Raw genomic sequence first — 70,823 nt, forward strand, 5'->3', positions numbered from 1 at the left:
TGCTATTCCATGAAAAATCAATTGCGGTAATTTATTTTTTCCACCAAACATCCACACCTAGCTAGCTAGATATCAAAATATCCTATCGCTACATATAAAAATAAAACATTTCACGAAGAACTAGCCATCAGTTTTCTTCCTAGAGTACAAAAGCATTTCATTCACAGGGACCATGATATTAGAATATCCTTGCATCGATAATTAAGCCGTCGTGGGGACTGATAATTGACTGTGCATGGTTAGGTTAATTATTAAATGGAAGTTTCGAACATTTACATGTATTATATGCTGCACCCCACGTGGACGATGCCAACATAGATATGAATGTAAGTTTCCCCAGCGCATCAAATGAATATGATTCCACAAAGGACTTGATGAGATTTGTGGAATATATGGCATGTGATGGTAAGATGATCATTGATGAGAGAAAGAGAAAGGATGCCATTCTTTTGTTGGGTCACTTTGTATGGGGAGGTGCCATATCTCTTTAATATTGGTACCACTTAACCAAGTTTTAGTCCACATGTATAAAAAAAAAAAAAAATTTTTTTTTAGTTTAACGTGGGTGTCCGGATCAGCTTACACGCACTTCGACTAATCCTACGAGCCCTGAAGTTAACGACCATGTAAGCCTACAGTAGCTGTTATATGAGCAACAACATGGCTCGAACCTGAGACCATAAAGGGAGCAAACCTCTTGGTCCCAAGTTCTTACCACTGGACCACCACCTAGATAGTTAAAAAAAAAGAAAAATCTTTCTTAGTCTTTCTTCATTTGATTGGAGAGGAGGAGGAGGAGGAGGAGGAGGAGAAGAAGAAGAAGAAGGAGGAGCCCGGGGGGGATGGGAGCATACGTTGCCCTCATGCCTTGTATGATCATGTCCATGTCCATGTCCGATCTTCTATAATGAAACCCTAAGATTGTGATCTGTCACTGTCAACTTCTTGTCTGTCGCATAGCAAATTGGTCCGTGGATCATACAAGCCGCACAGCTAGGCATTGAAAGCCATGCCCTGAAGGGATTGGAGAATGGTGTGATTCTTACAAGATCATAAATATGATATGCTTCTTTTTATAATTAAATTAACGGTGCTCAGCCTTTGGGGTTCACCTTGTACCATCAAATCATATCCCAACCACCACCCTAGCTAGTAACCTGTGACCAAATTTGAAGAGGTTATGCTTTTTTATAGTGTGGGTGCTTACTTTTCTCCGCAAGTTATGTTTATGTTTAGGTGCAATTATAATTTTTTAATCGATTGATAGCTAAAAACAGGTGAGTAGATTTGATCAAAATAGTGATAATATTCTTGTTAATTGAGAGAAAAAAAATCATTTATTTTTGGCTGTTTTAACTTTGAGTGCTGAAACATGATCATGTAGCTGCTTAACCTCCAGGTTTGTTTTTGTTGATTTTGCCTTGTTTGACCCTGGTTGTGAATTTGCTGGTAATTTTTTCTATTTGCAAGCATCAATCTCATTCATAAATAATGAAAAGAAGAACAAAAAATCCTTGAGCATATCTTTTTTACTGTATATATTGCAGCTTAATCCAACAATTAATCATTTAAGTCAACCTACTTTTCTAAAAATATCAATTTTATTGTAGTTTGTGCTTATAGTCGAATGCCAATATCTCTAAGATGATTTAGGATCTATTACAAAATAGTAACTCTAAATTAACATATAGAAAAATAAAAACTATTTATTCACGTGAACTACGCTAAATATTGTATTCTTTCTTATTTTCTTTTGTTTTTAATATTCATCATGCAGGTTTCACAATAAATTGGTATGAGAGTCTTCTAGTGTAGATCTAAGAAGTTCCAATAATATAAATTTTAATCCTAATAAAGTGGAAGTAAGCGAGAATTTTTATGCACTTAAGATTTAATATTAGTATTCGTACTTGCCATTTTTTATGAATTTAATCTGTCTGTTAATCACCATATTACATGTTGGAGGGATATATTAAAACCATGTTGTAAATATAAACAAAACCCGCAAGGTGATACTTTATAGTGGGCATTCTTTATTTGATATGATATGAAAGAAAATTATCAAGTTGGTGAGCAAGACATCTTAGCATGGCCCCATTAGACGCATATGGAAAAAAAATGTGACATAAAGATTGAAATAGAATTACTAACCTTCTTGAAATTCATAATTACTTACTTTATTAAAGATTAATTATTTCCTTTAACATTCTCCAAACAAAAAAAATATTATTGATCTCTTTCAAAAGCTTCTTTATCCAACTTGTATAATGATAAGATTATATAGTAGAATCATATGCTCGGCAGCTAGAATCTTGCTACCTCCCACACCGATAAAACTATGGATTGAGGCTCGAGATTAAAAGAAATAAAAAAATTTAAGTGCTTACTTGCTTAATGGTTTAGTCTTGAGTGGGCCAATATTATCGGTCACTAATTATATGATGCGATTGCTGATAAAATAGAAGATATTTCTCATAGAGAAGAATGATTAGGTGATTGATTTGACACATATAATAAAGTTAATGACAATTACAAGTTTAGCTTGATACGTATTCCGTTCGCGGCTCATGAAGAAATACTGAAACAAACTAACCTTGTTGTCTGCGTTGTAGAAACCTGTTCAAAATCTTCACAACATGCCCGGGTTTGATTGCTATAAATTGCAGTTTTATTTTTAGTTTTTTTGCTTTTCTTATTAAGATTTTGAGTCAGAAACATATTTCTTCTTCTTTCCGAGTTCTAGGAAATAAACAAAATTACCCAGTATTTTTTTTTTTTTTTAAAACCATTTTGTTTGACTTTATAAAGTTTTTAACAATCAATGCTTGACTTTAGGAAGGACATCGTCACGAAAGCATTGCCCCGTCAAAATATTGTATAATAAATTTTCAGGAGTGTAGCTCAATTAGTTAGATTATATGTTTGTTTCTTAAATATTACTAGTTAGAGTCTCATAAACCTCAGGGCTATTAAAAGCTTACATGGTAGTTAACTTCAGGACCCGTGGGATTAGTCGAGGTAGGTACAAACTAGCTCGGACACCCACGTTAATCATAATAATAAAAAAAGAATATTAAATCACATATAAGGAATACTTGGTCAGTGTTTAAACACTGATTCAATAAAAAATAAAATTATCGACGGAATCACAAATGAAATATTGTTGTCTAAAAACATATCATTGGTGATTTATATATTGTCGGTTATTCCATCAATAATATAATCACGATAGATTTACAAATAAAAATATTGCGCCAAACAAAAAAAATTATTAACATCCATTCCATTAGTAAACTCATCGGTGATTAATGCATAATACCGACATAATAAGTTGTTGGTAGTTTTATCAGTGATCATTTGCAAATTACTAATTGAATTAAACCATTGAAGAATTATATCTAACAGTGGCTAGTCATATAGTTTTTTCTGACTCTTTGGAACTTTTCGATGGACATAGTCAATCAATAATTTCATTTATAATTCTTAAAACTAGAAGGGCAATGAGGTTGACCACATGTACCAGTTACGGTTGCCAACAACTTCTCGAGGTATTAGGACATCAAAGCACTAACTTGGGTTGTCTGATTTTGAACATGTTCTCATAACATCACCTAGACAGTTGGATATTTACAGCTTACTCCTGATTGTGAGGAACTAATAGTCGACACACTACGTCTCATCTGCTTATCCTTAAATGTAGTATTGGAGATATTGTAAACATAATTTCTATTGGGTCCTTGAATAATTTAGCCTCCAACCATAAATCAAGATTAAGTTATGGATGAGTTGTAGGATCATCCCTGTATATCTCTTGCAATTGAGTGTTATATGTATCCTGAAAAGAAAAAAAAATCATAATTTTTTTTTAAAAAAAACAATAACTTAAGAAAAACAATTGTTGGAATTCAACTTACCATGACTTATGAGCTCAGCTATTCACAAGCTGTTACACCTATTTTCTTACTGTTCACATTTCATGTATGGGTTTCAACAAAAAGCTCCATCAATTTTGGATCTCTTCCAAGCATCTTAGCCTATAAAAAAAAGCTATCGCAGCGAAATTGGTTCCACTTTAAATCTAAATGTAATATCTATCTATATGGCAAATATGGGGAGACAAGAAATTTTTGTCGTTTATCGGTGGAAAATGGAATGAAAGTCGTCACCTAGTATTTTCCTCACTAGGAACCCTAATTAGTCTCAGAGATCAGGTACGGGGACTGATTGCGCAAAGGGAAGGAAGGTATTAGCACCCAAATACGCCTTACCTAAGGTAAGATGCATTGTTTGACGGTCTGATAAAAAGCTAAGGTGTTATTGTATTTCTAATTGTTGGTTTGTCTATGATTCAAGAAAAATCCTCCATAATAAAGAGATCCTTATCTTATTGGGTAAAAACCTAACTGTTCTAATGTCTATATGAAAACTATATTTTTAATATCAGGAATACGTTTTACATATAAATTCATAATCCCATATACTAATAGAAGACAAAAATATTTTTTAAAATTTTTGAAATATTGGCCTAGTTCTCATGGTTCTAACAAACTTGTTGTTAAAGCCAAAATGCATGCTAATACATATATTTTTGAAATTTCCTTTGTTGTATGAAAATATGATGTGATGATTTTTTTTTTCTTTAATTTGGAGAGACTAGGCCGTATGCATTAAAACAAAACATTTATATATATATATATATATGTATATTTTTTGATGTCTTGACGAAAACGGGGTATTTTAATACTGGATTTGTATCTTTACTCTATACAAATACAAACCACTATTAAGTAATTTTGATAAAAATATGCAGGAAAATCAACAATTTTTTTAAGGATTTTTTAGAATTTTGAAAACAAAACATTTTTTTATTTATATTTTTTTGATATCTTGACAAAAATGGGGTATTTTAATACTGGATTTGCATTTTTACGGTATAAAAATACAAACCACTATTAAGCAATTTTGATAAAAACATACAGGAAAATCAACTATGTTTTTAAGGATTTTTCATATATATATATATATATATATATTAGGTGGAATGGGCTGGGCTGATCTCGGCCCAACAAGTCTCTCTTTTTAGCCTGGGCCAGACCCGACCTAGACATCATGGCAAGGCCAGAATTAGCTTGGCCTAGGAAACAAAATGGCTGGGCCAGGACCAGCCTGGCCAAGGGAAGAAAAGAAACTCATCAACACTAGGCCAGAATCAGCCTAGCCCAACAACTAAACTAACGGGGGGACTTATTTTTGTTTAATAACATAATAATTAAATCACAACAATAACCATCTCAATTGTGTTAGCAAATAGTTAATTCTAAGCAAGAATCAGAAAGATTACATTCAAGTCAATTTCATTATGCATTGATGTTTTACATTTAAAATCAGTTTGAAATCTTTTTAATTAGAATTGTCTTCTTTTTACTCTTCAGTTTCATCATCGTCATATCCATCATAATCTTTTTTTCATTGAATTGAAGCTCGTCGATATCATCATCTTCATCGATTTTTGTATTTCTAATGGTTCTCAATATATCATTTTACTCATTAGCGTTAACATCAATAAAAATGCTCTCAACTACATAAAAATACTCTCTATATTGGTAAATAAAGCAAGTCGAAATGTATTAACTAACTCATCAAGTTGAAATATATTATCTTTCATAGTTAATTTATCATTACCATTCTGAACAACTTGGACACGACCCCTCAGTTTGGTTTTTGTTATGTATAACCAATGAACCCTAAAATTATCATTTTTAAAGAAAAGAGTATATATGTAATAAACTTGTTGGCAATTATTGAAAAAAACAAAGACATCGTCAACGTTGTGAAGTCTAGCTTTTGTATTCATTTTGATCAAACCATGGTGAAGATCTACTTTCATTCCTTAATCAGTGATATCATACCAATAACATTTGAATAAAAAGACTATATTATGCTTGTTATGATATTGAAATTTGATCACCTATTCTAACTTCACATAATAATCAACTACAAACTCATTAGAAGTTGATCCCCTAACACAAACTCCATTATTATAGGTCTTTCTATTCTAACCATACTATTTGGTATGAAAGACATATCCATTGATAAAATACTCGTTATAGAACTTGGCTTTTCTTTCAGGACCATAACATAATAAATTCAAACTACCACTAGCATTCTCTCATATTTAATAAACTCGATACATGATTGCAACCATTAATAGTTAAAGAGAAAGATATCATAGAAATCTGGCTCAACCTTATATTCCCTAGTGGAATCATCATTTTATCGCATCTCAATAGACTTTGCAGTGAGGACCGCTCTAAAATCAAAGAGGAAAATGTGTCGTGAAAAATTAGGAGTCGCAACTAGTGATTAAAGAGAAATAGAGTTCCTAAAAGTTAATACTGCTTTTTGATATTCAAGTAATGAGTTAAAATTATATGTAAAGAAAAAATATCGTTACCTTTATAGCATTCTTTCCTACGAAAGGTTACATTGACTATATATTTTTTCCTAAATTTTTCTTCTTGATTGCACTTAGTTATTCTAATTATTTTCAGCTTATTCTCAATTTTAATTTCTAGTTATGTTATGAAAAATTTGATGTTGATCCCAAAATAAAAGACTTGTAGTTTGGCTATATGTAAAAGTCAAATCTTGATATCGGTTCTGTTTTGAAGAAAATTTATCATTGATCTCCTAAGAACCAAAACTTGTCTTTTTTTATATTTTAAAATTAACCTTTTATAAAGAGGAGATGTGTAAATTAAATCATTTGTAAAATGAGCATTAACCCATAGGAATTAAACACATAAATAACAAAAACATTCATCATTCGTTTTTGTGGTTTGAAATTGACTTGGGGTATTAATTAGAAAAAAGTGGCTGGAAAGTTGACTAAACCACGTGTCGAGAGCGTGTATCACGCGCAGGATAATTGGGTTGCTGGATTGTAGAGCGCGTGTTTCTCATGCGACAATATTAACACCTGGAAAACAATAGAAAACGTGATTTAAAAAATAAAACTATTCTAATCCCTTTTCTCCTCCTTCGCTAAGACTTTCTAGCCAATGATCTGGGTATGAGCGGGGGCTTGTCCAGAAACGAAACCCACGACGGTTGAGGGATGCTGTGCTGGTTCTGTTTTTTGGGTCTTGTTGATGTTGAATCGGGAGGATAGATCGGGGAAGATGTGAGGGCTGCTGGTTCGGCTAAACTGGGTCATCAGTTGGTGGAGATGGGTGATGGTTGATTTGTTTTACAGTGTCTCACTAATTTACTGGGTCATCGGTTGGTGGAGATGGGTAATGGTTGGTGGTTGATTTGTTTTACAGTGTCTGGCTAATTTGGGTTGCTGAAGATGGTGGCTCAAAGCTGCTGTGAGAGGTGGAGACACTGTAATTGGGAGATGGTGGCAGATTCGGGCTAATAAAGGAGACTGGATTAGGTTATTGGTGATGGGGTTGAAGGGTGGTTGGTTTACTGGAAGTGGATATAAAGATGGTCGGGGAACTGGATTTTTCCAGTGTTCTTTCTGCGGTTCTGTATGCCCTGTGTGCTAGTCTCCTTCTTCTTTGGAATCAGAGGCAGCGGAAGTTTTGGAATTTGGATGCTGGAAATTTGGGATTTTGATTTCGATTGCTGGAATTTGGGATTTTTAAAAATATGGGTTGAGGAGCTGAAAACATGCTTTGGTTTTATTGTTGAGACTGCTTGATTGAAAGATCTGAAATTAATTGCTGGATTGCTTGATTTGAATGGATTCTAGACTAAATTGAATTAATTTGGATAAAATCAATGTACTGGATTGGGCTGAATTGAGTTAATTGAAAATAATGGGAATGGAATTAATTGGACTGATTGATTGGAAAGAAAAACAACAACTAGGACTAAAATGAAGTTTTATAAATAGTCAATTGGTCATTGGAATAGTTCTCCCTTCCTTGACTTGTGAATTTTTCCAATTTAATTCAATTAGGGCTTTAAATTTTGAATTATCTTTCAATTTAATCCCTTACATTATGCTTTTCATTTTAGTCCTTTTTTTTCCAAATTCTTACAATTTCATCCCTATTTGTCCTAAATCCCATTTTCCTTTTCAATTGCATCAATTTAAACCTTTATATTTAACCACTTGTTTTTTGTTAATTCATTCTTAGTTTTTAAAATTATTCAATTTTAACTAATCTGACTCTGCAATTTTAACTAACCTAACTATGCTAAATTATTAGCATGATTTCAACCCCAACTATATTTGCTGTATTTGTTTATTTTTAAATGCTTTTCATGATTTATTTAAATTTTATTTTTTACACATAAAATTTAAATAAAAAATTAAAAAAATGTTAAAATTAACTAAATTTATTAAATTGACAAATTTTTTAGATTTGTTTTCTAATTTTTAAAACATGGACAAAAATAAGGATGAAAAATTGGACTCCAATATTTCTATGGGTCTATGCAATCATTTGTCTCAAAAACAAAACTACGGATCATTTTCCAAGTTCTCATGACCATTTGTCTCCATAAAAAGATGAGGGACCCTTCTTCAGTTTTTATGACTGCTCATGGACCATTTTCATCTAAAATGCATACATGAACCAAGAGCCACCATGGCCAGTATAGCACTCTTTTTTCACCAATTATATAGTTTTTTCTCCATGAAGAAATTCCAGGGCTTGGGTGTATAAATACATTCAATCATCAAGCATGAAGGCCATAACACATCCAGAGAGTTTCTAGGAAGAAAAACCAGCTAAATGCTATAAAAATTAGATGAAACAATTGCAAGACAGATCAAATCAAGCTAGTCTATACAATTTCTAGCCCAGATACACATTCTCTAATTCCTCATTTTATTTTTTTTCTCTTCTTGTACACTTTTTTCTCTATATATAAATATTAATTTAAGTATCGAAGAGTTTCAGGACTAGTCAAAACCTATTAACTTAGCAATGAAAATTCTAATTTATACATAAAGTTTTTCCACCACATCATCAAATGTGATAATGTAAAAAACATAAATAAAATGATATATATATATATAAGTGAAAAAAACACATAAGTTTTCCCACACACGTCATCAAGTGTGTGTGTGTGTGTAGCATAATTCAAAAAATATATATGAATTTAATAGGTTTCTATGGTTCGTAAATTATGAATCAAAACATGACAAAAAAATGAGAAAGGAGAGTTTAGATGGGGCCTTCAATAGCTTTAGAAGAGCCCTCAAGTTGAAGGCTCCCCATCTATGATGGGGTCATGCAGATTTGATTTCTCGTACAAATAGATCTCTTCCGTGGGCATAGAGAGAAAACGCGTTTCAATAAAGAGGTGGGAAGTGGGCATGGAGATCTTGGTGTCTGATACGGTGGGGGGTCGATGAGAGTGCTAGGAGCCACCCATATCTGGGATGCCGAGAAAGACTCGTCACCTGAGAAAGTCTCGTCACCTGAGAGAGTCTATCTTTCCGATCAACTACTCGGAGAGCAGAAAGCGAAGGCATTAGATGAACAGGACCCCGAGAGGCAATGGTGGGCTTTCTCAAGTTCCCATGATGAGATATGAACAAAAAAGAAAAGAAAATTACACATCCGAGGAAATTGTTAGGATTGAAAATAGTGCTCCACTTATTTGTAGATCCTCCTCGTTTGGGGCTTTGGTAAGTTGATAAAAGTGGTTTTTGTTAGTAAAGTTTAAGCATATATTTTGACGAGTAAATTACTTTGAAAATGAGAGGGTAAACACTGTGCAACCATACTATTCATTTCCTTATGCTTTACTGTTTATTTTTTTTATTTTTAGAATTTATTATAGATTTAAGGAGAAAATATGTGATGGAAACCACATGGCTCACGTTTTATTGTGGATGATATTGGTTATTGATTATTTTTTTTCTATTTATTAACGTAAATAGTTCTTGATTTATTTGATTTGATTATATGTATGTATAAATTTTTTAAATTTCACTTAATTTTTTTTAAAATACATAAATATGTTGAAAAATTAATATATAAATTTTTTTATTGAAAAAAAAATTAATCCACAGTATAGCTCAGAAAATATATAGCTTAATACATACTTCATGTAAAGGGCGAAAAAAAGGTGCTTGATGTAGCTTTGGTAGACTTGAGGTGTCCTGAAACAGGAACAATTAATCCATGTGCTGGTCTAACTATGTGGGGCAGTGATGAACAAAAGGTAAAGTTCTACTCCTTGCCAGTTTTTTTTTACAGATGATCGATTCATGTGCTTGTGTTCCATGAAAATGAAATGGTTCTGTATAAGAGAAACAGAATGCACTTTTAAATTTTTGAAATAGTTTATATATATATATATATATATATATATATATATATATGTATGTATGTATGTATATGGTAGCAGTTATTTTTTAAAGGTATTTTTTATTCAAAAATATATTAAAATAATTTTTTTTTAATTTATTAAATTTTATTTTTGACACTGATATATTAAAATAATTTAAAAACATTTAAAAATATTAATTTAAAAAAAAATACTAAAAGTGAATTAGTGTTTGAATCTCTTTCTTATATTATAAATATATATAAAAAAAATGATGAATTATTTAACCATGTGCATTGTATAGCACAAACACATGCATTCTCTTTGGTCATAAAAGAGAACTAGAGAAGGCCCTTTTTATACCTATTCGAAGATAATTTAATTAAATTATTTTTACACAGTTCATGCACACGTGAAACAAATTCATACGTGCTTGATCCCTTGACCAGCTGGGTCACTGGCTAAGGCGAATGACACGGTTGGGCCTGCTGATCCAATCTAGCTATATGAGTCAGGCCCGGCCTAACCTGAAAAAATAAAATAAATATTTTTTTTTAAATTATTTTAATTTTTTTTGTGATTTTCCTATTGAATTTTGCTTAGTATTAGTTTGTATTTTTATATTGTAAAGATACAAATTCAGTATTAAAATACCTAGTTTTCATCAAACATTGAAAAATTATTAAAAAATATATTTTTGTTTTCAAGCATGCAACCAAGTATTTTAATATATATATATATATAACAAAAATTAAAAAAATTTAGGTATTACCATGTATTTTGGCTTTAATAACCAAATTATTAAAGCCACGAGAACTAGGCCAATATTTCAAAAATTTTAAAAAAAATATTTTGTTTTCTTTTAGTATCTGAAGTTAGAACCTTATATGTAAGACGTATTCCGTATATTAAAATATTTTATTGATGTTAGAACTGTTAGGTTTTACCTGATAAAATAAAGATCTCTTTACCGAGGAGAACTTTTTTAAACCGTAAGCGGATCAATAATTAGAAAACATGACAAGACCTTAGATTTTATCAAATAATAAAACAATGCAGCTTACTTTAGGTAGGACGTATCTAGGGTGTTAATTCATTCCTTTTAAGCAACAAGTTCCCGTACCTGATCTCCGAGACTAGTTAGAATTCCTAGTAACCAAAATATTAGGTAGTGACTCATATTCCTACTTTTCACATATAAGACACAAAAATTCTTTGTCTGTCCATATATTTGCCAAATAGATACTAAGAGAATAAATGTTTTCATCACGACAAAGCATTCACGAAACAAAGATCATCAAAGAAGGTTTTTTTTATTTATTTTTAAAGAAAAAGAGAAGGATATAAAAATCAGAATTTCTACACATACATTATAATAAATAGAAATTGAAAATGATTTCAGTCACGATCGGAGAATCTTTATCTCCCGAAAAATGTCATGCGCAAGAAAGGGCAGCAATCATCAACTGCTATATGTGTGGTGGACAGTTATAACATCCTTATAATTATAATGCTCATTATGTATATATTTTATTATCTATACTCTTTCAGAATTTAAAAATTCAATATTTTTATTTTGTCTTTCACTCAATTTGGTTAGTTCTTTTCAATTATTATCTTGTTGTAGTGGCTTAGGAATATTCTAAGGGTTGAGCTAAACTTATTATTCAAAGGAAAAATCATGTATTAGGAAGAATTAATCATTGTTAATTATTTTACTCAATTTTGTCAGTTCTTTTTTTAATTATATCTTGCTTGTAGTGGATCAGGAATGTTCTAGAATTTGTTCTGGCTATACTTAAAAAATAATATCATTGTTAAGTATTCCACTATATCCCTACTGTTCCTCCTACAGTGCATTTTCTGACCTCTGTGATATATATTTTCTGCCCTACCAAACAAATCCACGTAAAAGCTGGCCAGGCATGAAATGCTTATAGTGATGAATATTTAATTCAATAAATTCTTCTCCATCATGTGTCTCTTTCAACACCTATAAACGACAAAATATAGACTTCTAGATACTCGTATGTGTGTATTCGGACAAAAAGAAATCGTATATACATACACTCGCTAACATATATGCAGTGTATTTTTGTGTTTAAAAAGTATTTTTAATTATTATTTTTTAAAAAATTAATTTCAATTATTTTGATGTGTAAATTTAAAAAAAAATAAAAAAACAAGTATTATTGTTATAGCATATAATTCTTATATTATTAAGATGTTATATATATATATAAACTACAAGAAATAAGTTGAAGTATAGTAATTGAAAATCACGAAATGAAAAGGAAGCGATGCTACCTAGAAGATCAATGTGCATTGTCCAGCATATCAAGTAATTTTCTTTTTTTTTTTTTTACACGCAGGGTTGTGGCTTTGTGGTTGAAGAGACTTGTTCCCTTTCTCCACACTAGGGTTCAAGCTCTACTTGTGTACACCCGTCACCCCCGCGGTGCCTTACATGTTTACTGGGCTTGCAAGATGTTCAGGGAACCCGGGGATTAGTTGTGGTGTGCGTAAACTGGCCCGGACACCACGGGTTAAAAAAAAAAAAAAGTAATTTTATTTTTTTCACTCAAACAGGCTCAACTTTTTATATCCATAGGTGTCTTGTAAAAATTGTTGTATATTTATGCTCTTTTAGATATTATAATAGAATTATATTTTCCAATAAAATAAATAAATCATTAATCAAATAATAGTATTTTTGAAACACAAAAATATATAAATGGGTTTTTAGTATTGTTTGTCAGTGCAATTATACCATATTTAAAAAAAATTGAATTTTTTTTATAAAAATTAAATTAATCTTTTTGTAATTATTTTACTGTGATGATATTAAAAATAAAAATATATTATTTTTAAATATTTTTAAATTAAAAAACACTAAATTAAATAATCAGGTTAGTGGGAATTCAATTTTTTTTCCCTAGATGGGCCTTAAATTGTTAGGTCGAATTAACGTGTCATATTTAAATCACACATCTCAATCAGACCATTAAATCAATGCAACAAAAATCAATGCGGCTTCTGAGTTCCCTCGCTTGGAGCTCAAAACGATTTTTTGAGTAAAAAATATTATTCTTGATAATATATAAATATTATTTAGATATTAAAATATTATTTTTTAAAATATATAAATAATATTTATTTAAAATGGCTTCTGAGTTTTTAAAATATTATTTGTAAAAATATATAAATAATATTTTTTTTAAAATGGCTTCTGAGTTTTTTAAAATATAATATATTTTTTTTATTTTTTAATGTTTATTTATTAAAACGATTTAAAAATAAAAAAAATAATTTAAAATAAAAAATTAATTTTTAAAAAATACAAAAACAATCCGGTGCTATTAGAGCTAGATGGTCATCAAAAGTTAATTTATTCATCACACTCGATCATCGGATGTGATTCTCAAACCCCCCATCATTCTGTAGCGAAGTCACCACTCACCAGGTATGCCCTTGTTGGGTCATGTTTATTAAAATCATCAGAAAATTTGCATAATGGACCTAAAACTTCTCACAACAAAGAAAAAAAAGTTGAGAAATTTGCTTTGAAAGATGCTAGGTTTTGCAACTAGGCGAAGACAGTACTGTTTAAAATGATGGGTGTTTTAAGACAGAAATCGTGCCAAACACCTCCACTCTACACTACTTTGATCTCCCTGGCATGCTTCGTTGCGTTATGCTTCAATTTATAAAACATGCATTGAATCTGCTAGGTGTTTCATTAATTTTAGCAAAATCAGACAAGGTGAAGAGAGCTGCACCTCTGTGACACAAGCGAGAAAAGCAAGAAGAATAAAATGCATGAGAATGTGCTTCGAACAAGTCTGGCTTCCATTACCATCAAAACTCAAAAGTTTCTTGGCATCTATCTCAATACACCATGCGAAGGGATGGCCTCTTATGGGAATGGGAGTGGGACTGAACTGGCCTAGTGCCCTAGGTGGGGGTCATGATGATGATCATGCCATCCAACCATCAGATATTAAGCACGTTTGCGGGAGGTCAACCATGAAATCGAGACACGGACCCCGCAGGGATATGATCCTAGGCTCGGAGCCTCGGGGGTTTTGTTTGACATGCCTGTTATATACATGAACGCCTCCTCCTGTGTTCTTTTGAGGCCACAAGGACTCAATGAGCTTCTGCACGCTTTCCATTTATGCAATAACAACAGAAGAGAACACAGCTCAAGGAAAGGAACGTTTTCGGCCTCGACACATTCAGGCTGCAGGCGGTGCCGTACACAGGAAAACGAAGAGTCCCGGATGCCGTCTTGCATCAACTCTCAGTAATTTAAATACCTTCAACCCTGAGTTTTCAAGTGTTGAATGTTTTCTTGCTGGGTTTCTTGCTTTCACACTTGAAGGTGCCTTTCTTGACCGGGAGAAGTTTCAGAGATTAATTTGTCTCATGCCCACCAGAAGATAAGGAAGAAAAATATCAAGCACTATAGAAGCCACAGAATTGATAGCCACCATTATGAATTCTCTCTTGCTAAAAGAGAGCGTTAATACAGACAGAATTTGGCAACAGTTCTTCTACGAGGATATAACTGGAAGGTTATATAAATATGAATAGGGTGGAAGCTGTGCGTGGGGGGCTAGATACCAGATAGATACCAGATATAGATACTGTTACCCTAATTGGCAAATTGTCACTCTCTATTTTCTTGCCATTTTTTCACCATTTAGCATCTGCCAAAAACCAATCTCCTAGCATTCAAAACAAGAAGAATTAGAGAAAAAATCCCCCGGAGTGGAGGGCCCACCCTTTTTGAAATATTTGTTGTTGACACTTTTGGCACCATTTTTTTACCATATTTTAATGCCAACAAAGTCAAATCAAAGGGTTCAACTTTTATCAGAATTTCCATGGATTTATTATCTGAGGGACAGCATAAAGGACAAGGTTTTTCATTTACCAATTCATGAAAGCTTCTGCTTGCTTGAGAGTTGAGATGAACCCAGCAGTCGTCGATGTATTTTCACCAGCTAAAAGCAGAGGATATTTATGCACACATTTTCCCTCTTTCCAAAAACTGTACAGTTAGATTCAAAGTCGTATATACATACCCACAAGAAGTGGAACAAAAAGAAGAGAAAACACAAAAGAAGAGAAATTCCAACCCTCAAAAGAAAAACAAGGGCCAAAAAATCTTGATCGGATAAAAAAACAAGAATATAATAAAACAAAGAGAAAGGGAGGGAGGGAGGACGGACTCGCACACAGAGATACATACACAGACATTCATATGGAAGAAAGAAAGGGAGAAAAAAAAAACACTAATAATTCCATAAAACAGTACTCTCATTGGGCAGTGTAAAATCATCACAAGCATACCCACCACCACCGCTGAGACAGATATTCTCCACGCTTTGCATCCATGGTGGAGGATACATCCACCCATAAACAGATTCAGAGTAAACAAAATCATTGTTCAACTCTTCATAACTCGTCTCAAGACTTGGCAACTCTACAATCTCGCTCAACTCTTCATCTTGAGACGACAAGTCCATCAAAGAGACGAGAGATGTCAAAGTAGATGTACAAGAAGACGACGAGGACGCTGTCATGGTGGTTGTTGTTTCAGATTTTTGGTCAAAGTTGTCCATTTGGGCAGCTTTAGCAGCGGCTGCTTGAACGTCACGAGGAGCAAGTGAAGCTGGACGAGGTAAAGAGTTCGCGAGTTCAGGGAAGTTAAGAATAGCCGAGTTTCCTTTTATGCTTAAAGCAGCGGCATCGTGCGCACGCGCCGCCTTTTCTGGGGTGGGAAAAGTACCTAACCAAATGCGAGATTTTTTCCGAGGCTCTCGGATTTCAGACACCCATTTGCCCCAGTTCCTCATCCGAACTCCACGATAGACTGGATGCTTGCTAGAGTCTCTTATTCTCGATATTTTCTTACAAGGAGAGAAATCTTGGTCTTGTTGGTGTTTCTTTGATGGGTTAGAGTTAGAGGATGGTGAAGATGGAGAGGGTGGTGAGAATGCTTTTGTTGAGCTGCTTTCTGTCTCCAGATTTTGTTGCTGATGATCACTCATTTTTTTTTTTTAAAAAAAAAAAAACAGTGGGGTGATTGGTCCTTTTTCGAGGGTAATTGCGTGCCAAAATGAGTGAATGATGGATGTACTTAAGGTTTAAGTATTAATTGAGCAAAACAGAGAGGAGAAACGAACGAGTGCTGGTGTTTTGATACAAAACAGAGCACAACAGAGGTAGTGTTGCTGCTATAGGCAGGGTGGGATAGTGAAAGGACGGGGCAATATGGGGGTGGAGTTAGAGACGAGAGCTGGTGCTTGGCTGCTTCAGTGAAGAAAGAGAGATTGAAAATTGGGCTTTAAACGAGGAGAGGAGAGAGGGGAGGAGAGAGGAGCTATGAAGGGGTGTTGGTGTTGGACATGAAACCAGGGGAAGCTGGGCTATGTATACACTTGAACAAGGGCATTGCCTTTTATCACATCATTTCCCAATGACGCATCCTAACACTTATAAGCATTGAAAGAGGGAGGGGGCGAGGTGAAGGGGTGGACCAATAAGAGAAAAGGGACACCCTACGGTACAATGGGGTCGCTCTCTACAGTAACACGCCACCCATCTGATCAATTTTTCCTCCTTTTTTTTAACCAGTTTCCCCTATTCATTTGTCCCTTATCTTCTCGCTACCTCCCATTACCGAACCCCATGAGTATATGCGTCACCGTTTTGCCCTTTTCTGTGGGATTAGAGGTTTCCCTCCCGATTGGTTGGTAGGGATATAATAATCTTATATTACGAGGCTGCAATCTGGGGTTATACGGTCCTACTTTGTGTCTTAATCCATTGCATAATTAATAATATAATATAATATTATGGAGATCTTTTGTAGTCGACGTGGTTTTGTTTGATATTTTGAGGCACCAAACCAAGGGGTTTCACTGTCCACCCGGCTTAAATCTTTAGGCCCATATTTACCCGGTCCCAACATGATCTCACCTCTTTGTACCCAAATAAGCTAAGGCCTAGGCCTACCTACCATCTAGCACCACCTCTATTCTTTTTCTATTTTTCTTTAAGGTTTTTTTTTTTTTTTTTCGAAGAGTAACTTGGTTTCACTTTAAAAAAATTAAAAAAAAAAAAATCAAGCCCGAGCATAGAATCGTTACTTCTTCTCTACTAAATAAAACATTTGAGAACTGATATGGATGAACAGTTAAGCTTTTCTGTAGCTTTTTTTTTTTTTTTTTCCATTCCCCATTTTCTTTATTTTGATTTTATCCTCTCTTTTTTTCTCCATTAATTCTTAAAAAATTTTAATAGTTATCCAGATTACATTTAAATTAATCAAGTTAATTAAATCATGTTGAAATAACTCTCACATAATTTAATTTTAAATTTGAATCAAATAAAGAGTTAATTTGAAAAGGTTTTCATATTAATTTTATTCCTCAATAATCAAATCATGATAAGGTTTAATTAGTTAAAGTAATGTTCCCTAATAATAAAGCTATAACCCCCCCTCCCAAAAATAAAAAAGAAAGAAAAAAGAAGAAGAAAAAGAAGAGAGCTTCCTTGAATTGCCGGGGTCCAGCACGAGTGATTTTGGATAGGAGTTGCATTGATCTCCAACACTCAGCAGCCACCAACTAGAAACGAGTCCCCAACTCACCTGGGTCCCAGCTCTATTACCATTTGTGGTGTCCATGGGCACACAATGGTAACTCGCCACGTGGTGTGTTTATGTTAAGAAGGCAGCTTAATATTAATAAATGAACTTTACCCCGCGTGTTAAAGAATGGCTCCTCCTTGCAGGGCCATTCCTTCCATATATATGGCTATATATTCAGGTTTCAATTCGTGTGATCAACTAGACCAGCGGTCCTGGCAAGGTTTTCTTGGCTCTACATCTAGGTTCAAGTTTTAGTATGTATGTTTGTTATTTTGTGGTGCCTTACTTATTTATTAAATTTGTAGAATATTTAATAAATTTAAAAATTAATCATAATATACATAAAATGATCCAAATATCCTGGATTACCAAAAACAAAAATATAATAGAGTGATCAGCATTATCTTCATGGTCGCTTCATCATGATTGCGCCTTCTAAGAGTCTTATCTTGATTGTAAATTACCGAATGGAAATTTTGGGAAAAAATAGCTTAATTTTGTCTTTTTATTTTAGGAATTGTTTTTAATATCTTCCTACACACATCAATAAATTACCGGTTATTGTGATGTGCCGGTTACGTAAATAAATTGCACATGATGACTCTTTAACTTTAAATCTTTAGCCAATTACCTTTCTCCATTGAATAAATCACATACTCTATCTTGTATCTTTTAGGTATTAATAATGAGAAGAATAGTATATATAGTTCCAAAAATAAAAAAATAAATTGATTATATTTCCCTTACGGATTGGATCAAAAATGTTTTTGAACTTAAAAAAAAAAAATATCAAAGTTATTTGAATTCTCGATTCATATTCTTTATTAATATAAATTTAAAATAAAATAGTGTAAATGTTGTTCTGATATAATTTTTATATATACAATCTGGCTGATTGGTAATAAAAGTATAAGATTGAAGTGACAGAAAAAATGAAAAAAAGTTACAACTTGTTTTTTTTATGAAAGAAAATCATAACTGGCCCTTCTTCAAGATTTATCAATAAAGAAAGGACAACTTAAGTGCTTCATAAACGGGTTTGGAATGCTTTTTAATGTAAAAAATTGTATGTCTTAATCTTATTAAACAAAAGGTTAGTACAACGAATGTTTTACAGTTTATAATAAATTAAATCTCATAGTTGTATTCTAGTTTTACTTGACTTTTTTCCTTTTCCCTCTATAAATTGAACCTAATTTCGTTGATTTTATCCTAAAAAGGCCAAGATGTTCAAATGCATCACGAAAGATGGCGAGAGAGATAAGATTTTATAAGATACGTTAGATGCATAGAAAAAAAACGATTAGCCAACTAATAAAATCCTAGCCCTTCGTTGAACATAAACGACTACGATTAAACTGATGAGAAGAAGACTGCACCATGGAGCCCTAACTTGAGGAAGGCCCAATCAGCCAAACGAAACCCTAGTAGCTCTATTCGCAAGGCAATCGATGCACACATCATTCTCATCGACGCTACGATGCTGTGCCCCCAGATAGCAGCACGCACAAGAAAAAGAAAAAAGAAAAAAGAAAAACCTAGGCTCAACTATCAACAGGGAATTAGACATCATGCTCCTCCTTCTTTAAAAAAAGAATTAATAAAAATACCTTCTTTTTTTCCCCTCATCTGTTTGCAAACAACGTTTGCTATATTTTCTATAAATGAACAAATTGTCACTTCTGATGTCTCCACCGCACTTGCAGAAGAGGCTAAAAAGCAGTACACTCTCGAAGCTGTTGATATTTTCAGTGAACAGTGACTGATTTGGAACTTTAAGTCCACAGCCACACAATTTTACTTGGCCAGTATCTTTTTGCCCTTATTCTTAAGACATTATTTGTCTCAAATCTTGAAAAGTCTAACACGAAAGCCCGACAACATTGTTTTGACCTCATCATATTATCGTGCTGGCATCCTCCTTGACATATACTTGGAATTACACGCCCGTATTCTCTCTCGAGAAACAAATGCAATTGGCCCTCGCGGTTTAAAGTTTATCGCTTGGCTTAGAATGAAAAATAAAAAGATTCTAATGTCTTACAGAGAACGTATTAAATTATAAATACAGGCATACTATACTATACTAGGAACAACTTCACATGCCTGTAAGAGATTTATCTGAGACTTTAAAAAATTAATAGAGACTTGTAATGTGATTGTTTGTGAAATAGTAATCTTTATTTAGCACTCAATATAGTTCTTCTTTTGGAAAAAAATTAAAGGGTGTCAATGTCTACCTCTTATTTCATAAAATAAAATTTAATTTTATTAATTTATAAAAATTAGAGCATTGAAGAAAAGATATTGAGTCCCTTTTGTTTGCTCGCATTAAGGGTTAATTTGAATGGTTAAAGGTGTTTTTTCCGGCTACTCAATTATTTTTTTCTCTAATTTGATTATTTCATATTTACTTTATTTGAAAATTAATTTTATAATTTGTTTTGGATGGGTAGATATTACTATTAAAGAAATTTTTTGATGCTTGATTTAATAAAATAAAATAAAATTTTATTAAATAATTAAGAGTTAAGAAACCTAACTTGAAACTGAAATAAATATGGTAAACTAGTGTAAACAAGCACGATAACTTGGTTGGCACACATGGGTCCGTATGCCATGAACAAGCAACACATGAGGTCAATTTATGTGGGTGAACACGAATTTGAGTTGGATTCGTCGCGGTGTGAGCTACCCAGTCATATGACAGGTGTGATATACTGTTTGTTTCAGCATTTTAAAAGTATTTTTAAAAAAATTTAAATTTTTTTTATTTGCTTACTAACTTCAAATTAATATATTTTTAGTATTTTTAAATTATTTTAATATGCTGATATCAAAAATAATTTTTAAAAAATAAAAAAAACATAATTAACCTATATTTTGATATGAAAAATTATCTAAAAAGCAATCATAATCGCAACAACACTGCCAAACAAAAATGTTCTAACAGCTCATTTTTCTTTATTTTTCTTTCTTAGATCTCCTCAGGATCCGTGTTGTTGTGCAAAAAATAAAAAAGGAATTCTCCTTATTTTTTTTATATCTGATTTTATTATTTTGAATTCTTTTTTTGAGTGTGTTTTTCTTTTTTTAAAAAAACCTCACCCCTCAATATTTTATCCAGTTTAATTTTTATATTAAATTCGATTTCTTATCTTTCCATTACCTTTTTGTTTTGTTTTAATGCAACACCTTGAAATTAAATATCAAACCTGGCGATTGATGTTTATCTTCCATGAAATAATATAATCATAATCTCAAGACACAGGTAATGTATACGAAAGAGGAGTAGAGGTTGACTGAGAGCAGACAGCAGCATCTCATTCTTAATGAATTAATATTGTTTTTTTGCCTGATCTGTTACCAAAACAACTTTTGCTAAGTTTTCTATAAATGAACAAACAGTCACTTCTGATGGCTACCGCAGGCTAACCAATGAACTCTCGAAGCTGTTGATATTTTAAGTGCATGATGACTGATCTCCCAACTTTAAGTCCACAGCCACACATTTTTACTTGGCCACTATCCTTTTGCTCTTATTCTTAAGACATTATTTGTCTCAAATCTTGACAAATCTTATATTAAAGCCCGACAACATCGTTTTGACCCCATCATCTTATCGCCCTGGCATCCTTAACATACCTCTAAGTAGTAATTACACCCACCCTCGATTATAAAATTTATTTAAAAATATAGTTGTAATTGTTTTTTAAAATATTTTTTATGTTAAAATATATTAAAATAATATTTTTTATTTTTTAAAAATTATTTTTAAAATTAATACATTAAAACAATCCAAAAAATATATAAAAAATTCAATCGTTCCCAAACTAGCCCATTCCAGCTTCTTGGACCCTTCGATATATTTTATGGGTGGTTGGTTTTTCATTGGATATTTAATTGACCATACCAAATTGATATTTCTCACGTATAGAGACATATTCTTTGGACCGTCATGTTAGTATTCTACCCGCCGTTAAATAAATATTCGTGTGGTTGATGGGTTTTTTTTTTTTTTTTTTTTCTGGATAATTACCTTATTCGAGAAATAATATAACCCGTCTTAACCAAATCAGAAATACATATTTATATTAGCAGAATTTATAAATTTTTTTAATATATATATAGGGCTGTAAGGCAGGGATCGTTGCAAGGGTGCGTCGTCATCTATGGATAAGGTAAATTGAATCATCGATATGTCTGTACTTTTTTTGTTTTTTATTGCCATGTATTGCACAGTTGAACAAAGGACAGTACCTCCCTTGGCACTGAACTAATTATTTATTTGCCCAGTGGGGTAATTTTTTAAAATTTATTTTTCTTTAGTTTTTTATAATAAAAATAAATCTTTATACAGAAGCTTCCGATTTAAATCGTTAAGAAAAAAAATATTTTATTACAGAAATTATTCTTTTCTTATACATGTATTTTTTTAGTCAATTTTTTTTTTTTGGTAACATGCGTTTTGAATTAAAAGTAAAGACAATTAAAATATTTTTTTTGTCAAAATTTTAATAATTTAAAATAATTAGAAAAATAAACAACTCTTTGATCTAGACTATAATTTCTTATTCTAATAATTTTTTTTTTATTATAAGCATCATTTTACAAAAAAAAAAAATTATCATGATACAAAAGATAAGTTTTAATAAAAAAAAAATAAAAATTATGTGTTAATATTTTGTATGTAATTGAAAAAAAAGCGACTAATTATTATGAGAAAACTATGCAAAAATCTTATAATAAAAAATAACAAATATAAATTTTATTTTCATTGAATACTCATTATCACAATTTTTTTTAAAAAAAACTTAGACTTATATATAATAATTAAGAAATGATTGATAATATTACTAAAACAATAATTATTATTCCGAGAAAACTATGAAGATCTTTTTATTATTATTGATAATTGTATTTTTGAGGAACTTTCATACTTACTCATTTCTCAACAAGTGTAATTTAGTCAAGCTTTCACACGTGTGACTAAAATTTGCAGAGCCTTATGGACTATTGCCATTTTGAACATGCCTAACTAATCATGTTTGAGCCGTGCAAAAAGTAGATAGATACACAAGATTGAATTAGTTTTAAGGAACGTTATCCAAACACTGTTTGATAAAAAATTAAATATTTTTTGTTTAATTTTTTTTATTATGATATGCTATAAAAAAATAAAATTAATAAAAAATATTATTTTAATATATTTTTAAATAAAAAACAAAAAAATTCCCTTGGCCTTGCCTCTTCTAGTAACCAAAGGGGAAGTTCCCCATATCTCTTAGCTATTAAAAGCTTTTTTAGTAGTGTGATTGTGATAGTTTTTTAAATAATATTTTGTGTTAAAATACATGTTAATGATAGTTTTTTAATTTTAAAAAAATTATTTTTGATATCAGTACATCAAAATGATTTGAAAACACTAAAAACATATTAATTTGAAGTTAATAAAAAAATAAAAAATTTTAAATTTTTTTAAAAATACTTTTAAAATACAGAAATAAATAGGCTATAAATCAACTCTTAAAAAACTAATTACATTTTATTTTACTTCATACGTTACCTGTTCCTTGAAATTAGTTTCTCAATTTTTTTAACTTAAAGAAATTGTAAGAGAAAAGACATTTTCTTTGCCTGAAGTGTTATTTTTGTAATATTTTTTTAAATTAATATGGATGTTCAGATCAGCTTATATATATTTTAATTAATTTTATGGATCTTAAAATTAATAATCATGTAAATTTTTAATGATTTTAAAATTTATAAAATTTAAATTAATAATTTCTAAAAATTAAATATAAAATCTGATTAATTGAGTTGTATCCATATTATTATTTTTATAAATTGATTACACTAGTGGCGCCTATTTTTCAATTTTTGTTTTGTTTTATCGAGCAGAAGTTACAAAAACTTCCTGTTAAATTAATTGAGAGGAAGAGACACTGGTCCACAGGAGAGAAACTGTGGTGAGCCATTTGGACCACCCCATTTCATGCCACGTGGAAGCTGGTGCTTCAAGGTGAAAAAAACCTGGAAAAATATGACAGAAAGGCCACCGGGGTTTATCCACAACCCTGAAAAGATGCATGGGGTCACTAGTTTTACTCTTTCCTTGTCATGCTAGCTAGCTATGGTAATTTTTTTTTTTTTTATTCTTCTTAAAAAATTTTTAAATTATTATTATCTTATTGTTCTGATTTATTAATATTAAAAATATAAAAATATTATTTTAATAATAATAAGTTATTATTTAAGATTGTGACATAAAAAGTGAGTTTTTAATTATTTTAATGTGTTGATATTAAAAATAAATTTTATTTAAAAAATATTATTTAAATAAGAGGTCGGCCATAAGCATTTACTGTGCTGCGAGTGACATTGATGAGTACTACAAGCACTGTTTAAGCACTCACTCACTCACTCACTCAGAAAAGCGTGTTTTGGAACTATTAACAAACTTGGCTGGTACCTCCAAGAAGATAACAGATCGACAGCTTGACAAAATTACCAGAGGGTTTAACGAGTGATGTTTTTTTAATGAAAGACATCAAGGTCTTGTAAGTACCTTCCCTCTTCTTTCATGCAAAGAGGGTTTAACGAGTGATGTTTTTTAAAAAATATTAAAACCATAAAACAAAGACAGCTGAGCAGCACTGGTTTAATGTTTTTTTTTTTTTTTTTTTTTTAATGAGAAACAGTTTAAACCACTTAAACAAACACGCGAAGGATTATAAAAGAGGTCATTGATCGTGGGAATCTATGTTCTTTGGAAATTTCAAGTGGAAGGTGCTGGCTGATGAGGCAGGTGGAGCACATACAGAAAGTTTGCCAAGAATAGCAAAAGCCCGTTTGTTTGTTTGCTCGCTCGCTGGGCCAAGGCTAAGTACTGATGTTTCTGAGCAAGTTAAAGAAGGAGACTGCAAAAAGACTTTTATCAAGGCATTAGTACTTGTGTATCAGGAAATTAAGTAGTTAGCAATGAAAGAAGAAAAGGAAAGAGAAACCCTCTCTTCTGGTTTGTATTTTGAAGTTTTCTCCTACCCCTCCTCCCAATTCTGGAAGACCTCATGAAGGTATGTAACTTTGCCTTGCATCTTGAATGCTGCTAATGAGCTGACATGAAACTCTCGTCTTGTGAAAGTAAGGATACAGGCAGGTATGATTGGTTGCTGCAACCAGAAACTTACACCTGCGCATCATTGACACTCTCTCATGCACTTGAAACCTTTTTTTTACCCGAAGCAATGCAGTGGAAAGTTTGAGCACAGTACTGCGGAAAACGGACCCTTCTTTCACCGAAGCCCCACAAGATATTTCCATAGCAGGTATCAGATGATCAAACAGTCAAACCCGCCTGTTTTCACTGTCTTTATTGACCGGTGACACAACACATTAACTTGATCCAAGATTTATTGTGGCCTCGTATGGCTGGACAGTCTGAATCATGCGGATTCACCGCTTGTTTGTCACACGTATTGCCCATACATGGACATTACAGCTTAGTTCAACACATTAAATTTCATGCAGGGTGGGGCCTCATAAGTTCAAAATCATATATTTCTACTCGATCAATGATCTTCAGACATCATACAGCTGGTAGTTATCTTGTGTTTCATGCACATGCAACTGATTATGTGCAAACAATACTCCTGTAGGTATTGAAGTTTCAATATTTATACACAAATACCAGAGAGTGGACACCACTGTCTGTGCCAATAGACATTAATATGTTCATGCATGTCCCTATACAATTACGAGCTTGTAAGCCTTGTGTGCAGACAAATCTCACTGTAAAAGTTCTGATATGAAGCATATGACTGCTCTGCTATGCGTGACAGTATTGCATTCATAAATTCATGGTTTCTAGCTAAGGGTCGGGTGTCCATAACATTTTTCAGAATAGATGACAAGTTTCTTCTAGTCTTTCTATCAACTTGCCATTAATGTCCGTGTAAGCTAAAGGCTTGTAATCAATCACTCATTGTCAGATGCATTCAAGAGGGAACTTTCGCCATCTCATCACATATATTTAGGAGGAAAAAAAAATCATCCGGCTTTAATGCGTACTTAACAAGAAAAGAAAAGTGTCTGAATGCTTTCCTTTAAGCCTAAATTTATTAGAAAAAATATGGGCAGCGATAAGATAAGTTGAAGAAACATGAACACCTTGTTGCATGATATTTGCAAGAGATTTATTCTTTCTTAATCTTGAGCGATTCCATGAGAAGTTCATGATTTATTTTTTGTCTTTCGTTTCCTTTTTAGAATGTCGGTAAAGCATACAGGTATCTTAGAAATAATTATGATGTGTGTGGGTTATACATGTATATGTTTGTGGCCATTAAAAAATCTTAGCCATACACTAAGCTGTCAATAAAGATGATATAGATTGAATAAGTAGTAAAGAAAGATTTGGTTTTTTTTTTCATAGTCCCATGGAGAACATATACAGTTTCAAGCAAAGTGGAATGGATGGAGATTAATCATTTAACCTAGCCTCTAAATATTTTGGATTCCAGTTTAAAGGAGTTCTGTTGGTAGAAACCATGTTAATTTTCAAGCACTGAATTGGATTTGCATCTGTCATGACTACCACATTGTTATAAAAAGAGACAATTAAATGGAAGTCACACCAAATTTTAAGCATGATTAGATCTTCCCTCTTCCAATTCCTGAACGCGTAGTGTCAAAGGAAGTTACTAGCATCGCCAGGTTTAAGTGGAGAAATAAGGGAAATTTATCTACATTTATTGTTTCCAAAAGTTAGAAAATACAAGACTGACTCAATGTATCGGTTATCAAGTTGTCTAGAACATTTGCCGCTATGCAGTTTAAAGAAAACAGATTTAAATGACATGTTTCTAAAAACATGTTACCCGTACCAATGGAACATTTATTTCTTACCCTTTACTTCTTTTGTGACTTAAAATGAAGTCGTCATCGTCACTGTCAATGCTGATTTTCCTCTTGGCTTTAAGGTCACCATTCTTTGATACCTGTTGCTGCTTTTGAGAACTCTTAGGTTTACTAGTGGATGGAGTGGTAGATTTAATGGGAGTTCCCAAACGTTGCATTTTTTGCTTTCTTTGTTTCCTCTCATGTGCCTTTTTGGCCCTCTCAAGGGATAGCAAGCCATGTTCCATCATCCTGCAAATTGAATTGTCATGCCTCTCAAACGAATTGCTGCTGAATTTACTAATTGTTAGTGAAAACGGAAATGAATTTCACACGGTCGACATGAGATATCTAAGACAAGATATCAAAAAGGAATGAAGATAGGTTAACATACCCTCTCATCTAAGACAAGATATGAAAACGGAATGAATTTCACCCTCTCATATTTTTCCTCGAATGAATGAAGCCCAAGAAATCATCAAAAAGGAAAGTAAAAAATACCCATGGAAGTAAAAGACAGGTCAAGGTCTATATGAGATAGGTTAACATCCAGTCGTTCATCACGGTTTGAGAAACAGGTTATCCCTTTTATAGTAATTGAAACAATATCCTCGGTGAAAAAAGGCGAAGGAAGTTTAGTTACTTAACTACTTAATAAATTAAGGAAAGAAAGTTCAAATGTTTTACAGACCATGCACAGTAGTTCAAGTAATAAAAGAAGCAGGCAAAGATAAGTCACCTGTTACCATTCAGGTCATCATTTTTTCCCTACACTTCGCTGTTTATTTTTCACCTGAAGTTGAGACTAGCAAGCTGATGGGTGCAAAACTTACACCAAGGTATTGCAATTCAGTATAGCAATGGAAGCATATAAGGTATCTAAACACTCAATTGTACATGCTCAAGATCACTGGTCTATATAGTAGGGATGCTAAGTTTATTAAATGTTGACATAGAGATGCTTAGTTTGAAAAGCATCACTAGGCTCTAATTTGCTGGGATTCAAGTTGGGGATACAAAGAACATGCATTATTGCACCAGTGTGCACTGGATCAGGCTCCATTGCAATCGGGTTTGCTAAAGGATTCAAAGTCAGCTGAGAAAATGAGTCAGATATGGATATGATATCTAGCTCAATTCTAAGTTTAACATGTTCTGAGTCTTCTGACGCGTATGGCTATGGATAGCAAGGAGTTCAGAGCATCTAAAGTGTACAATGGTAACAGAAAATGAACACAGAGCCACGCCTAATCCCTAGAACCGAGCATGGAAATCCCAATGAAACAGAGTAAGCAATGCAACAATAAATCACAATGAGCACTAGGACCAACCCCAGGTCTCACTCCCATTCAGGAAATCACAGAGGTAGGGGCTGCAACATCTTTTTTAGAAAATCATTTATGATCAAGTAGTTGATGAGGGAAAGCTCACCAAAATTCTGCCATTTCACTGGTTGGAATCTGTTTAGACAACGACTCGTAGAATATCCTAAGTGGTTCTCTCTGTCAAAAGAAAAGGGCAGTAAACATAAGAATGAATGATGCTTTCGACACAGAACTCATTATCCAAAACAACAGCAGAAAATGAAGACTTCAAAGCCAGACCTCTTCAGGAGGATCACATCTCTGACCAGGCAAGGAGAATACTTTCTTCTGCCTCACTCTAGTAGTTGTGGTTGTCGTTGTGGTTCTTGACGAACTCGATGGTGATTTTGATTTTACCTTCAGATGTAAAACAAAACATACATTAAACCTCATGATACCCCAATATAAAATACCAACACCAAACCCATCAAGAACCCAGAAAAAGTACTACCCCAAAAACTAATCAATTCCCTGCAGATTAACAAAATTAATACAGAAAACACCATATCCACATAAACCAATTCATTTCAAACTATACACAATCAACTAGCCAAATCAAGCACTAAATCCATATAATTGAATTGACTGAAAACAGTCTTAAGAACCTCAAAACAACCAAATCACCTATTCCACTATATAAACCAATCAAAACCAGGATGCAAAAGATCACCTCAATAACAAAAATAGCCACTTCAGGATCAAAACATTGGGAAAAAATGAAAAAATTTAAGCATAATTTGAGAGATGGAGTACCTTACCTCAGTTTTAATAGTTACAGCTGAGACAGATTTGTTCTTTGAATCAACAACAGGTTGTTTCTGTTTGCTTGAGATCTCAATTCTCTTAACTTTCATTGAAGATTCAATCTTTCCCTTGGAACCATCAAAATTAGTACTTCTTGGCTTCATTTTCACCGCACTTTGCTTGCTTTCAGTTGCCATACCTATCTATCTATCAATCACCACTTCTTCTTCTTCTTTATCCCTTTTTTATCTTTGATTTTGATCTTATCAATCAAGAAACCTGGAAACTAAGAATTATATAAAATCAAAGGCGAAATTAGGCAGATAAAGGAGAAAGTGTCGAAGTTTGCCGTCTATTGCCGTTTCATGATACTGTTCGTTGTTTTTCTTGAGGTTGTTCTGTAAGATAAAGTACGTTACGACGAATTTATGTATTTATCCTTATTGGTGATGACGTGGATAAGATTAAGGTATAGTTATGAAGGCTAAAATGGTCGTTCAAAAAAGCTACCGTTTATCAGTAAAGATAAGGTACGGGTGATGTCACTGTAAAAGTGAACGATTGCTGGTGGATTTTATCAAAACGGTGTTAAAGTATCAAGGAAGATGTGATCTACGGTTATTAGATGGAGAGCTCACGGATTTATTGTGTAAGTGCTTACCTTACATTTCTGTTGAATTTTTGGTAAGAATCTTGTTTATACTAATTTTCACGTCATTCCAGTTAAAAACACATGACTTACTTTTAACCGTTGATTCTCTTGTGAAAAAAACGGAATTACAAATTCTAGCTTATATATATATAAACCAGCCAAGGTCGGTTTAAAAAAATAAATGAAAACCAATTCTTTTAGATTTAATTGAGTCAACTTCTAACCCGTTTAAAACTTTATTTGATATATATATTTTTAAAAATAATGTTTTAATTTTAAAAAATTTAAACAATACTGTTTTGAATTAATTCAAATTAACTTAGTTATTTGAGTTTAATAAATATATCCTTAATCTGTATGAGAATTTTCAATGACTTTCAAATTCAAATTCCTTATAATAACATAAGAAAAAAAAAACTAATTTGCTTGCAAACCAATCACTAAGAATAAAGTTAATTAATAATAAAGTAATTAAATATATTACTTACTGTTTGTTTTCATTGTTTGAGAGTTAATAATCACTTTTTTAGAATTAATGTTAAATTAATTAGATGATTTATCTAAAATAAGATGGAGAAAACATTTAGTTTTGTGAAATTTGAGAATATTGTCGACGTTAAAAAAATAAACCTTCTGGATGTGTAGCACCAGCTTGAAATAAATAATTAGTTGTGTAATAAAATTGAAAAAAAAAAAAAACGAAGAACATGTTCGGCTCACAACTAGGAAGTTTCGAAGAAGTGACAATGGTAAGGGTCCAACTTGGTTCACTGGTGATATTTTAAGATTTCTTTTAAACAACTGAGATCTCCATCATATCTTGAATTAATAAAGAAAGGGTTTTGAATTCTGAAAAGAATAACTTAATTGGTTAAATTTTAAATTTAATTTTTAAAAATTACTAATTTAAATTTTATAAATATAAAATTTAGAAATCACCGGTTTAAATCTTACACCCCTCAGAACCGATAAAGACTTCCAAACCTCAAGCTTACATGTCACCAGTTTAAATTCGTGAAAACTGGCTGAAACTGTACGAGCTGATGCTGAGAAAACTGCAGTTTTGTGTATGTGGAAGGAGATGACAACACTTGTCTAATCAGAGGAGGTATAAAGCACAGAAGCAGCGGGGTATGGCTGCATAAGGCGATAGATTTTAGGCTCCGACAACCAGATGCTTGAAGCACCTCAAGCTAGACTAAAAAGAGAAACCATTCCAGATTATTTAATTACCATGCAAGACTTAAGCAGGTCTTATTCGAAAAATTCTATTGTACCAAACTGAGTGGAGAATCATATGAAATAAATCATACTTCTCAGGCTTAGAATGCCAAAGAAAATGCTGCTGTACCTTCTTCACTCTCTTATGCATCTCTATATACTTCTCTCCTGATATTGAAACGAGTATATTCTTCAAATTTGGGATATCTTTCTCCAAGACAATCACAGCAAACGATTCCCAATCTAAAACCTCGAAGAATGGAGGCACAAAGTTGTCAGATATTATAACTGGAACACACTCGTAGAATATAGCCTCCACGATTCGTGGGCTGTTCACTTCGTGACCTCTCGGACAAATGCAGAACTTGCTGCTCTTCATGTGTTGAATGTAGTTTGCATTACCCTTGACATGAGGCATAGGACCAAATATTTTCATATCAGGATCTTTGTTGCCCCAGAAATCCAAAAGAACTGGCCTGACATAGCCATGCATGTTACCTGCAAAGAAAGCAAGGATAGGTCTTCGGGAGGGAGGGTTGCCTTCCAAATTTTTGAGAGGATTCTGAACTGAGCGCACATATGTTTCTGGAAGGGACACATCTTTCCCAATGCTGAAGCCTACTTCAATATCAGCATTGCAGAGGGCTCTGATGCAATTGAGCAAAGGCCCCCTAGTTTCAGCAGGTGCCTGAAAAAATGGCATTTTATTACACTACACGCTTTCAAGAACACAGGCAGAGTGCTAAAAAAAAGATGTAATTGGGTGTTTCATTCACCACTTATCATGGGATGAAACCATTTCATTTCGTTCTTGGAATCATCACTTTAGGTTATTGTTAATGTTTCTCGATAGAAAAGAGCTGGTTTGCCTAAATAAACCATAAAATCAAGAATTCAGACAATTCTCTTTGGAGGAAGGAAAAATTGCCGAGAAATTTAATGAACTCTGCATTACATATGTAACATAAAAAACTTAGGGAGAACCCAAAAAGAAGATGACATAAAATTAGGCAGAAAAGTATACCCAATCATGGCATGCGGCAACAAAATGATCTGCTCCACCAGTTCTGTTCCAGAAATGATATTTTGCTGCTATCATGCCTGCATAATTTTTCATGTATTTGATAAGGTTTGTACGGCTGTGTGAGTGTCGTACGTAAAGTGTTAACTCAAGAAGTCGTGAGCTGAAAGGAAGGTAAAATAAATGAGCTTTTCCAGGGTCTTTAGTGACAAAATTTTCATTAGCTTCCATATGCTTCATAAACCATCCTTCTGACGCATATATTCCATCAAGTATTGGCTGATGGAAGATGGGTTTTTCACCATCCTGGTAGACATAAACTCTGAGCATCTTCTCCATTAGTTCATAACTCCTGCCAGTGAAAAGTGACATCATAATTCCTCAAATACTATAAGAAACACTAACTAATGTGGTTTGAACATAAAAACGCCACTGCAAACATGTAGTCCCAGAAAGTAGTTGAAATAGTTTCTTCATATAAGCAAACTTCTAATAAAGAAACACATTTCTAGACAATGCTGAATGATTTCCATGGGATTACAAGGACACAACAGCTTTTCTACAATCTATTGGTAAAGATGCCACCATAGCTCTCAAGTCATAAAACTGCCACTACCTTGAGAGGATCTCCAAATCATTATATACCATGTTCATGATCATCCATCTCCTCCAGTGCCCCAGTTTATGCTTTTCTACACTAGCATAGCATGGAATTCAAAATGTATGATGTTCATTTCTGGTGAAAACAATCACAGAAATGGAGGGATGAAAATTCTGTCAACATATAATATATCTACAAAAAGTATACCTCCTAAACATGGAAACATTGCGATATATAGGTGCATAAAGTCGAGTTTCATTCTTTATTAAGGGTGCATTCTCAATCTGTGATTTTGCAAATAGCATTTCCTGGTCAACTCCTGAAGGCCACAGTGGTCTCTGAAATCAAAATGGTGAAGGAGTATTAATAAAAAATCTGGTATAGAGCTTAGTCTCTTGATCAAAATTTGGATTGGACATTATTACATACCATTGAAGAGGATGAAGCATGACTTTGTCGAAGCAATTCATTCATCTGATGTATTGAGATTACTCTGGATGGTGGTTTCTTGGATGTTTTCCTCTTCGCTGCTGTAACTTTGGATGAGAAAGAACCACTTGTAGACATGGAATAATTATTTGGCAATAATCCAGAATTCTCATCTCTTTTAAGTGCTCCTGCTGTATCTTTTCTCATTGAAGAGGTGTTCGAACTCTCAAAAATCATTGGACTCGAATTTTCATCAGTTGAAAATGTTTTATTAGAGAATGTATTCATCATTGGTGGTGCAGATGAAGGGTATCCAGGGTCAGCATCTGAGCTTCCGTTTCTTCCTGATATTGGAGCAATGTCTTTATCAACATTTATATAGGAAGCGTCAGGTGCCGTAGCCTTCTCTTCTTCAGAGCCATTAATTGTATTTAATGTGGAATTTTTGTCTTGGTTTGCAAGATCATCTGATGTAGTTTCATTTGAAACTAACCCAAAACTGTCACTTGAGCCTCTTTTCCTTTCCGATTCATTACTATTGTTTGGACTTCCTTCCTTTTCTTCTGATTTGCTAACTTCGGCTGTTTCTTTCTTGTCATCTGAGGCTTCATCACTATCTGTTGTCTCATGAAGTATACCTGTGTCAATTGAAAGTGTCATGTTACCTAGCGCTTCCGAACCTGTCGATGAATTTCTGGACATGAAGCTTCTAGTGTTGACGGCAGAAAAAAGAGAGACTAAAACTCTACTGGATGGAAATTCAAGATATTGAACCACTATAACTATAGCAACTGTTGCTCCCACTAGAAAAAGCAATCTCCTTGCTTTCGCAAGGCACAAAAGCTGATATCCTTGATCCATGAACCTTAAAGGACTTCTGATCCAAACAAAAGGGTCACCAAAATAAGTTCTGTCAGCACCGCAGAAGTTCCAAAAATCTAGCTGTAGTACGAAAATTGTAAACACTATATCAAATGGCAATTCAGTCAGAAAGTAAATGCCAATCTTAGATCCAAAGCAAAAACGTCTTGGCATTGATATTGAAAAATATGATATGATGAGCTAGAACCTAAATTTATAATTTGAAATTAAGCTAAAAGATTTTCCACAGATAAGACTCCAAGTCCTCTTATCTGCATCACACCACAGAATCGCCATTTATCCTCAGCACTAGTTCGCCTTTTTTTTATTTTAGTTTTTCTTTCTACTACATTTATTTGAATTCAATATTCAAATAAATCGCCATAGCCTCCCAGAAAACCTAGCACGCCAAAGTTTGAATACATTATTCTAATAAGATGCAAATTACTGATCCCTAGATAATTTTTCCCTTTCAAAAGCTCAAAATGAAATAATTCAAAAGAGAAGAAGACAGAACACTATAACTAGATCTTCAGAAACATATGCAATATTCCCAGAACTTTATTAATTATATCTGGTGGAATCACGCCATCAGTCATCACCAAGACATGGCAAGCAAACTGAATCTAGCATTGCACTTGAGATAAAACTACTTGCATATCTTCCATCAATACTGTCAACTACATGTAGTTTACAGCAGTGAAACAAACTAAAGTAAATGAGAAAGACAAATCTAAATCATGTAACTAGCAACCAAACCAAAACAGGACATCATCAGCAGAGGAAAAGTAATAGAAAATAAATACATCAGAAGAAGAAGAATTTCAACAAAGAAAGGAAAAAAAAAAATGAGGTGCTACCGACAACATTCAAAAGGTGAAATGAAAAGGCATTGTCTAATTCCAACAGATCATGTTAAAGAAATTAGCCGACATATTAAAACCATACACAAAAGGGAATATGCAGATTTGAAGATATCAGACGTACATGAACAAGAAGAAGGACGAGATCACTGGAAGCTGACTCGGTCAGTCAATGGTGATGGTGATTTTGAGTCTTTTAAGGCACAAGTTGTGGCTTTTGAGTTAGTGGGAAAGAATGACATAGGCATTTGCTAGGTGGGGCCTTCAGCGTTTTCGCTTTAGATTCTGTTTCTCAAGAAACGCATAGAAAATCAAGAAATACATCTTAACAGAAGAAGAACGAGGTTATTGGAATACCAAGACCAAAGTTTGAAGGATGGAGATGATCTTTTATTTTTTATTTTTTAATATTTATGAGCTAAGAATAATACTTGAGAAGGTTAAAGGAAAGGCTTTTGGAGTTTTGTTAGAATTCTGGTATGGATTAATCATATATTAATCAACCTTGGATTTAATAAACTAACTATGGTATAGATTAATCATACATTAATCAACCTTGGATTTAATAAACTAACTATATAGAGCATGCATATAACATTTTATATTGATCAATTCAATATTTAACGTTTTAAATTCCAAATTTACTCATGGAAGATAATATAAACAAGCTTTTTTTGAGAACGAATTTTCTTGAAAGTTATCAAAGATGACTGGTGTGATCAAGATATTAAATCCAACAAATGGTTTGATAAAATCCAAAACATAAAAAATTATGGAGATAGGTAGAAGTTATCATAAACGTGTGATCCCACCCATTACTATTTGACTAAATAATTTTACGGTCTTTGCTTTGCATAACACTAACACATCTTTATCACCTTCAACACCACTCTCTTTCCTCTCTTCTCACCATCATTTGCTTGTTTTATTTCAAAAGTAGAAAGCACATTGAGCAAAAGGAATTCGGACTGTGGAATTATCAGATATCAATGGAAGATCAGATACATATTCAAGTGCGTGTATTTGAAGAACCCTTTACAACAAAGGAAAGGTGAGGTAAATACAGCAAACCAACTTTATTTTGCCGAAATATATCTATAGAAAAAAACAAATTTAATAACATTGAAAGATCAAAATGCATCTATTTCCACCTGTCCAGGCAAACCAGTTTTCACTTTCTCCACAAGGGTTTTTTTTCAGACTACTTCTAATGAGAAGAACATCTATATCTGCCTTCTTTTTTTATGTGTTATATTGGCTGCATCTGGAAAACTCTGTTGTACCAGATTGAGTGGAGTATCATATGAAACACATCATACTTCACAGGTCTAGAATGCCAAAGAAAATGCTGTTGTACCCTTTTGACCCTCGTCTGCATTCTTCGATACTTCTTCGCCGGGATTGAAAGGAGTATTTTCTTCAAGTTCGGAATGTCCTTCTCCAAGACAAAAACGGCAAAGGATTCCCAGTTCAAAACCTCCAAAAATGGAGGCACAAAATTATCAGATATAATCACTGGAACACACTCATAGAAAATGGCCTCTACAACTCGTGGACTATTGACTTCGTAACCTTTTGCACAGATACAGTACTTGCTGCTTTTCATGTACCGAGCGTAGTTCATTTTGCCTCTGCCCTTTACCTTAGGCAATCTACCAAATATTTTCATGTCAGGATCTTTATTTTCCCAGTGCTGTAACAGAATTGTCCGTAGATAGCCATGCATGCTACCTGCAAAGAAAGCCAAGATTGATCTCTTGGAAGCAGGCTTGCCTCCAAGATCTCTTAGAGGATTCTCTGGGGTGAGCACGTATGTTTCAGGAAGAGAAGCATCTTTTCCAAAAACGAAATCTTCTTTAGCATCAGAATTGCAAAGGGCCCTGATGCAATTGGCCATATGTTGTCTTGTTTCAGACGGTGCCTGAGAAAAACGACAACAATGTTGATGTAATTAGGATTTTATAAAAACTGAAAATCATTTAAGTTTTCTACACAGATTTTCAATTAGCAAATCCAGTATTTGAGATATAAATAAACTATAACATCACAAACACCAGAGGTAATGAGAAAAAAAAAATCCAAGAAAATTTCACATAAGAAAATATAATAAACAAAACAAATTACCAGACATAACACAGAATGAATTGCTCCAAATGTTGGAATACTCCAAAAGTCCCAAAATTCATTCAAATGTAAAATTGTAAATCTAAAGGAATCAAGAAGAGTATACCCAGTCATGGCAAGCAGCAAGAAAATGATCTGCACCTTGAGTTCTGTTCCAAAAAGGATATTTTTCCGAGATCATATCCAAGTATTTCTTCAGATATTCTATGAGGTTCCTATGACTGTGTGAATTAGGAACGTACAATCTTATCTCCAAGTATCGAGAACTGAAAGGTAAGTAAAACAGGTGGGCTTTTTTGGAGTCTTTTGTAACAAATTTTTTGTTACCCTCTAGCAATTTCATGAACCATCCCTCAGAAGCATATATCCCATTGAGCAGGGGCTGATGGAATATAGGCCTTTCTCCTTCCTTGTAAATATACACTTTCAGGATGTCCTCCATTAATTCATAACTCCTGCAGTCAGATATTGCAAACTTTTACTATATAATTCTCTTCTCTTGAATGCTTTTGCTTCAGCTACACTTAATTCTATTATCATGCATAAGCAGCTAGCCTACTCTTGCATGTATCTTTAAGCAATTGAACAAATTGCATGTGAACTTGTGTTTAAAGCAGAAGGGAAAGTTTCAAATTTTAATAAGCTTACTTTTTGAACATGGAGACATTCCGGTATAGAGGAGCATAGAGCACCGGATCATTCTCTACAATAGGCGCATTCTGAATCTGTGATTTTGCATTTAGCAGTTCCTGGTCAACTACTGAAGGCCATCGTGGTCTCTACAAACAAATTGGTACAAAGAACAGAAAAGTTTATGCAACTGCCTCATAAAAGTTAATCCGTGACACAATTCAGAGCAGAAGTTTATACATACTCTTGAATTGGGAGAAGACCATCTTTGAAGCTGCAAATTTTTCATCTCAGAGATTGAAACCACTTCCAGGGATGGTGTCTGAGGTTCTTTCTTCACCTCTGGAAAAGAAGTCACAGAAGGGTTATTGTGCAATAGAGTAAGTTCTTTCTTCTGGTCCCCTGTTTTCCCATCATTCTCTAAACTGGGTGCTGCATCTTTATCCACCTTAGATGTATTAGACTCAACAGGAACAATATGAGCTATAGTGCTAGGCTCTGCATTCATTTGGAGTGTTATATTAGGTGGCGAATCCACTGGCAGCAATTCTGACGCAATGGGTGCAATTCTAGCATCCGAGGCTACTATATTTTCTGATATGGAGGTGACGTCTTCTCGAGAAAGGCTTCTTTCAGTCTCTTGTGGAGCAGATCCATTACCCAAACTGTTGACAGGTTCCAGCGTGGAATCTTCATTTCGATCTACCAACTGTTCAGGTTTAGACTCCTTTCCATGGTTGTCTATTCCAGAGGACTTGTTCAAGCCACTGATTCCTTCTGATACAACACCATTATGTACATATGAGGTGGAGTTCGTATTGGTATCTACCAACTGCTCTGGTGAAGACTCCTTTCCACGGCTATCTATTAGAGAAGACTCATTCAAGCCTCTGCTTCTTTCTGGTACAACGTCATTATTTACATTTGCAGGGGTGTCTGTTCCATGACTATTGTCAATCTCTTGAGCTCTGTCAGGGGAGATAGCAGTGGTATTCAAACCATTTGATTGAGTTGTGTTACTAACCATCTCTGGTGTTGATGAGGTAGCATGAGTTAACAAGTTACCATTTCCTGCTCCTAGATCTTTCCGAGCAGAAGACAAAGATGATATAATATTGCCATAAGGCAATTCAAAATGTTGGAATGTTAAAACCACAGCAACTGCCAGTCCTATAAACCAAAGCAATTTCCAGATTTCGATTGTAAAGGGATGTCGAAATTCATTGCCCATCGGAAAACTACTCTATGGAAATTCAGCTGCCTTTCCATACAAATATTATCCCTGCACCCTGCATATCATTTCCAATCCTTCACTTCAATAAAGATAAAGTACATTTTACAAACATAGATAAACTTAAATCCTAGACACTAACTCCTCAAATACAGCTAGTACTCAAATCTATTGTGATAAATGTGATTGAAATGCAGCTGGATTGTTAGACAAAATTGAAGATAGCTCTACTACGATAATGCACAAAAGAAATAAGGTGAAGCAACAAGCAAATCACACAGGTTTATCAACAATGAGCACGGACTCAAAAATTAAATTAAAACATTAACTAAGAATTAATAAGCTGGAAAATCTATATTTAATGTAACCAATTTCCAGTAAAAAGGCTAAACGCATTTTACAAAAGACAAAGCCTGTAGAGACAAGAACAAAATACCAAGTAATAAAATACTCAAAGAGAAGGAAATCCCAATTCCTGGCAAAAAGAGAAAGAAAAAACAAACTCCCCCAGTAAAGCACACACTAATGATTAATACTTCTCTTCCCTTCCGAACAAGCATGATCCAACACTCTTTGACTTCACACAAATCCCAGAAAGAAAGAAAATTTCCCTAGGAAACATCATAATCGCCAAAGCAAAACAAAACCAACATGCAATATATACTCTAAAAAGGAAAATCAATTTAATCACCAATGACTGCACGTTTCTCTTTCTTTCTTTCCTAACAAGAAGAAGTCAACACAACATTCACACAAACCCCATATCAAAATTCTACCACGACAGCCGAAACAAATCAAAACCAGCATTCAAAATCACTATAACTCCTAAAATTTACCAGAAACATAGGCAGAGACTTGGTAGCTTCTTCAGCAATACATGCTAGCTCTCTGCTTACAAAGGGAACAAAAAGCAGCGGAAGAAAGGAGAAGTCTTTTCTTTGTTTTCTGTCCCAATCAGTCTACAAGTTATTTTTGTTGGAGGGTAAATAATGCCAGTTGTTAAAACAATAATTCAGATTCTAAGTTTCTTTCTTGTCCTTTCTTATATTCCTTTCTTAAGTATAATTTTGTTTTCCCAGACAACAAGCAGTACTGTTTCTTACTATTATTTAAACAATAATTATGGCTTGATGATTGAAACTGGACAAGTAATAAAATAAGATTGGTGTGGCGATGAATAGCAGAGTGAAAGTATTTTTACCTGGTTTTTCTTCTGTTGTTTTCCCTCTCTTTCTCTGGGCTGCTACCACAGGGCTGAATTTGTTTGTTCTTGCAGGTTTTTGCATGAGTCCACGCGCGTTTCAGCGGATAGGATTTCGAGCGAGGCTAACTGAGAATTTTAGTTTGTCGATGATGATTGATGACTTTGTTTCGTATCATGTTCAGTTTCCTTTTTGTCTGATTGTTTATTTTTTTATTAAAAAAAAAAGACGAAAACCCTTTACAATTTTTTTTTTTAAACCGAATAAAATTACTTCAAAAAATTTGGATGGCTACTAAAAGTTTTGTTTATAGAATTAAAAGATAGTTCTTTGCTTCTTCATTTTTTTAATGAACAAGGAATTGCAAGTTTAAAATATTCATCTATTTGATCCAGATAAGAGTAGTTATTCAAAATTTGGATATGAGATTTTTATTTATTGTGATATGAATATGATTTATTTTAAACCCTTACGATTTTAAAATGAAACATTCATCTTTAACGCAAGGTTAAACTTCGAGTCTCTTGTTTTTGTTGAGAGGGTGAGACTTTTAAATCTGAGTTATATATATGAGTTATTTTATAAATATTTTTCCAATTAGTATTTTTTTTTTTATATATAATTTTAGCATTCAGATATAATAAAACAAACATGTGTTAATAAATCTTCTACTTTTGATTAAATTGATGTATTGGTTAATATATAGACTAATCATGAGGTAGATCAAGTATTTTTATATATAAAATAAGATAGTAGTCTCAAAAACACCAATAGTAAATAAAAAACAAAAACAAAATATATTAATCTTAAATGATTGGTTTGATTTAAGAATATATATATGATTATTCATGAATGAAACATGTCATTTAAAATAAAATTGACAATGAATTGGTGGGCTTTACTTGAAAAAAAATTATCTTCGAACAAAAATGTCTTCTTTTTTAAAAGGAAATATATCATTAAGATTTTGATTTTCTTGAAAGAAAATTGCTATTAGACTAATGAGTTTTACTAAAATATTAGTTTTAAAAAAATATATGATTTTTATATTAAAATAAAAAAAATTATCACATCATCTGATTGATAGGTTTCCTTAAAAAATATTTTTTTGAAAGGAAATATGTCATTGGATGTTGATTTTCTTGCAAGAAAATTGCTATCAGACTAATGAGTTTTACCAAAATATTATTTTAAAGAAAATCTCATGGAACTGATGATTTTTATTTTGAAATAAATATATTATCCAGAAGAAAAAAGTTGGTGGACTGACGAAGTTAACTTGTTGGTCGAAAGAAATTTGGCATAAGATTGATGATGAGCTGGCTTGCCTGAGCCCTAATGAGAAAGTTGCTCCCACGTCTCTTTCCAGAGAGTGAATCCAAAGACACATACATTGTTTTGCATATAACCAACAGAAGCAGTGTCTTTGTGGCCAGCCATGCTAAACACGTGCCAGATGTGCCTCCTAATTTGGCGTCAAGCGATGGCCTTTAGCGGCAGGACCCTCACCTAATAATTCAGTAATGCTTCTCTTTTTTCTGGGACTTTAGGGAGCATAGGGACCGGTTTCTAATCTTGCCCTTTTACTCTTTATATATATATATATATATATATAAGTGGCTCGTGATGAGTTCGTTTTTTATTTTAAAATATTTTTAAAAAAGTTATTTATTTTGTATATTTTTCTTACTAAACTATAAAACCTTGGCAAGTTCAGCCCTTTTCGTATAGAACAACAAGGGAAGTTGCTCATGCACTCGTTGTTTACTTGGTAGGTTCGTTTCTCTCCGTTATCGCCTTGAAAAGAAAAGAAAATGATTGAATGGGCTGTTGAATTTTGATTCAGAACTTATGGCCGATTGTGCTTGTAAATTTAAAAACCTTGTTAATTCTTTTTATTTCTTAAATTTTTTATTCCATAAATCTTTTATTTATGAAGGGTTTAATCGATCCAACAATTTAATTTTGCAAACAAAGTAAAAGACCAAACTCTGAGTTGATAGGTTATGAAATTAATTTATTGTTTTTTATAACAATTAAGATATTTTCGAATTAAGTTTACTATACATAGATCAAAATCTTTTCTATGTATATCATTCATAATTAAAAAATATATATTTCCCATTCCTCTCTTGATATCAGTCAATATAGACGTACACAACTCAAAGGTGTGTGAACGGTCACTGTTGACAATTCAATATCAAATCTTTAATACAGAAAAAACAATGATCCTGTATCTTAAAAAGAAATGGAAAAAAATAAATCAAAATCTTCAAAAAGAAACTCGGGCCGTCTACCTGTCCACTGGACCTGTCTTCAAACCCTAATTAAGATCCACCATCATACCAATCTAGCCGAAAACTTAAACCAAAACCCAAATTGTTAAGCCCTAATTCCCCGATTCTGCATCACTGTTTGCAATCTTCAAATTAAAATCCTGTTTTCTCATTTATACACTCGCTTCCTGTTAAAAAGTTTCAATCCTTTTATTTTATTTTTTCAATATTCTGTAATAAAAAAAGGGAACTTTGTGATTGGTTTTTTTGGTGAGAGTGAATTAAATTATGGAGATTGACAGTGATGATGGTCGTTCACCAAGCCAATTGAGACCCCTCTCTTGATCTCGCAATGTACTTCACCGTGCCCATGGCTCTGCTAGTTGGTCTCAAGGTACCTCCTTTCTTTAAATATTTTTTTGGGTTCTGTTTTATTTTCTATTCTTGTTTATTCATTTTACGAGATTTTTTTTGGGTGTCGTATTTTTAATGTCCAATTTGGACAAATGGGTTGTTGGTTTTTCTCTTAAATTTTGCTTTTGGAGTGGAGAATTGGGAAGTGGGTATTGAGTATATTTACTGTTTTTTTTTTTTTTTTTGGTTTGATTTTATTTAGGAGATACAAAGGTTTTGGCTGCTGTTTATGGACCTAAAGCTGGAACAAAGAAGAATGAGAACCCTGAGAAGGCTTGTGTTGAAGTTATTTGGAAGCCTAAAACAGGACAAATTGATTAGTTTTTTTGCCTTTTTTCTTTTCTTTTCTTTCTTCTTTTTTTTTTTCCCCTGGAGGTGGTGGGGGGGGGGGTTAAAATTTGTCATGGGATATGGAATGTTGTGTACTGACATGTACATGGGATTTATTCTTGAATAGTAAAATAGGAATAATTTTGGAAGGAAATTCGGATTTTAGTATCTTATACCTTATGAAACAGAGTGAATTCAATTGAATTCTGAAACATTATTGCTTTTTTTATTTTATTTTTATTGGCAAAGCATTTCAATTGCGGCTTGCTCTGCTATGTCGTTTGGATTTAATCATTATTGTTTCAATTGTATTTTTTGGGCTAAACTATGGCTCATTTGGTTTTTTTTTTTTTTTTTTTTTTTTTAACTACTGCTGCCTAAAATTACCAATTATATAGGAAAACTGGAAAGGGAATATGAGATGATATTGAAGAGGACTTTGCAAAGTATCTGCATTTTGACTCTCAACCCAAACACCACAACATCAATTATAGTTCAGGTCGGTGGGTTGGTGCATGGGTTAAACATTTTATATATGGCAGGAGCTTAGTGATTATGTTTTTAGTTATTTTTATGTTGTTAATGCTGCATAGTTGTGTGATCTTAACAATGAAAACGTTTAATAAATGAAGATTATATGCAAACGTATTTCATCTGGCATTTATCTAGATTTTATGCCTAGATAATAATTTTGAGTGAATGTGTGCGTGTCTTCTGATGTTATACAAATCAGTTTCATACATCACAATAATGGAGTACTTATCTTTCTTGTGCAGGTTGTGAATGATGATGGTGCTGCATCCTATTTACTTGTGCTTTCTATACGATGTAGGGCTGGAACAGGGGATCATGGTCTCACTCAAATAAAGGGGGAGATTGCTCATCCCATATAGAAAATTTCAATAAGATAAAACGAGGTTGATTGTGTTTCTTTCATTAAATGATCGTATGAAAAGAAAAAAGGTTCTTCATTGGCTAGGATCCTTCTACTATTACATCTTGTCCTTTGCATGTGAAGTGAGTTTATTTTACAATGTGCATTCTGATGATCAGTTCTCATGGCTCATAAATCCAATATATTTGCAGCTAGGGTATTTTTTTCACCATGAAGGCACTTTCAGATGATGAAATCATTCCTTTTTGGGATATAGGAAAACAATTTTGTAGATTCTTTTAACAACTATGAAATCATTCCTTTTTGGGATACAGGAAAACAATTTGAAGACTCTTTTAACAACTATGCAATATGCATTTGTTGGATCTAAGCAGGTGCTCTCCCTAACCTTGGTTTGAACAATTTGATATGATTGCTATTTTCTTGACTGAAATCCGTGTAGCTTCTAGTCTGTGCCATAAATGCAGCATTTGCTGCCCTTGTAGATGCTAGAATTCCTATGAAGCATCTTGCAGGTAATTAAAACTTGATTGATAATAATTTTTTTTTAGTGTATACTAAACATTTGGGTGACTGATGCCATAGTGCCTTCTGTGATTAGGATTATTTTAATAAAATCCGAAAGGTTATTTTTAATATATTTTTAAATAAATAAAAAAAAATCTTACTCTAAGATACCAGTCAAACTGCCAATTTCGTGCTGTCCGCCCATAATTCTGTGATTAGGATTGTTGTTGCTATCAAAAAGAAAAGAAAAAACAATCCAAAATAGAGGTCTGATGCTTCGGAGTGGAAAACTGATAATTGGTTGTGGCTTTGGAGGCGTGAGGGCTAGAGAGAGTTAGACAAGAAGTGCAAGCAAAGCATGGCCATTTTGTTCTCGGGATTTGAAAATAATCATACATAGAAAGATCTTTTTGTTCAACATTAATGGAGAGTTTAGTCAGCACCCACCTTAAGAAAGGTGATAATTTTCCGTAAGGATAATAGCGTGAGTTTACTGGTATTTGTTTTTTAAATAATTTTTATTTAAAAATATATTAAAATAGTATTTTTAGTTTTGATATTAATATATTAAAACAAAAAATCATAAAAATATACGTGTGAGAAATTTGAATCCTTGAAACCATGCAACCAAGAAAGTTAACTGAACGACTTGTTAATTAGGTGTTAAATATTCTAGGCAGCAGGGGTGTTCATTCTCCAGTTCCGTTCAATGCAGCAAAAAAATTTAACCGAACCAGAATTTTAAATTTTTAGAAAATTTAACCTAAATTAAATTATAAAAAACTAGTTCAAACCAAATTGATTCGATTCCGATCGTTTTATCTTTTAAAAACCAGAAACCCATTGTCTGCACAATCGGTGGCAAAAACTTCACCAGTTCTCCGCAACTCCTTGAGACCATAAGGCTAAAAAAACCATGGAATTCATGAATCAATAAAGAAAACGCATTCAGCCCAGTTCGACTTTCAGCATAAAAGGTGGGGATCTTAGGATCAAAAGGTTGAATAATTCTTTTCACGAGTTGCTTTCCCAATTGGATTAGCAATGACATTGCCAATAGGAGGGCTTGAGGGAGCTGGTGGCAGTGCCATAAAATTTGCATCCATGCTTCTCATGTTTATCCCTTCATCCATCTTTTGCTTTGAATATGAGGCCATTCTCTTCAAATCAATATCCGGTTCACCTTATGCCCTTGCAAATGAAGGGAAAAATGATTTAGTGTTCACATAAGTTCGTATTTATACTTTTCTTTTTCCTATTGAATAAGATTGAACTGGTTTGGTCCCATTGAATTAGTTTTAACTTTTTAAAACCAAAACCAAACCAAACCAAACTGGTTAATTTTTCTAGTTTTTAAATTGGTTTCGTTTGTTTATTTCTCTCTATTTAATTTTTTCAATTTATTTTTCATTTAATCGACTGGTCAGATATTATAAACACTCCTGCTACTTGATCCATGTTTCCTTAAATCTTAATACTCAAATTATGCTTGAGGATTTTACTGATTAAATTAGAGTTACCAAAAAATAGTTTTATTTATTTAATTCATTTTTTAATATAAATAAAAATTTCAATAAAATTCTATTTATAGAAAAAATGTATTAATTAACAATCAACTTTAGGATTTTGAAGGACTCTTGGGGAGTAAGTTTTAACTTCCTTTTTTTTATTATTAAAATTTGATTTTTTTTGTTTCAAATTAAATATTTTAGTGTTTTGATGTATTGATATAAAAAAATAAAATTTTAAAAATAATAAAATATTATTTTTATATATTTTTTAATAAAAATTACTTAAAAAAATAATCATTATTACACTACTGTTATTCCAAGTATAAGAAGCACTATAAATTCCTATTATCAATAAAACAAGATAAAATATATATGCACTATAAATTCCTGTCCGACTCCTGCATTAATTGTTAATTTGTTGTGCGGCCATCTGGACTTCTATTTTTTCGTCCACATCAAGAATTCCTCACTTGTGAGTTTCTTGGCAATAATGTCTTTGATTGGCCAACTTTTGGTCCAATTATTTTATTACCCAAAATAATTGATTTGGTCAATTAAGGTTGCCTATTGATACGGTAGAAATTTCAGTCATCTAAGTTGAAAACAGAGGAACATCTTACAACACACCAATTGACTAAACCCACTTACTTGGTAATGGACATTGAAAATCATCGTTTATGGACAAAGGTCCCTTCGGAAAATCAACCATGGCATGAGAAACATTTTGAGAAAAATTAAAACCTTAACCCCTCTTCATCATCAGCCTCGAGATCCGGGTGTAGTCAAATAGGGGAAAATGCACGGCGAGTTCCTCAATTTTAAGCAAATTAAAGACCAATGAGACATTTAATTTAATTTTTTTTTGTTCTAACCGGAATCACCAGTATATCTCGTACCATAAAAATAGGGCTCTCATGTTGAATAATCGGTACAAGATCAGTTGTGCGTATGTAGCTAACCTATCATTGAGGGAAGACGAATTAAGGATGACGAATACATCAACAATGGCTTTTCATGTGAATTGCTCTGTACAAAGGAGGCCTTCTCTCTTCCAAAACATTGATCGTTTTAAGACTAGCTTGTCTTCATCTTGCAAGGTAAGTAATTCTAGTTTCTCTTCGTCACTCTTACAAGATCAGTGTAAGAACATACTAATTGGTTCCATGATCATATTTACTCTATATATCAAGCATGTTTTGTTCGTTAGAACTTGATTTAAGATAAATGATATTGTGGATGTTTTGAGCATGCAGCCATTATTGAAAGAGTTGAAGCAACTTTCCATGCAACTTGAAGTTTCCCAAAGTATAAAAAATGCTTCTGTCAAGCTTTTGGATGCCTTCGTCGATTCGATGTTCCAGTTTGCTGACCAGCCCATTCTTCCTTCTCAGGTAATCAAAAACCATGAAACCTTGACTAACTACTCACCTCTCCAGTTGTGTATATTAAGCACCGTGGTCAGGACCGATCAGCTCAGTGACCCACTTAGATTTAGCCTAGGTCGGTCAGAAAAAAAGACTTTTTCAATAACATCATTTAATTTTTTTTTTTTTAACAAGCTTTGCTGACCTAGGTTGATTCATCCAACTCGTGAGCAAGGTGTTATACGGGCCAGGTGTTATAACTTTGGTATTAGGGTTCGCTGAATTATTTGCTAATCGGTTGCTGGTAAGTTTTTGCAGAGTAACTTTGCACCAGTTGATGAATTGAATGAACCTTTTGTTATAACCAGCATGGAAGGCAAAATCCCAGATGATTTTCCAGAAGGTGTCTACATAAGAAATGGTCTCTTCTTGAACTCAATACTTTAAATTTTGTCCTCTTAAACCTGTGGTTATGCGTAAAAAGGCTTTTGTTTGAGCTTCAAATCCACTTGTGATAAATTACGTTGTTGAAGATACAAATCGGAAACTCCTACGCCTTTAATGTGTTTAGTACATTTGCAAGCAAGTCCTGAAGTCTACGGGATGTGTTACAGAATTAACTAGGTTTGCTCGTGCAGTTCTATATTATTTTTTCACTGAAATATTTATTTAGATATCCTTCCTGTGTTAAAAAAAAAAAAGAGAAATTCAATAATTTGGATTATAATTTCATCTAACTAAATAAATTGGTTTTATTTGAATTATAAAAAAAAAAAAAAGGAAACAAACGATAGCAAATGGGAACACACCCACATATATATCAAAGAATAAAAAAAATAATATACTATCAAATTGGATTGAAAAATTTAAATTTAAAACAATAAATTTTTTATAAAAGAGTTAATGAAAAAAGTAAGAAATCATAAGAATAAAGATGAAATTAAAATTACCAATACATGATAAAAAAAACTTGAACATTAAAATTTTTCAACATGTTTTTTTTATATAAAAAACCATAAATATAAATTGAAAAGCTTAATTGTGCACACATTCAATTAAATAAATCACAAACCATTGTATAAATAAATGAAAACATAATTGGAAAAAACAAGAAACCAGTATAAATCAAAATATTTAATATCGTAACATAAATCATTTACCTAGACTTTTTCTGATCTTTTGGCGCAAAAAAATAGACCATTTTAGTGGCCAACATCTTTTTCAATGATGACTTTTTCTCTCTAAGCCAGAATCCAGCGACTCCCCCTCTCTTGTCCACCCAAAAAAGAACTAAACAAAAAAAATAATAAAGTTTGATATCAAAATATATTTTTTAAAAAACTATAAAGACCGATTACTTAATAGCTACCAAACTATATTACCTATGCTTTTCACTTCAATCATTTTTCTTTCAAATCAACACTGCATGCCAAAAAAAACATTCAATTGTATGTTTATTTGGGCTAAAAAAGCTCATTTATGGAAAGAAAAAGTTTGAGGATCAAAATAATTTTTTTAAAAATAAACTATTACAATCCATTGAAAAAATAAACAATAAAAATAACTACAGTAAATTTCCTATATATTTTAATTTTTGTTAATAATAATAATGTTGAAAATCACAACTTGATTAAACTATGTAAAATTTATTTTGTCTCTTCTTTAAATTGGGGTGTTGGGAATCAAGTCAGTTGTGATTATTCGAAACTTTTCTTTACTTGTAAGCACGATCAACTGCCATTGATGACCGCTAACTTGGTCAAATCAAATATAATTTCAGGACCAAATCCACTATTTGGTGGTCTAAAATCTACGACCTCCATGTTTGGGAAGACCGGTCACATATGGATAGAAGGAGAAGGAATGCTTCACGCTTTATACTTTGATAAAGAAAGTGACATTGGAAGCTGGACGGTCCTTTACAACAGTAGACATGTTGAAACCGAAACCTTCAAAGTGGAGAGAAAGAGAAACAAGCCATCTTTTCTTCCAGCCATAGAAGGCAGTTCTCTAGCCATTTTGATGGCTTGCTTGTTAAATATGGTGGGCATACTAACCTAAGCTTATCTTTCACGAAATTAAATGGGTGTTTGTTTTAATTTTTTTTCAAATTATTTTTTGTCTAGAAAACATTAAATTGATTTATTTTTAAGTGTTTTTGAATTATTTTGAAATATATATTATTTTGATTTATTTGTAATTGAACATCATCTTGTGATTATCATTCACTTGGCAATTTCTCTTAAAATATCTACCACATGCATAGATGAGGCCAATATATGTAGCAATTGCTCTATTAGGACGAAATTTCTCAAGTTTTTTTGGTTAATTTCAACAAGATTTATCTCATGTACACACTCATAATTGATAATTGGCTGCTTCAAGTTTCATAACTCTAATCCGATGGAATTTGATGGAATTGCTTAACAAGTTTGGCAAAATAAGTCATAATTATTTAGGTAAAACATTCAATATTTTTATATTAGTTTATTCATTTAGGGTGGTCCAATCCTTACATAATTCCTGTCAATCCTACAAATTCAATTACTTGTTTGTGATAATCTTGATAATTAAACGCACATAGTTTACTTTACAGTTTGATATACAAAGGACAGAGTACAAATCCTTTGCTACATGAAAATATAAAAACCAAAGTTTAAAATCAATAATGTTGGCATATAGACTAAGACCTAAAAATCTAAGTTTTACATCTAAGTTTTGGATGTGATCTCAATTCCCTAAAAATCTCCTTGTGCACGCACCTGTTAGCAACCTACATTAAATAAGAATAAGACTGAGTTATTTATTTAGAAAAAGAAAAAGAAATATAATTTAAAAAAAAAAAACTGAGAGAAGAAATTTACAGAAGCAAAGAGGCAAATAAGAGATAGAAAAACAAAATGAAGGAAACTACTATAATGATTCTGTAAACAGTACTTTTGAACTCTCCAAGGATAATAATTAAGCTGAATACAAAATGTGAGATTGATTGAGGATTAAAAAAATATCAGTGTTTTTTTTCTTTTATTTTGCTCACCTAATATATATAAGGTGGATTTAGGGTAAATCTAGGATGATAAGTCAAGTAGGCTAACTGAAGTTAATTTATTTTTTAAAATTTTATTAAAATTAAATTAGATGGATTTTTTTTTAGTTGACCAGTCATGAATCAATTCGAGATTTTAAATAGGTCACACTAAGTTAATTTTCTCTTTATTTTTAATGAAACTTAGTTTAATCTAAATCTTGAATCTTCAATGTTACAAATCAACTCACCAAATGGGGGTTGGGTTTTAAAACAATTGTTTTGGTTATATAAAATCATAGCTTGTTATATGTTGGATCAAGATGATACCTTGTGTTTAGGCTTGTAAAAAAGAGAGGTGAAGAGCAATAAAAAAGGAAGTAAAGAATTACTAAAAAAAGGGGGGGGGGGTGTAGAATTTTTTATAATAGTGGAGTGGAGAACATTTAATTATGATGGTTATTTATTTTTATTATCATTATCATTATCGTTATTTTCCTTTCCCCTAACTTGGTGATGAAATCTTTTAGGTATTTTTAAATAAGGTTAACTCATACATACTTGTTATCTGAGAATTAATTGATTTCAGCTGCGATTTGGAAAAGTGAACAAAGACCTTAGCAACACCAATGTGTTTGAGCATTCGGGGAAGTTCTACTCAATTGCTGAAAATCACCTTCCCCAAGAGATTGACATCTTTTCCCTTCAGAATTTAGGCGATTGGGATATCAACGGAACCTGGCATCGACCTTTCACCGCCCACCCAAAGGTTTTCTTGTTCAATACCTTGTACAGAAGTCCAATATATGCATGCATGTTCAACGTGGAATAGAAAACACAGCTTAACTCGATTTCTTTTTTATGAAATCTCTTGTTTATTCCAGACAGCACCAGCTACTGGAGAGTTGGTTGTATTTGGGGTGGATGCAATAAAACCTTACATGGAAGTGGGAGTTGTTTCTGGTATCTATTCATTTTCCCTGCTTTTGACGCCTTCAACAAAAGTATTTCCAATAATTTTTCATTACTTCGTTGACAATTGAGCTTCCAAACCCGATTTTCAGCTGATGGAAAGAGACTAGTTCACAAGGTTGATCTCAAGTTGAACAGGTGCCCCCTTAGTCATGACATGGGGGTTACGGAGAGGTCAGTGAAATACATCACCATCAACGAATTGTCATTACTGGGGGGGGAAAAAAAAAACCCATTGAATATACTAAAATCTAACCCTTCATATTTCTTTATTTATTTATTTTTGCAGTTATAATGTGATCATGGATTTTCCACTAACAATAGACTTACACAGACTCATCAAAGGCGGCCCGTGAGTATAGATATATTGAGAGCTTTTAAGTGTCAATTAATTAGCTCTGATCTAAATGTTACTGCTCCAGTGAGAATTGAAGCACTTACTAATCTGGTTTAAGGTGCTAATTCATAGATTAATAAAGTTTGATAACGAAGATTATGCAAGAATTGGGATTATGCCCCGGTATGGTGATGTGGACTCGGTTCGTTGGTTTGAGGTGGAGCCAAATTGCACATTTCACATTCTTAATTGTTTTGAGGAAGGAGTTGAGGTAAAGTACTAATTATATGAACATAGTTTGTTAACTAAAGTTATAATCTTAACGCGTTCTGATGAAACTAGCTCATCTTTTTTTGTTCGACTTGAAGCAGGTTGTAGTGAGGGGATGCAGGTCCCTTGAATCAATTATATCAAAATCTTATGGTATGGATTTGGAAGAATCTGAGTGGGTTTCAGGAAGACTAAGGAGTAAAGAACATGTTGAGCAGAATACTACACCTTCGTCGAACGATGAATTATTGTTCAGTCGATTTTATGAATGGAGATTAAACATGGAGACCGGAGAGGTTAACGAGAGAAACCTCACTGGAACTGAACTTTGTATGGAGTTTCCTATGATCAATCCAGGTCTCAATGGCTTAAAAAATAAATTTGGCTACACCCAGATAGTCCATGAACCGGCAAGTAGTTCATCAGGTCAGTTATAAATTCCGAAATTCATTAATCTCATCACTTGAAATCTTATTATAACCCAGACCATTTCATAGCAAGTAAGATTTCAATCTGGTTGTTTTAGGCATGCCGAAATTTGGAGGTCTAGCCAAGTTGTACTTCGATGAAACTTCGAGTAAGGTAATTAAATTGCTGGATTGCAATGGTCCGATTTTATTTATCTCATTATTGTTTCTTTACTTTCACTCGTAAATTTATGCTAATCCAGGAAGGGGAGCAATCGGAAGGGCATATAAAGGTGGAACACCATGAATTCGAGGGAAACACCTTCTGCACTGGATCTGCCTTCGTCCCTAAAGAAGGTGGTGTAGAAGAAGATGATGGCTGGATCATCACTTTTGTTCATGATGAAGACACTAACACATCCAAAGTAAGCTAATTTTATAGCTGGAAAGCAATAGCGTAGAACTGTTTTTGCAATTCTAAAGCTTGGTCCCTGATCATTAAAATTAAATTCGTTTTCTTTCTTCCTCCTAATTCAGGTTTACATAATTGACACAAAGAACTTCACAAGTGAGCCTGTTGCCAAAATTACATTGCCATGCAGAGTCCCATATGGATTTCATGGAGCATTTATGCCGGTCCCAATCCACAAGTAATTGGACTCATCATTTATGTCACAGATACATTTATGCAAACTGTAAAATAAAAAACAGTACTAAAAAGTAGAATCACAACTCAGGGAAACATGTTATTATATTTTCATGAAAAATACAACATGATTTTATTTATCCTTGAGATATTTTCTCATATTCAAGTTAAACACAATTCTTTTTGTCTTTTTGATTTTTTTATAATTCAATAACATAACTAAAAATTCAAACACACACACACACATCTCTTTTTATTATGATTTTCTCATACACCATCTTTTACATGTTAAAACAATAACAAAAAAATCAAATACAATTTAAAAATTACAAAATAAACCCCAAAAATCTACAAGAATTGCAAGGAAGGCTTCTACAACTGCATGAACAATGGCTGGAAGGTTTCTGGGCATTTAAACAGTGACGACACGTCTTCTCATTGATGTGGTCGACGAGTTCGAGTCTTGGCGAGCTAGTATGGATTTGGCCAGAACAGGAAATAGGAGGCGACTGGTTTAGGTGGGATTGTTCGAGTGGCTAGGTTCTGTAGGGGAAGAAGAGGAAACGAAATGGCCAGGGGAAAGGTGCTGAAAATGGGTGAGGGCCAACGGCTGGCTTTTGTTGGCTGGGAGTTGGGTTTCTTTGGAGGGGCGGCTCCCGGAAGGAAACAAAAATCCTTAGGTTTCGTTTTTTTTTGTTCACTCTCTTTTTCCCAAAATCCCCCTATAAATTTTTCTCCACCGAGTTAATTTTTTTTCTCCCCCCTCCTTTGTTCTTTAACTGTAACTTGATATTTATAGGAGAAGTGTTGCTATGTTTCCAAACTGGTCCCTCAACTCTTTTTTTTTTTTTTGTAAATTGTGATTTTTCTTATTTTTTTTTTGTACTTTTTAAGATAAGCAATATCAACGTCGACTCAATAAGAAAAATCAGTGATTGTAAAATTAACGTGTTAAAAGTTAAACGCGTTCAAAAATACCTTTGAAAATTTAAATTCTTTTTAGATGACGTTGAAAATGCTAAAAATATTGCAAATATATAAAAATGCTTTTTTTGGGGGTTTTCATTGTTTTTTTTTTGTTTTTTTTTTTGGTTTTTTTTTTTTCCTGAAAATTCATCAAAAACATGGGTAAAAAATTAGGTAACATAAACCAAATCTTTTTGATTTTGACATTTTGATTTTTTTTTAAATAAGATAATATATATATATATATATATAATATATATATATATATATATGATAGTTCTTAAAATTTATAGATTTTTTTTATTGAATCAAATATTTCAACATAAAAATTATAATTTTACACGTAGCTATGTACATGCGTAGAAAATGTCTTTCATACAATCCTTGTACATAATGAAATTAATAACTATTCTATGCATGTAGGACAAGTGTACAATTCTTATACATAATTATGGATGAGTGTGGTTATAGATACGTAGTATCGTGCGCTCTAATGTGGAAACTAAAGCATACAAGGAAAAACCATATCATGTGAATTTTATGGATATTTGTAGTCATGGATACATAGTGTGCGTGTGTGTATATCTATACGCTGTACTATAAAGCATACAAGGTAAGAAATCTTATGGATATACAATCATTTAAGTGAGAGAAATAAAATAGTTATTACTTAAGGTTTTTTTTTAAATTTATTTTTGACTAAATTATATTTATTCAATTTGAATTTGAATTCAGTGGTTTAGCTTCAATAAACATGAACAAGAAAAAAAAACGAGGATATAAATCCATATGATGTAATATTAATAGAAAGGATATATATATATAGACACACACACACGCACACACTGAATCAAACACAGGAAATCTAGTTGAGAGAGAGAGAAAGATGTTGTTGACATCAAAAATGGCTTTTCAAGTGAATTGCTCTACAGAGAGTCGGCCTTCTCTCTCGGAAAACATAGATCGTTTTACGACTAGGTTCTCTTCTAGTTACAAGGTAATCACTCCTAGTCTCTCTCTGTCCTAGTCTCTCTCTGTCATTCTACAGGCATGTGAATCAAGTGTTAATTTTATACTTATTTTTTTTCGTCAATCTGTATATACGATTAAGAAAGATTAATAACAGACAAACTATTTGCTTCTTTCATATGTACGATTCCTTTCATGTTTTCTTTGATAAAACTGGATTTAACGTATATACAATCGTGTGTTTGTTTCGAGCAGCCACTACTGAAAGAGTTGCAGCAACTTCCTGCGCAACGTGAGGTTTTCAAAAACATCAAGAATGCTTCTGCCAAACTCTTGGATGCATTTGTCGATTCAACGTTTAAGTTTGCTGACCAGCGCGTTCTTCCTTCTCAGGTAATATTTAAATCATCACACCTTTATTGTAACTACTCAACTCTCCAGTACGTGGCATCAAGGATTGATGAACGATTTTCTAATCGGCTGTTTGTGAGTTCTTGCAGAGTAACTTTCTGCCAGTTGATGAATTGAACGAACCTTTTGTTATCACCAGTATTGAAGGAAAAATCCCAGATGATTTTCCTGAAGGAGTCTTCATAAGAAATGGTCTCTTCTTGAACTCAATACTTCAAATTTTGTCCCCATGCTTGTTGATTTCTGAAAATAAAACTATTTTTCAATACTAAAGATTGAAGGAGAAGGAATGCTTCATGAACTCAATACTTTAAATTTCAGGTCCAAATCCTCTATTTGGAGGTCTAAAATCTACGACATCCATATTTGGAAAGACAGGGCACATTTGGATTGAAGGAGAAGGAATGCTTCATGCTTTATACTTCGATAAAGACAGTGATGGAGGGAGCAGGACTGTCCTCTACAAAAACAAACATGTTGAAACTGAAACATTCAAGGTTGAAAAACGAAGAAACAAGCCATCATTCATTCCAGCTATAGATGGCAGTCCGCCAGCCATTTTCTTAGCATCCATGTTTAATATGGTGAGCATACTAATCCTAAACCTTTTCCCTTTTTCTAGAAGTATTATTCTTAAACATTTTCTTAAGGTATCATGATTCACATGTATATCCTAACTTGTACATGAAAAGGGTGCGTAAAGATATTAATCTTTTATTGTTTGTTTCCAAAAAGCATAGCGTGTTGAAAGATTTCACAAAATTATCTGGAAATCTACGCGCATGGTTTATACTCATTCAAAACTTGACCCTAGGAATTTGTATGAACACGTGGTATCTTTTATTAAAATAACTTTATTAATATTGAGAATTAATTTCAGCTGCGATTTGGAAAGGTCAACAAAGACCTTAGCAACACCAATGTTTTCGAGCATTCAGGGAAGTTCTACTCAATAGCTGAAAATCACCTTCCTCAAGAGATTGATATCTTTTCCCTTCAGAATCTAGGCGATTGGGATATCAACGGAACCTGGCATCGACCTTTCACCGCCCACCCAAAGGTTTTCTTGTTCAATACCTTGTACAGAAGTCCAATACATGCATGCATGTTCAACATGGAATAGAAAACACAGCTCAACTTGATTTCTTTTTATGAAATTTCTTGTTTGTTGCAGACAGCACCAGGTACTGGAGAGTTGGTTGTATTTGGGGTGGATGCAATAAAACCTTACTTGGAAGTGGGAGTTGTTTCTGGTATGTATTCATTTTCCCTTCGTTGACGCATGAAATTTTTTTTTATAAAAACTGGGAACAATTTTTTAATTACTTATGTTACAATTGACCTCGCAAACTCAATTTTCAGCTGATGGAAAGAGACTAGTTCACAGGGCTGATCTCCAGCTCGATAGGTGCACCCTTCTTCACGACATAGGGGTCACAGAGAGGCAAGTGATATCACCATCGAAATTCAGAGTTTTGGAAATTAGCTAAATAAAGAAAAAAGTATGCTACTGAATATAAGAAGAACTATCCTTTATTATTTATTTATTTTGCAGGTATAATGTGATCTTTGATTTGCCTCTAACAATAGACATACTAAGACTCATCAAAGGAGGCCCGTGAGTACTGATATTCTAATCAGAAATTTTAAGTGCCAATTAATTAGCTCTCATCTAAATATTATCACACCAATGAGAAGTACTTAATTTCTAATTTGTTTACGATGCGTGTGCGTGTATAGATTATTAAAGTATGAGAAAGAAAAGTATGCAAGAATTGGGGTAATGCCCCGGTATGGCGATGCGGAATCAACCCGTTGGTTTGAGGTTGAACCAAATTGCATATTTCACATTCTCAATTGTTTCGAGGAAGGAGACGAGGTAAGTAATTATATGAACATAATTTTTGGCTCAATTTAATTAAGAAATTACTTGTAGTACTAAACTATAACCACAGTGCCCTGCAATGGGACTAAAATATTTTATTTTTTGGAGCAGGTTGTAGTGTGGGGATGCAGATCCCTTGACTCAATCATATCAGAATCTTATGGTATGGATTTGGACAAATCTGAGTGGATTTCAGGAAGACTTAGGAGTAGAGGACCTGTTCAACAATATACTACATTTTCGTCGAATGATGAATTATTGTTCAGCCGATTCTATGAATGGAGATTAAACATGAAGACCGGAGAGGTTACGGAGAGAAACCTCACGGGAACTAAATTCTCTTTGGAGTTTCCTATGATCAATCCAAGTTTCAGTGGCTTCAAAAATAAATTTGGCTACACCCAGATGGTCCATAAACCGGCAAGTATTTCATCAGGTAAATTATAAATTCCGAAATTCATTATTCTCATCTCTTGAAATCTTATTATAACCCTGACCATTTCATAGCAAGTAAGATTTCAATCTGGTTGTTTTAGGCATGCCGAAATTTGGAGGTCTAGCCAAGTTGTACTTCGATGAAACTTCGAGTAAGGTAATTAAATTGCTGGATTGCAATGGTCCGATTTTATTTATCTCATTATTGTTTCTTTACTTTCACTCGTAAATTTATGCTAATCCAGGAAGGGGAGCAATCGGAAGGGCATATAAAGGTGGAACACCATGAATTCGAGGGAAACACCTTCTGCACTGGATCTGCCTTCGTCCCTAAAGAAGGTGGTCTAGAAGAAGATGATGGCTGGATCATCACTTTTGTTCATGATGAAGACACTAACACATCCAAAGTAAGCTAATTTTATAGCTGGAAAGCAATAGCGTAGAACTGTTTTTGCAATTCTAAAGCTTGGTCCCTGATCATTAAAATTAAATTCGTTTTCTTTCTTCCTCCTAATTCAGGTTTACATAATTGACACAAAGAACTTCACAAGTGAGCCTGTTGCCAAAATTACATTGCCATGCAGAGTCCCATATGGATTTCATGGAGCATTTATGCCGGTCCCAATCCACAAGTAATTGGACTCATCGTTTATGTCACAGATACATTTATGCAAACTGTAAAATAAAAAACAGTACTAAAAAATAGAATCACAACTCAGGGACAAAAACTGAGAAATGTCTTGATATGGGATAGTTGCGTGTGTGATTGGTAAGAGCATTGTCAACCTATCATTTGAGGAATTTCATTTATCTAACCAGTTATATATATGAAGTTATGGTGTACTACAAGAAAATTAACAAATATCCGATGGAATTGTAGTGGAAAAATAAAAAAGTCAAATAATATGATTGTTGTAACCCATTTTTGGGTCCCCATAAAAAAAAAAATAAATAAATAAAAAAAAAAAAAAAAAAAAAAGTGCGCAGTACTGGTCGCAGTAACCCGTAGATTAATTCTCACAGTAACCAGCCCATGCAAAAAAAAAAAAAAAAAAAAAAAAAAAAAAGGGCTAAACGGTGCCGTTTTGAACGGCACTGTTCCCCTTTCTTCCCCGCCTAACATACAGCAGTAAAGAAGGAAAAAAGATGTATATTTAATGGCGTTGGTCCCTCCAGCCCACCGACCGCCGGTCCCTCTAGCCCACCGACTAAAGACATTGGCCGACCACCTACCGCACCGCCGAAACTAAGGTAGGCACGCCTGGACAGCCGCGCCCGACCAGCCGCCGCATGACCCATTCCTTGGCTCCACAATGAAAAAAACATGCTCACGGGCTCTATAAATAGAGGAGAGGAGACCCGAGAGAGGGGAGAGGAGAAGAGAAGGGAGAGCAAAGAAAGAAGGAGGGAGAAGAGAGGAAACAGAAGGGGGAACAGAAGGGAGAAGAGAGGGAGAAGACCGAGAGGAGAGAGGAGGAGAAGAGAAGGGAGAGACAGAGAGAAGAAAGTAGAAGAGAAGGGAGAGAGAGCGAAGAAGAAGAAGAAGCAGAGAAGAGAGTAAAACAGAGGAGAGAGAGAGAGGAAAACAGCACCGCCGGCCACCGCGAACAGCCAGTTCCGCCGCCGTCACCCCTGCCACATCAGTTGCTGCCAACATCACCACCGCTCCAGGTAGCCTTGCCCGTCGTTTTTTTTGGTTGAGCTTCATCTGCATGCAGAACGTTTACGTTCTGCAGCAGATGAAGATTAATTAGCGAGTTACTGTGCTGTGCACAGTAACTCGCTAATTAATTCACGGTTACTGTGCATGTGCACAGTAACCTACAGATTAATTCTCTGGTTACTGTGCACACAGTAACCCCGGTTACTATGTGCACAGTAGCTAACCCATTCTTTGGGCCAGGTTCGGCCCAACCCATATATTTGGGCCTGATTCGGCCCATTTCAAAAAAAAAATATTTTTTTTTCAGCATTTTATTTTTCCATGTAATTTTTATGTCATTTTGATTAATATTTGGTGGTTTTTTTTTTATATGTTGTTAAAAATACAAAAATCTGATTTTTAAATACCCGGTTTTCGTCAAAAAAAAAAAAAAAAACTTCCAAAAATACAAAAAAATTGAAAAAAAGAAAAAAAAATGTTTTTGTGCATACGCCCAAGTGTCTCAAAGCTAAAAAATTCATATTGTATTTTTCATACACCAAAAAAAATATTTTAGCATGCATTTTGGCTTTAATAACCAGTTTATTAAAGTCAAGAGAATATTGGCCAATATTTCAAAAACAACAAAAATTTTACTTTGTTTGTCTCTTAGTATCCGGGGTATGACTTTACACGTAATGCATATTCCGGATATTTAATGCTTTTTTTTTTTTTGGCAATAGAACCTGGGGTATGACATTACACGTTAATGCGTATTCCAGATATTTAATTCTTTTTGTTTGAACAATAGAACCCGGGGTATGACATTACATGTAATGCATATTTTGGACAATAGGAAACCACAACATGACTTAGATTTTATTAGACAAAACAATGCAGCCTACCTTAGGTAGGGCGTAGTTGGGGTGCTAACACCTTCCCTTTACGCAACCAGTCTCCGTACCTGATCTCTAAAGACCAGTAAGGGTTCCTAGTAACCAGAATACTAGGTGGCGACTCCCTGTCCATTTTTTACCTTAGAGACAAAGAACTCCTTGTCTCACCATATTTTCCATGCCAAATAGACAACATACCACACCCTCATGAAGGGTTGGGGGTGGACGATCGCCGTGCCGCCGCACACGTGCGACAGAATGGCGACTCCGCTGGGGACTTTGTGGACTAAGCTTTGTTTTTGTCTGATGATTGTGTTTTATTGTTGTGGTTTGCTTGTTTATTTTTAAATATGCATTTTCTATATATTTGTTCATATTTAGTTGCGCGTTTTAATTTCTGTACATATTTATCTCATGCATCACATAGTTACTTTTTTTAAAACACACACAAGCTTCAGGTTAGGAGGGGGACTAGCAGCTTACCTTACGACTTTTAGTCAAGGTTTAAGTTTGTGTAAACCCCAACTCTTCGTTGAGTGCTTAGACTGGTAATGGTTGGTACACGTACCATCTCATTGCCTACAAGCCCCCATATTGCCTCCACGAGGGCGATCACTGGGACAACGAGAGTCCCTTTTTTAGAGACCAAATAGTAAACCTACCTTTTGTCTCACTTAAAAAGATTAGAACCAGCCTTTAGGATGTATGCTCCGTATACATTGTTTTGCATCCGAGCAAGCCCTTCTTGAAGCATCTTGAACTCCAGACTTTTGGGTGACACAATGACCGTCGCTCAGAAAATTTTCATTGTAGAGTTTGTGCAAGAATCAAGATTCTTGTTTCATCATACAAGAGTTGCGACTATATGTCACCCCTCGAAGGGCGAGTTTGTCATATAGATTACATGTTCATACATTTAACATGCATACATGTCAGATTGAAATATAGGTCCCCAAAAAAATGTACAACACCCGACTTCGAGCAAGAAACATGGAAGATGAAGAGCGTGCTCAACGTGATGCCTATTTGCACGAAGAGTTGGAGTCTTTGAACAAAAGCTTGACTCACCTCTAGCTTACTCGAGCATATATGGAGAAATGCCTCTGGTGAAGGTCCTTCCAATTAACCTATCATTTTTGTTCAAGCCCCAACAAAGACTCAACCTGAAGAAATTGAGGGCCCACATGATCAAGAGCCTCAACACAATTTAAAGGGGAATTGCATCACCGTTGCAGAATGGAGCCTGTTCTTTCTCTGCCAAAATAACTACCTCAGTTTGATCATGCCTCCAAAAACTTGATTTTTTGTTTCAACCTATTCTAGTTTTTGTTGGTCATTTGGCTAAAAAATTTCCACAAGACTTTCCTTGTCCACTAAGCCTTTCTTGTTAATAAAATCATGTGTTTTGTTGTGTTCATCACATGCCTTCATTTTTGTTGTTTCATGCAAATAACACATTGAGCATAACCTTTAAGCATGAAACCATCGCGCCTAAAATCTTGTGGTGCATTTCCTTTTTCTTCCAAAACTATGTATGATCGCATGTGAGGATTTTTGGGAATTCAAAGTTTAGTACAAAAACAGAAATCATGTTGACGTTTGTCCGAAATAAACAAGTTCTGGAAATTCAGGTGATTCCTTAGAGAGGTAACCATACACCTAGAAAAACCAAAAAAAAAAAAAACAAAAAACAAAAAAACATGAAGTGATTCCAAAAGCTGGGTTTTATTTGCATGAATAATGAGAAATCACATTGCATACTCGCATGAAAGCAAGGCTTACCGATCCTAAATGCATGCATTTGAGATGAAGAAAGGCCATCTTTGATAATCCTTTCACAAGGCTGAAATATATCATTTGCAGTCCCCTTTTGAGCCTAATACATTTTCTTGAAAAAATAACCCTGGCTAGGATCACACCCCTACACTGGGGGGCAAGTGCAAAAAAATCCATAATGATTGAAAGTGCCCAAATAACTCTTGGGGGCATGAAAAAGTCTTCAACAATGAAAGTGCCCAAACAATACTGGGGGGCATAAAAGAAAATTCTCAATCATCAAAGGTGCCCATACAAAGCTAGGGGGCATGAAGAAAAATCCAAAGGATCCAAAAATTTTGAGCAAAAATTACAAGGCCAATGCCATGATGCTCAAAATCAAATGAAGAAAACAAAAACAAAGAGAAAGAGCCCAAGCCCAACACTGGGGGGGCACCGTGGACCATTTTACAAATCAATTCTAAGGTCCAAAAATGTATGAACAAAAGAGTTTGGGATATAAGCACTTGTGATCCTTAGTCTTAAAGTCCCTTAAACACCTTTTGAGCCTGCAACATATCCTTTCTTTGTAACTAATAACTAAAGCCTACATTACGTGCCTGATAAAGCCCTTTCTGATCAAAGACAAGCAATCTGGATCGATATGCAGTGCTTTCTTGTGCGAGTCAAATCATTATTCATGCAAATAAAATAAATGCTTTGAATCAATTCGGTTCTCAATAACCCTCAAATTGAAATTTCAACCTTTTGTGACCAACCAGATGTCACTTCATCTTTAAACCAAAAGCAAAAAGCTTTCATCACGTCAAGAAACCTGTCCATAGGAATCACTTGAATTTTTGAGAACAAGTTTATTTTGAACCAATATCAAAATCATTTTTGTGATTGGCATAACTTTGAAGTTCCAAAAATTTTGCATGAAAACATTTCATTGTACAAAAAAACCCAAACTTACTTTCACATATCCTCACCCCAAACTAAACCCAAGTTGAACACTTGGGGGACAGGATCAAGCTGGGGGGCAATCAAAAACACATGGTAGGGCTGGCTCCATGATTCCTGTTCTAAGGAAAATGACGGGCAAAATTGGTAACTCTACTTGTTGGGGTGAAGGACAAAGGTGTATGATGACATCAAACCCTTCCCAAAGGTCAAGATCACAATATGTAACCCGAGTAAGCAAAAGTGGAAAAGCCATCAAAGTTTACTACCAACACTACAACTTTTGAGAGAAAACAAAGACACCATGAAGAAACGGGGGCCTATATTTCTCAGGTAAGTATACATGCATATCAATCATAATGCATTTTCTTGCAACATTCACAGATCAGTGTTTCAACATCATCCCTTGGGTAGTGCGTTTTCTAACCCTACCTCCGTTTGAGTGCGCCTTTGAGCCCTCACCTCCTTTTGAGTGCGCCTTTGAGCCCTCACCTCCATTTTGAGTGCGCCTTTGAGCCCTCATCCCTTAGGTAGTGCGTTTTCTAACCCTACCTCCGTTTGAGTGCGCCTTTGAGCCCTCACCTCCATTTTGAGTGCGCCTTTGAGCCCTCACCTCCATTTTGGTAGTGCGTTTTCTAACCCTACCTCCTTTTGAGTGCGCCTTTAAGCCCTCACCTCCATTTTGAGTGCGCCTTTGAGCCCTCATCCCTTAGGTAGTGCGTTTTCTAACCCTACCTCCGTTTGAGTGCGCCTTTGAGCCCTCACCTCCTTTTGAGTGCGCCTTTGAGCCTTCACCTCCATTTTGAGTGCGCCTTTGAGCCCTCATCCCTTGGGTAGTGCGTTTTCTAACCCTACCTCCGTTTGAGTGCGCCTTTGAGCCCTCACCTCCTTTTTGAGTGCGCATTTGAGCCCTCACCTCCATTTTGAGTGCGCCTTTGAGCCCTCATCCCTTCGGTAGTGCGTTTTCTAACCCTACCTCCTTTTGAGTGCGCCTTCGAGCCCTCACCTCCATTTTGAGTGCGCCTTTGAGCCCTCATCCCTTGGGTAGTGCGTTTTCTAACCCTACCTCCTTTAGAGTGCGCCTTTGAGCCCTCACCTCCATTTTGAGTGCGCCTTTGAGCCCTCATCCCTTTGGTAGTGCGTTTTCTAACCCTACCTCCTTGTGAGTGCGCCTTTGAGCCCTCACCTCCATTTTGAGTGCGCCTTTGAGCCCTCATCCCTTTGGTAGTGCGTTTTCTAACCCTACCTTCTTTTGAGTGCGCCTTCGAGCCCTCACCTACATTTTGAGTGCGCCTTTGAGCCCTCATCCCTTTGGTAGTGCGTTTTCTAACCCTACCTCCTTTTGAGTGCGCCTTCGAGCCCTCACCTCCATTTTGAGTGCGCCTTTGAGCCCTCATCCCTTCGGTAGTGCGTTTTCTAACCCTACCTCCTTTTGAGTGCGCCTTTGAGCCCTCACATCCATTTTGAGTGCGCCTTTGAGCCCTCATCCCTTCGGTAGTGCGTTTTCTAACCCTACCTCCTTTTGAGTGCGCCTTTGAGCCTTCACATCCATTTTGAGTGCGCCTTTGAGCCCTCATCCCTTCGGTAGTGCGTTTTCTAACCCTACCTCCTTTTGAGTGCGCCTTTGAGCCCTCACATCCATTTTGAGTGCGCCTTTGAGCCCTCATCCCTTCGGTAGTGCGTTTTCTAACCCTACCTCCTTTTGTGTGCGCCTTTGAGCCCTTACCAACATTTTTCTGGGTAGGTCACCCATTACAATGCGACCAATTCTCCATGTTTTATATCTGGGTAGGTCACCCATTACAATGAGACCACACTTCACATTCTTTCCTTTTTTTCGGGTTAAAGGGGATTGGCGAAAGGAATCTCAGTTTAGCCCAAGCATACACAGGACTTTGGGTCCGATTGAAATTTTAGGTCAATCAAATTTTGAGACGACCAGTTTCGGAAGACCAATGTTTTTTTTCTTTACAACACTTACTATGCACAAATCTTTGCTCCGTAAGTATTGTAAAGAGGGGGGCAACTGTTGTAACCCATTTTTGGGTCCCCATAAAAAAAAATAAATAAAAAAAAAAAAAAAAAAAAAAAAAAAGTGCGCAGTACTGGTCGCAGTAACCCGTAGATTAATTCTCACAGTAACCAGCCCATGCAAAAAAAAAAAAAAAAAAAAAAAAAAAAGGGCTAAACGGTGCCGTTTTGAACGGCACTGTTCCCCTTTCTTCCCCGCCTAACATACAGCAGTAAAGAAGGAAAAAAGATGTATATTTAATGGCGTTGGTCCCTCCAGCCCACCGACCGCCGGTCCCTCTAGCCCACCGACTAAAGACATTGGCCGACCACCTACCGCACCGCCGAAACTAAGGTAGGCACGCCTGGACACAGCCGCGCCCGACCAGCCGCCGCATGACCCATTCCTTGGCTTCCACAATGAAAAAAACATGCTCACGGGCTCTATAAATAGAGGAGAGGAGACCCGAGAGAGGGGAGAGGAGAAGAGAAGGGAGAGCAAAGAAAGAAGGAGGGAGAAGAGAGGAAACAGAAGGGGGAAACAGAAGGGAGAAGAGAGGAGAAGACCGAGAGGAGAGAGGAGGAGAAGAGAAGGGAGAGACAGAGAGAAGAAAGTAGAAGAGAAGGGAGAGAGAGCGAAGAAGAAGAAGAAGCAGAGAAGAGAGTAAAACAGAGGAGAGAGAGAGAGGAAAACAGCACCGCCGGCCACCGCGAACAGCCAGTTCCGCCGCCGTCACCCCTGCCACATCAGTTGCTGCCAACATCACCACCGCTCCAGGTAGCCTTGCCCGTCGTTTTTTTTGGTTGAGCTTCATCTGCATGCAGAACGTTTACGTTCTGCAGCAGATGAAGATTAATTAGCGAGTTACTGTGCTGTGCACAGTAACTCGCTAATTAATTCACGGTTACTGTGCATGTGCACAGTAACCTACAGATTAATTCTCTGGTTACTGTGCACACAGTAACCCCGGTTACTATGTGCACAGTAGCTAACCCCATTCTTTGGGCCAGGTTCGGCCCAACCCATATATTTGGGCCTGATTCGGCCCATTTCAAAAAAAAAATATTTTTTTTTCAGCATTTTATTTTTCCATGTAATTTTTATGTCATTTTGATTAATATTTGGTGGTTTTTTTTTATATGTTGTTAAAAATACAAAAATCTGATTTTTAAATACCCGGTTTTCGTCAAAAAAAAAAAAAAAAAACTTCCAAAAATACAAAAAAATTGAAAAAAAGAAAAAAAAAATGTTTTTTGTGCATACGCCCAAGTGTCTCAAAGCTAAAAAATTCATATTGTATTTTTCATACACCAAAAAAAATATTTTAGCATGCATTTTGGCTTTAATAACCAGTTTATTAAAGTCAAGAGAATATTGGCCAATATTTCAAAAACAACAAAAATTTTACTTTGTTTGTCTCTTAGTATCCGGGGTATGACTTTACACGTAATGCATATTCCGGATATTTAATGCTTTTTTTTTTTTTGGCAATAGAACCTGGGGTATGACATTACACGTAATGCGTATTCCAGATATTTAATTCTTTTTGTTTGAACAATAGAACCCGGGGTATGACATTACATGTAATGCATATTTTGGACAATAGGAAACCACAACATGACTTAGATTTTATTAGACAAAACAATGCAGCCTACCTTAGGTAGGGCGTAGTTGGGGTGCTAACACCTTCCCTTTACGCAACCAGTCTCCGTACCTGATCTCTAAAGACCAGTAAGGGTTCCTAGTAACCAGAATACTAGGTGGCGACTCCCTGTCCATTTTTTACCTTAGAGACAAAGAACTCCTTGTCTCACCATATTTTCCATGCCAAATAGACAACATACCACACCCTCATGAAGGGTTGGGGGTGGACGATCGCCGTGCCGCCGCACACGTGCGACAATGATGATGTGCAACTTTTATCGACTGAATTAACTTGATGGCAAAATACATTTTTAAATATGCCAAAGAAAAAAATCCCTCGATATATATCGACAAAATGATGAATTATATTCCAATAAGATTAAAAAAAAAAACAAATCATACAGTGACGTGATATTTTTATCGATAGAATGATCGACAGAGTTACTGATGAAATTAATAATTCTATCAGTCATTTCATTGATTATATTTAATTTATTACTTGACGATCGACCATCCTCCCCCCTCCCTCATCTCTCTTTATTCCTTGTGTATTTTTTTTTCTGCAACAATCAGACACCTCCCCCCCTAATCTCAACACAATTCAACCTCCCACAATAAATTCGATCACCACAATATTTTGTTCACCAGCATCAATGTTTTGAATAAAATTTTATTAAGGATTCTCTACCTTAAATCAAATCTACCATTTTTTTTATTTGAACACAATTTTAAAATATTGTCATAACCCAATTTTTGAAAAAAAAATAAATAACAAAAAAAGAAATGAATGAATGAATGAATGAAAAATACTTTGAGAATTAGGTTAAGACAATACAAATTGAAAGTTTGAGGACTAATAAGGATGAAATTATAAATTTAGGTGTCAATTTGGTCAAAAATTAAAAGAATTAATAAGTTTAGAGACTTAATTAAACTTGAAATTAGTTTAATTAATGAAATCACGGGTTTATTTGAAGAAATATCAAAGTTTGAGGCTGATTTGAATTGAAATTGCAAGAAATTATATCCCAAGGACCAAAATAAATAGTTGGTGATACCATAGGCATTACATAGAAATATAAAATTATTCTTGATATTTTACTTAATAGTTTAAGTTTTTTTAGTTGAAATGATTATTTGACATGATTTTAAAGTTTTACTAATTAAATAATCACGAGTTTAAATCTCACCACTTTACTTTATTATACAAGTTTTAAATCTAAAAAACTTATAAAATTATTTTTCAAACTCCATGTAAGTTTTAAGATTTAGATATTTATTTTACACATGGTAAATGCCTTCATCTTTTTTTAAATAAAAAAAAAACCAACAAATCAAAATAATAAAAGAATAAAAGAATAAAAGATAATTTAAGAATTGTATCAAGACAATATAAATTAAAAATTTAAGAATTAATAAGGATGAAACTATCAATTTGAAAGTCAATTTTGATAGAAATTAAAATAATTGATAAGTTTTCAAACTTAATTATACTTTGGATTAGTTTAATTAATGAAATCAGGAGCTTCATTGAAAAATTGATAAGTTTAGGGACTTAATTGAGCTTAAAATTAGTTTAATTAATAAACTTAGAGGCTTAATTGAAAAATTATCAAAGTTTGGGGCTGATTTAGGAAAATATTGCGAGAAATTAACGTTCGAGGACCAAGGTGAAATAGCGGGAGAGCTATAGGGAGTTTAATTGATTTTTTCAGGGGTAATTTTGAAAGAATTAAAAGTTGAAGTGTTAATTAAGGACTGAATTGCATAATTCAGAAAGAAAGGACTTGTTTGTAAATGGAGCTAAAATCTAGGGGCCCAATTGCAATTGATCTAGGGGCAAAATTAAAAACAAAAAAAAAAACTTTCCATGAATAAGGGTCCAATTGCTAAATTGCAGGACTTCAGGGGGGCAAATTGAAAATAACCATTTTAGTGGAAAAACGGCGCCGTTTCAAAGAAGACTTCATCTTCTTCAGCAGACCAGACCAGAACACTGAACACGGACGTACAGAGGAGAACAGAGGTAACAAACACAAGGGAGAAGAACCAGAGAACATAAACAGAGCAAACACAGGGACGAGGAGAGAATACCAGAGGACAACGAAGAGACACACAGAACAGAAAAGGAAGAAGAAGAAGAAGAAGCACGGGACAGAATACAGAAGAATTAACAATCGAAGACAGAAAATACAGAGAGAGAGAGAGCCAGACGTAGAGAGAGACAGAGAGAAAACGTTACCAAGGACCAACAAAGATTGCACAGAGCGAAAACAAAACAAAAGAAAGAATCAGAGGGATTCAAAGCAAGCCACCGCCCTCGTCTTCGCCTCCCTGCACCAGGTAAGTTTTTCATTTCCCCCGTTTTACAACTTTAATTCACGAGACGCACTACAATTTCAATTCACCGGTTAGTGTATATGCACGTGTGAGTTGATTGACTCGTGCTGCTTCAAGCCAGCCGGGTTACTGGGTTAGGCTAATGATCAAGTTGGGTCAGCTGGGTCTAATCCTGCTCAGCCCATACATATTGATTTGGACCAGCTGAGAAAAAAAAAAAAACAGAGAATAAGCTCAATTCCCTTTATTTTATTTTTTTTATTTTAATATGTGGCCAAACAAGCTCCTTTTTATATCAAAAAATTTCAAATAAATTCATGAACCTTTTTTAATTTATTTGTGAGTCTCTCACTTTTTTCTGACAATTTTATTGAATATTTAATTTGTGAAATTTTACTATGAAATGCGAATATGGTATGCAATATATACCTGTTTTTCATTAAAAAAAAATTAACAAAAAATATGTATGATTTGCTTTCAATTCAAATTTTAATGGTTTATTCACTATTATTAGAGTCATGAATACTATGTTTTTTTATGTTACATAATATTTACTAGCGTTAGAGTTGGAAATATTTGTATTCGAATATTCGTTGGTGTCAGAGTCAGGAATATTACAAGCAGACTATCGATAACATAATTCAATAAACTCTTAGCAATTTAAGACAAAACCAACAATACAGTCTACTTCAAGTAGGACGCTTAAATGGTGATAATATATTATCTTTTGCGTAACCCAGTTAAAGTTCCTAGTAATCATAATATTAAGTATGACTTTTTAAATAATATTTTTTTCTATTTAAGAACAAGATATCAAAAATTTATTTTAAAAAAATTTAATTTTTAATGATTGTCATGATATTGGGTATGATATTAATAATAAAATAGATAATATTATATTGTTGGTATTGCCACTCCATATAATTCTAGTCAGGATCCACCACTGTAAGAAGCTATATGCATGTTAATAAACATTAACTATATTCTTGAAGACTGTTGTGGTATTGAGGTTGCTGTTATGATTATAGTTTTAAAAAAAATTGTTTTATAAAAAGTATTTTTAGTTGAGGTTGGTTTGAAAAAATATATGTTTGGTTAAAACTGTGGTTGAAATTGAGGTTGAACAAAAAGTAATTTAATGTGTTTGGTAAAAAAATGCTTTTCAAATTGAGGTTATAAAATAATTATATAATATATATATATATATATATATATTAATGATTTTTAATTTAAATATTATAGATTTAACCACTGTTATTATATTATGAAATAAATAATATTGATATCAAATATTTTTTATTCTTTCATTAAACTATGTGCAATGTCATTACATACAAAATCTATCCAACAAAGACTATATTTTTCATGGTTTCTTAAGCGCGCAACAACAAAAACTGAATTTTTTGTTACTTCATTAAGCGATCTCCTTTTAAGTTTTTGAATAAAACACAATTAAAATAAAAATAAAAACTGAATTTCTTTTTATGTAGTGTTATTAAATAATATTAAATACTAGTTTTTCAAGTAAAACACAATTTTTTTAAAAAAATTACAATTTTATTATGTACAAAATTCATTCGACAAGAACTACAGAATAAATAATTTTTTGAGCGTGAAATAAAATTAAGTAAAATATTATCAGGAATAAAATTGAGATTTCAATACTAGTAAATTTAATTCACCTTAAACTAATTTTTTTAAAAAATAATATTGTTCATGTTCACGTGAACAATGCAAGTAAAATCAATTAATTGCACTAATTTTTCAAGAAAAAAAACTAAACTTCTCGCAATGTTTTTCAAAAAAAAAAAAAGAAGCTAAAACTGTAACAGTGGAGCCATGCTCCACTGTTCTGCTTTTTTACCCTACGAGAAGCAACATTTTGCTTCTTCTCCAAAACATGTGGTGCCGTTGAGAATTTGATGGGTCCCACCATCAAAAAGCAATTTTTTCTTGTTAACCAAATGGTATTTGGCGTGTTTGTGGGTGAACCTTACCCGCAACCACGTTACCAAATAAACACGTAAAAAGATCTGTGTTTTAGCGAGTGTGTGTATTATAATTTTATTAAAATTTAAATCCTAAGGGACTGTATATTTTCTAAAAACTAAAGCATATTCCATTGGTATTGTAACTCCGAATGCATCCAAGA

At 33.7% G+C, this 70,823-nt stretch overlaps 6 protein-coding genes and 1 pseudogene across 9 annotated transcripts; 3 read left to right on the forward strand and 4 right to left on the reverse strand.

Annotated features, from left to right (window-relative positions):
• Positions 1–13,614: 13,614 nt before the first annotated feature.
• Positions 13,615–16,784, reverse strand: LOC118030686 (dehydration-responsive element-binding protein 3). Its single transcript, XM_035034894.2, has 2 exons — positions 15,647–16,784; positions 13,615–15,305 (listed from the first exon to the last, which is right to left on the reverse strand). The coding sequence occupies exons 1-2, from the start codon at positions 16,353–16,355 to the stop codon at positions 15,232–15,234; spliced, it is 783 nt and encodes a 260-aa protein (XP_034890785.1). The 5' UTR covers positions 16,356–16,784; the 3' UTR covers positions 13,615–15,231.
• A 9,905-nt stretch (positions 16,785–26,689) lies between these two features.
• On the reverse strand, positions 26,690–29,365 carry LOC118030687 (uncharacterized). The gene is made up of 4 exons (XM_035034895.2): positions 28,980–29,365; positions 28,462–28,578; positions 28,289–28,359; positions 26,690–27,109 (listed from the first exon to the last, which is right to left on the reverse strand). The coding sequence occupies exons 1-4, from the start codon at positions 29,160–29,162 to the stop codon at positions 26,863–26,865; spliced, it is 618 nt and encodes a 205-aa protein (XP_034890786.1). The 5' UTR covers positions 29,163–29,365; the 3' UTR covers positions 26,690–26,862.
• Positions 29,366–30,816: 1,451 nt separating this feature from the next.
• On the reverse strand, positions 30,817–35,085 carry LOC118030688 (probable glycosyltransferase At5g03795). Of its 3 annotated transcripts, none has more exons than XM_035034898.2 (5): positions 34,738–35,085; positions 32,890–33,766; positions 32,668–32,798; positions 31,863–32,211; positions 30,817–31,526 (listed from the first exon to the last, which is right to left on the reverse strand). In XM_035034898.2, the coding sequence occupies exons 2-5, from the start codon at positions 33,748–33,750 to the stop codon at positions 30,861–30,863; spliced, it is 2,007 nt and encodes a 668-aa protein (XP_034890789.1). In that variant the 5' UTR covers positions 33,751–33,766; positions 34,738–35,085; the 3' UTR covers positions 30,817–30,860. The 3 variants fall into 3 exon arrangements, with proteins under 3 accessions (XP_034890789.1, XP_034890788.1, XP_034890787.1); XM_035034897.2 differs by having other exon boundaries at positions 32,890–33,831; XM_035034896.2 differs by lacking the exon at positions 34,738–35,085 and having other exon boundaries at positions 32,890–34,711.
• Positions 35,086–35,567: 482 nt separating this feature from the next.
• Positions 35,568–39,964, reverse strand: LOC118030689 (probable glycosyltransferase At3g07620). 2 transcript variants are annotated; one of them, XM_035034901.2, is made up of 5 exons: positions 39,800–39,964; positions 37,612–38,656; positions 37,386–37,516; positions 36,844–37,192; positions 35,568–36,534 (listed from the first exon to the last, which is right to left on the reverse strand). In XM_035034901.2, the coding sequence occupies exons 2-5, from the start codon at positions 38,596–38,598 to the stop codon at positions 35,863–35,865; spliced, it is 2,139 nt and encodes a 712-aa protein (XP_034890792.1). In that variant the 5' UTR covers positions 38,599–38,656; positions 39,800–39,964; the 3' UTR covers positions 35,568–35,862. The 2 variants fall into 2 exon arrangements, with proteins under 2 accessions (XP_034890792.1, XP_034890791.1); XM_035034900.2 differs by lacking the exon at positions 39,800–39,964 and adding an exon at positions 39,435–39,677.
• Positions 39,965–42,043: 2,079 nt separating this feature from the next.
• On the forward strand, positions 42,044–44,898 carry LOC118030691 (exosome complex exonuclease RRP46 homolog; annotated as a pseudogene).
• A 1,522-nt stretch (positions 44,899–46,420) lies between these two features.
• On the forward strand, positions 46,421–53,515 carry LOC118030692 (carotenoid 9,10(9',10')-cleavage dioxygenase 1-like). The gene is made up of 13 exons (XM_035034902.2): positions 46,421–46,830; positions 46,987–47,124; positions 47,416–47,518; positions 48,878–49,140; positions 50,712–50,891; positions 51,007–51,085; positions 51,187–51,268; positions 51,384–51,446; positions 51,564–51,702; positions 51,803–52,127; positions 52,228–52,283; positions 52,372–52,533; positions 52,646–53,515. The coding sequence occupies exons 1-13, from the start codon at positions 46,648–46,650 to the stop codon at positions 52,760–52,762; spliced, it is 1,890 nt and encodes a 629-aa protein (XP_034890793.1). The 5' UTR covers positions 46,421–46,647; the 3' UTR covers positions 52,763–53,515.
• A 1,069-nt stretch (positions 53,516–54,584) lies between these two features.
• LOC118030697 (carotenoid 9,10(9',10')-cleavage dioxygenase 1-like) lies at positions 54,585–58,230 on the forward strand. Its single transcript, XM_035034911.2, has 13 exons — positions 54,585–54,717; positions 54,945–55,082; positions 55,190–55,292; positions 55,422–55,684; positions 55,981–56,160; positions 56,275–56,353; positions 56,463–56,544; positions 56,656–56,718; positions 56,841–56,979; positions 57,097–57,421; positions 57,522–57,577; positions 57,666–57,827; positions 57,940–58,230. The coding sequence occupies exons 1-13, from the start codon at positions 54,607–54,609 to the stop codon at positions 58,054–58,056; spliced, it is 1,818 nt and encodes a 605-aa protein (XP_034890802.1). The 5' UTR covers positions 54,585–54,606; the 3' UTR covers positions 58,057–58,230.
• Positions 58,231–70,823: the final 12,593 nt, after the last annotated feature.

This window comes from Populus alba, chromosome 6 (assembly GCF_005239225.2).
Source record: "Populus alba chromosome 6, ASM523922v2, whole genome shotgun sequence".
NCBI lineage: Eukaryota > Viridiplantae > Streptophyta > Magnoliopsida > Malpighiales > Salicaceae > Populus > Populus alba.

Coding starts and splice junctions, on each gene's coding strand:
- LOC118030686 (XM_035034894.2), bottom strand. CDS start 16,355: ATGAGTGATCATCAGCAACAAAATCTGGAGACAGAAAGCAGCTCAACA. Junction 15,306..15,646: donor CGGTGGTGGTGGGTATGCTT/GTGATGATTTTA, acceptor CTCTGCTTTTAG/CTGGTGAAAATACATCGACG.
- LOC118030687 (XM_035034895.2), bottom strand. CDS start 29,162: ATGGCAACTGAAAGCAAGCAAAGTGCGGTGAAAATGAAGCCAAGAAGT. Junction 28,579..28,979: donor CTGTAACTATTAAAACTGAG/GTAAGGTACTCC, acceptor TTACATCTGAAG/GTAAAATCAAAATCACCATC. Junction 28,360..28,461: donor GATGTGATCCTCCTGAAGAG/GTCTGGCTTTGA, acceptor TTCTTTTGACAG/AGAGAACCACTTAGGATATT.
- LOC118030688 (XM_035034896.2), bottom strand. CDS start 33,924: ATGCCAAGACGTTTTTGCTTTGGATCTAAGATTGGCATTTACTTTCTG. Junction 32,799..32,889: donor ATGCTTCATCCTCTTCAATG/GTATGTAATAAT, acceptor TTTTGATTTCAG/AGACCACTGTGGCCTTCAGG. Junction 31,527..31,862: donor TTGCCGCATGCCATGATTGG/GTATACTTTTCT, acceptor CCATTTTTTCAG/GCACCTGCTGAAACTAGGGG.
- LOC118030689 (XM_035034901.2), bottom strand. CDS start 38,598: ATGGGCAATGAATTTCGACATCCCTTTACAATCGAAATCTGGAAATTG. Junction 37,193..37,385: donor AATGTCTCCATGTTCAAAAA/GTAAGCTTATTA, acceptor ATCTGACTGCAG/GAGTTATGAATTAATGGAGG. Junction 36,535..36,843: donor TTGCTGCTTGCCATGACTGG/GTATACTCTTCT, acceptor CGTTTTTCTCAG/GCACCGTCTGAAACAAGACA.
- LOC118030692 (XM_035034902.2), top strand. CDS start 46,648: ATGTTGAATAATCGGTACAAGATCAGTTGTGCGTATGTAGCTAACCTA. Junction 51,269..51,383: donor GACATGGGGGTTACGGAGAG/GTCAGTGAAATA, acceptor TTATTTTTGCAG/TTATAATGTGATCATGGATT. Junction 52,128..52,227: donor ACCGGCAAGTAGTTCATCAG/GTCAGTTATAAA, acceptor TGGTTGTTTTAG/GCATGCCGAAATTTGGAGGT.
- LOC118030697 (XM_035034911.2), top strand. CDS start 54,607: ATGTTGTTGACATCAAAAATGGCTTTTCAAGTGAATTGCTCTACAGAG. Junction 56,980..57,096: donor GTTTCGAGGAAGGAGACGAG/GTAAGTAATTAT, acceptor TTTTTGGAGCAG/GTTGTAGTGTGGGGATGCAG. Junction 57,578..57,665: donor TCGATGAAACTTCGAGTAAG/GTAATTAAATTG, acceptor ATGCTAATCCAG/GAAGGGGAGCAATCGGAAGG.